The sequence below is a fragment of the Anolis sagrei genome, chromosome 1 (genome assembly GCF_037176765.1).
Source record: "Anolis sagrei isolate rAnoSag1 chromosome 1, rAnoSag1.mat, whole genome shotgun sequence".
In the NCBI taxonomy this organism is placed as follows: Eukaryota; Metazoa; Chordata; class Lepidosauria; order Squamata; family Dactyloidae; genus Anolis; species Anolis sagrei.
In genome coordinates, this window is record NC_090021.1 from 260,072,085 (window position 1) to 260,144,173 (window position 72,089).

Below are 72,089 nucleotides of genomic sequence, written 5' to 3' on the forward strand. Positions count from 1 at the left end.
TCTTCTTAATTGTAGAGCTTCAGTGGTCTTCAGCAACTGCTAAATATTGGAAACTTCCAGGAAATTATATAGTAGCATTCTGCACATAATTACTATTCATATCAGAATTGTGTTTTCACCAGTAAAAGGGGGGGGGGGGACTTCACCAAACAACCATGGTTTGAACATTTCATTGCTTAATTGAGGAAATCTTTGCCATTGGATCCCCCACATATGACTTAGCCAAATTTCTTGCTGCACAGTTACAAAGCCACATTGGGCTCACAACATACTACATCAAGGACTCAGTCCACTTCATTGAGAAAAATCAGCAATCTCAAGCTAAATACAAATGACAAACTGATCAGCTTCAATGTGGTGTCTCTATTTACCATGGTCCCAGTTGCAGACACCATGGCACTCATCAACCAGAGGTTCCCAGAAGACATCACGGCGCTGTTTCACCATTGCCTCACCACCAGCTATTTTCAGTGGGACAATGAATTCTACGAACAGAAAGATGGAGTAGCTATGGGGAGCCCTCTCAGCCCGGTCATAGCTAACTTCTACATGGAACACTTTGAACAACGAGCCCTGGAGACAGCAACCAAAAAGCCCACGATATGGTTCAGATATGTGGATGACACTTTCACCATTTGGAGCCATGGAGAAGAAGAACTCAACAGGTTCCTGGACCACCCAAACATCCAGTTCACTATGGAAAAAGAAAAGGAAGGAAGACTGCCTTTTCTAGATGTCCTAGTCATCCGTAAACCAGATCAACAATTGGGTCACACTGTTTACAGAAAATCCACACACACAGATAGATATCTACATAAAAACTCCAACCATCACCCAAGTCAAAAAAGAAGCACCATTAAAGCCTTGGCAGACCGTGCAAAAAGAATCTGTGAACCCCACCTCCTCCAAGATGAACTGAACCACCTCAACTGGGCTCTCCAGGCCAATGGATATTCCACCTCAGACATCAGAAGAGCTGCAAGACCAAGAACAAGCCACGAGAGTAAAGACAAAGATCCACCCAGAGGAAAAGTGTTCCTGCCATACATCAAGGGAACCACTGACCGCATAGGGAAGCTGATGAGGAAACACAACATACAAACAATCTACAAACCCACCAAGAAAATCCAACAAATGCTACGTTCAGCAAAGGACAAGAGGGATCCTCTCACCTCTGCAGGAGTCTACCGTATACCATGCAGCTGTGGACAAGTCTACATAGGGACCACCAAACGCAGCGCCCAGACACGCATCAAGGAACATGAAAGGCACTGCAGACTACTCCAACCAGAGAAATCAGCCATAGCAGAGCACCTGATGAACCAACCTGGACACAGCATTTTATTTGAGAACACAAAAATGCTGGACCACTCTCACAACCACCATGTCAGACTACACAGAGAAGCCATTGAAATCCACAAGCATGTGGACAATTTCAACAGAAAGGAAGAAACCATGAAAATGAACAAAATCTGGCTACCAGTATTAAAAAATTCTAAAATTGCAACAGCAAAAACAGCAGAGAGAAAAACAGGCAGGGACATCTAATCACCTTTCAAGAAGAGTTTGCTCCAGGCACATTCAGCCCATTGTATGCTAATCAGGTGGTCAGTTGAAAGATTCACACCTAGCCCAACTTACAAAAGCCCTTTGTCTCACCCTGGTCATTCCACAGATATATAAACCCCTTTTTTCCCAGCTCCAGCAGACCTCACCTCTGAGGATGCTTGCCATAGATGCAGGCGAAACGTCAGGAGAAATGCCTCTAGAACATGGCCATATAGCCCGAAAAAACCCACAAGAACTGAGTGATTCCAGCCATGAAAGCCTTCGACAATACAAATCTTCTATTGTTTAAAAAGGACTTGCTCAAATCTTTGCCTCTAAAATAATGAGTGCACTGCACAATTTGCCCAAGAGATAATTAGTACAACACCATCAGCAATGTCTCAGAGAGCACCGTCAAGACTACCCACTTGAAAGACTAACCCAAAACAGAATTTAAGCTGACACAAACATGCCACAATCAAAAGTCCTAAAGCTTCATTTTTCAAGAGAATTAAGTGTAATGTGTAACAAGCTGCAAAAGTGTAAGAATATAGTAGTTACTGAGTAAGGATAAAAGGCTTGGAGACTGAAAGACATCTCATAATAAAAGAATGGATTTTATAGCAATTTGGTACCAGTTTTTTTGCAGAAAACATATGGGAATATAACTAAAAGAAAAGAGAAGCCCACCAACATCTTTTAACATTTTGACTGATAAAAAATTTATTAGATGGCTGCAAATCATTCACAATGTAAAAACAAACCTTTTATCCCCTTCCATTGAACAATAGCCTTAGAGCATGGAGAGATTTATATTTCAGATTACTAAAAGGCTAAAATCTGGAAAAACTCCATTCCATGCCATAATCTTATCTGAATTGCTCCCTTTTGTTATGCTTGCTATTTGACAAATAAAAATTAGTCACATAACACCAAAACACATAACAAACGTGTCTAATTTAGCCCTTACAGACTAGGTCAATGCAGATATTTTTTATTCAGCCTTTGCTTTCTCTGCCTGTACTAGTAAAACACAACACATCCAAATTTTAAATATGTGTGGAAGAAGGAATACTTGCATCTGATCTCTATTTTTAAGTAATTCGTTTTTTCCCCAAATACAAAGTAATTTGCAAGTTAAATTTGTATTTTGTACTATTGGTAATAATAATAATAATAATAATAATAATAATAATAATACCAACCCAATGGAATCTGAAAGGCAGGGCTTTTCCCAGTGGAAGGATATGGAATAGAGCTGATGCCTCCTCTTCCTCTACGGTAATTATTTCTTCCATTTAAAATGGAAAAGAAGTTGCACTGAGGCGAAGAAATTCTTCTTCTCATCTGACATACTTTGAGACATTTAAAGACTGCAAACATGTCACTTCTCAGTCTTCTCTTCAACAAACTGAATATGTCCAGCTCCTTCAGCAATTCCTTATATGTATTATTCTCCGTGCCTTTTCTCATCCTGATTGCCCTTCTCTTAACCTACTCCAGCTTGTCTATATCCTTCTTAAAATGAAGTACCCATAACTGGATGCAGTACTTCAAATGAAACCTGACTAGCATAGAAAGCAATGGTGCTATTAGTTCCCTTGACTTAGAAACTGTTTTTGTTAATGTAGGCTAAAATAACTTTATCCTTCTGTGCAGCAGCATCATATTGGTCATATGATCAACAATGATCCCAAATCTGTTTTGCATGTTGTATTGCTGAGTCATGTGCCCCTCCCTCCACCATCCTATATCTGTGCATTTCAGATTTGTGGTCTAACTGTAGAATTTTTCATTTGTCTCTACTGCATTTCATTTTATTAATTTCTCCCAAATTTTCAGGTTTATCTGGGTCTTCTTGAATCCTGTTTCTGTCTTCCAATGTATTCATCACTCCTTCCAGCTTTGTGTCAGCTGCAAGCCTGATAAGAATTCCCTTCACCTCATCATTCAGTTCAATGACAAAAAATGTAGGAGCAATGGCTCTGGGACAGAACTTAGGGACACCACTTGAGATCTCATTCCAGTTTGAAATGCAGCCATTGAGTCTGAACATAGTTTTCCAACCAAATTCAGCTCCATCTGATAGTTTTGCCATCTATTCAACATTTAACCAGTTTGCTGATTAAAATATTTTATGGAACCTTATCAATGTTTGCTGAAATCCAGATAAATGACACCTACAGCATTCCCAGAGGGATCCTTTTCAATTAGTAAGTTGGAGATTTGTATTTCCAAATAATCCAAATCCCTGAATTATGAAATGGAGCTCCAAAGCTTTGCACAGCTGTGCTAAATAACCTTATTTGTTTTTATTTGTTTTCCTTTATTTTGTAAACTGCTTTGTTAATAATTATAATAACAATAGCAAAACTAGAATGACTTCAGGACCAAGTCCCACTTCCCTGCCACACACTTTGAGGAATTGAGGACATTTAATATGAACACTTTAGGAAGCATCTGTATTTGAAACCACTAGACTTCGTATTTCTTTAATTTTGTCGCAGAGCATTTATACTCTTTTGAAATTCCAAGAAATTTCAGTCTGCTTTTATCTAATTTTCAAAGGAAAATTATTTAAGTGGCATTATTATGAAGTCAAGCAGAGTTTTCCAGTTCTCTGAAATCTTTAGCATCTATTTATTTTCCTTAGCCTTCTTCTCATTGCAATATGTTATTTTTAAAGCTGTGTATGTGTGTATGTGTCTTCAAATGGACCATTGACTTATGGTGATCCTATGAATTTCCTATGATTTTCTTAAAAATACTCAGATATGGTTTTGCTACTTCCTTCCTCTGAAATATAACCTGAAGCACCTGGTATTCATTGGCAGTCTGCCACCCTTATTTAGGTCCAAGATCAGGAGTGATATGGTATTCCCTTCACCTCATCATTCAGCTCAATGGCAAGTCAAATACAAGGCCTACCGCCTGAATCCAGCGCACTGTGTCATTTTATGTGGTCTGCAAGGATTTCTATGTCAAGACAACATAGTGACATTTATAAGTCTTACAATTACAAATTTTAATAAGTCTGATGTGATTTTCAGTGAAAATTCATTTGACACACCTATTTTAAGTCACTTGTCTTTTCTTCCTATAAAGTAAATTCCAAGGACCTCACTACATCATGGCAAATCTAGTGGTGCCCGGCGGGGAGCAGGGGATCCTATCACCCCATGCTCCTCATCACCCAGCTTCCCCCTTAGCTAATCCCATGGGAAGAATTGTCTTCTGCCAAGCTCCCTCTCCCCCCCCCCCCCCCGGCACCCAGTGGAGCTCTATGCAACACAGGAAGTCTCCTTTGTGGCCACAGGGGAGAATGCTTCAAGAACATGGCCATACAGCCCCAAAATTCTACAACAACCCAGTGATTCCAGCCATGAAAGCCTTTGACAATACAGTTCTGCTTCAGTTTTGTCACAGAGCCCTGCCAAAAGTAGATGTACACCATGGGATGGGAGTCGGCAGACTGCATAGATAAGCTGAAAAGGAATCTCAGCCCTTGAAATCCCTCCCCTGCCCCCTAAAAGCCCAAAACCCTAGAACTTATCCATTTTTTAAAATCAAGCTAGGGATCCTCTCACCTCTGCAGGAGTCTACCATATAGCATGGAGCTGTGGACAAGCCTACATAGGGACCACCAAATGCAGCAGTGCCCAAACACAAATCAAGGAACATGAAAGGCACTGCAGACTACTTCAACCAGAGAAGTCAGCCATAGCAGAGCACCTGATGAATCAATATGGACACAGCATATTATTTGAGAACACAGAAATGCTGGACCACTCTAACAACTACTATGTCAGGCTACACAGAGAAGCCACTGGAATCCACAAGCATGTGGACAATTTCAACAGAAAGGAAGAAACCATGAAAATGAACAAAATCTGACTACCAGTATTAAAAAAACTCTAAAATCATAACAATAAATAAAGAACACTCAAAAACAGGGGGACTCCAGACAAGAAACAATCAGGGACAGCTAATCACTTCTCAACAAAGGATTGCCCCTGGCAATAAGAAGCCAGACTTTGAAACTGCTAGGCCATTAAATGCTAATCAAGGTGTCCAATTGAAACATTCACAGTTTTTTCTGCCTCCCTGGACATTCTACAGATGTATAAACCCCATTTTTCTAGTTTCCGACAGACCTCACAATCGCTGAGGATGCCTGCCATAGATGCAGGTGAAACGTAAGGAGAGAATGCTCCTATAACATGGCCATACAGACCAAAAAAAATTACAACCCAATCAAGATATACTATTTTCATTCTCCAAATTGGTCCAACTCACTATAAAACACAATACTTTTAGCCAAAGCTGAGAACTAGCCTAAAATTTAGGTGTGCAAATTGCCTATTCTTGTTACAAAAAACAATGTGGAGACAGTCTGCTGGAACTTATGCCCTTTTCTCCTGCAGTCTGTAGCCTTCCATGGTACCCCCAAACATTGTCTAGGTGGTTTCATAGCTGCCTCAGACCACTTTTGTGGGTGTAGGGGTGCTACAGTAACAATTCCAACAATGGAGACCCTGCCCCCATTGAAAGTATCCCTCAAAACATCCCATTTTTCTTTAATGTCTATTTATTGTAGTAATGATTGAGACAACTTGGCTCGTTCAACATTCTGCTCCAGCCTCTAGGCTGGAGTAGCATTTGACCTCCCTAAGTCATGCAGAAATGTTGCTCCGTCTTCCTAGGCAATGAGATGACTCTCTCCAAACAGCAGCAGGAAGATTTGAAGAGTTGCCTGGCTGCCTAGGTAACGTAGGGACGCTCTCCTGTCTTCTGGTACTGTACTGTCATGGAAGGCAGGAAAACATCCTTGTGTTGTCTAGGCAACCAGGTAACTCTCTCGCTCTCTTTCTCTTCCTGTCTTCCTGCTGCAGCATAAAGATGAAAGAACAAATGCCAGTGATCACTATGTCTGCAAAGTTTCTGCCTTGGGGCACAATGAAAAAAAAGAAAGAAATGGAATGTAATTTTAACGGGCTATGCATAAGGCCACAAAGTTAATAGGCTCCTTTCAGCTAAATTCTAATTTGACATCCTATTGCAGCAACAGAAATTATTCTTTGTCGTAAGCTTACTGTCATTACGGTTGCTTTATTGTGTATTATTTTTATGATTGTACTCACCTTGCCTTTTTGTGTGTGTAAACCACACACACACATACATCGATATCTATATCTCTTTTCCAGCAACTATTCTTTAAAGGTACTGTGCAAGGACAAATACTGAATCATTTTTAAGCTACTGTGGCTGAAATAATCTTTTTATGAAGCTTTACAACTATCTACAAACTGTATTTCTTCGTGTATTTTATTTATTGATCCCAATTTGCATTTACTTAGAAGTCAGTCTCATGGACTTTGATTAAATATTTTCCTACACACTTTTGCATCACAGCATTACTCCAGCTGCAGTAACCCATTCAATATTAGATTTAAAGTCTAATTCAGTTTTATTTATATGAACTCTGTCACTTACACACTGCCAAAAAATTAAAAGCATACATACATCAATTCACTCCCCAAAAGAAAAAAGCATGGCTTTTCAAAAGTAAAAGTGAATATATACTAATTTATATGAATGGGAGCAAAATGGTGATTATAATTTAATGGAAATAAAATACCTCTCATTTTGTTAAAAGTGACCCATCAGATTGTTCAGGTGTCTGCTGTCCAGGTAATAATTATTAATGAGTAATGTCTCAAGCTCCAGCAAAGGATCACCGCCTTGTCGGGGCGCTGGAGCTTGAGCACCTCAATGATGTCATGAGCGAAACCGTGAAGGGCCACCCAAGACGGGACGGTTGTGGCAGAGAGGTCAGACCAAGCGTGATCCCTGGGGAAGGCAATGGCAAACCACTCCAGTATCCTTGCCAAGAAAACTAAATGGACCAGTACAACCAGAGATATGTCGGTATGCCATTGGAAGATGGGACTCCCAGGTCGGAAGATGGCCAAAATGCTACTGGGGAGGAGCAGAGGATAAGTTCAACTAGCCCCAGATGTGATGACGCAGCTAGCTCAAAGCCGAAAGGAAGGCTAGCGGTCGACGGTACTGGAGGCGAACGACGAATCCGATGCTCTAAAGATCAACACACCATAGGAACCTGGAATGTAAGATCTATGAGCCAGGGCAAATTGGATGTTGTTATTGGTGAGATGTCAAGACTAAAGATAGACATTCTGGGGGTCAGCGAACTGAAATGGACTGGAATGGGCCACTTCACATCAGATGACCACCAGATCTACTACTGCGGACAAGAGGAACATCGAAGAAATGGAGTAGCCTTCATAATTAATAAGAAATTCGCTAAAGCGGTGCTTGGATACAACCCAAAAAATGACAGAATGATCTCAATTCGAGTGCAAGGAAAGCCTTTCAACATCACAGTGATCCAAATATACGCCCCAACCACAGCTGCTGAAGAAGCAGAAGTAGATCAGTTCTATGAGGATCTGCAGGACCTACTGGATAATACACCAAAAAGAGACATTATTTTCATTACAGGAGACTGGAATGCCAAGGTGGGAAGTCAAATGACAACTGGGATCACAGGCAAGCATGGTCTGGGAGAACAAAATGAAGCGGGACGCAGGCTGATAGAATTCTGCCAGGAAAACTCGCTGTGTATAACGAATACTCTCTTCCAACAACCTAAAAGACGGCTTTATACATGGACCTCACCAGATGGTCAACACCGAAATCAGATTGACTACATCCTTTGCAGCCAAAGGTGGCGGACATCCATCCAGTCGGTGAAAACAAGACCTGGGGCTGACTGTAGCTCAGATCACGAACTTCTTATTGCCCAATTTAGAATAAAACTAAAGAGATCAGGGAAAATACACAGACCAGTTAGATATGATCTCACTAACATTCCTAGCGAATATACAGTGGAAGTGAAGAACAGATTTGAAGGACTAGATTTAGTAAACAGAGTCCCAGAAGAACTATGGACAGAAGTCCGCGACATTGTTCAGGAGGCGGCAACAAAGTACGTTCCAAAGAAAAAGAAAACCAAGAAGGCAAAATGGTTGTCTGCTGAGACACTGGAAGTAGCCCAAGAAAGGAGGAAAGCAAAAGGAAACAGTGAAAAGGGGAGATATGCCCAGTTAAATGTGCAATTCCAGAGGTTAGCCAGAAGAGATAAGGAACTATTTTTAAATAAGCAATGCATGGAAGTGGAAGAAGACAACAGAATAGGAAGGACAAGAGACCTCTTCCAGAAAATTAGAAACATTGGAGGTAAATTTCAGGCAAAAATTGGTATGATAAGAAACAAAGATGGCAGGGACCTAACAGAAGCTGAAGAGATCAAGAGAAGGTGGCGAGACTATACAGAAGATCTGTATAGGAAGGATAACAATATCGAGGATAGCTTTGACGGTGTGGTGAATGAATTAGAACCAGACATCCTGAGGAGTGAGGTTGAATGGGCCTTAAGAAGCATTGCTAACAACAAGGCAGCAGGAGATGATGGGATCCCAGCTGAACTGTTTAAAATCTTAAAAGATGATGCTGTCAAGGTGATGCATGCCATTTGCCAGCAAATATGGAAAACACAAGAATGGCCATCAGACTGGAAAAAATCAACTTATATCCCCATACCAAAAAAGGGAAATGCGAAAGACTGCTCAAACTTCCGTACAGTGGCCCTTATTTCTCATGCCAGTAAGGTAATGCTCAAGATCCTGCAAGGAAGACTCCAGCAATACATGGAGCGAGAGTTGCCAGATGTTCAAGCTGGGTTTAGAAAAGGCAGAGGAACGAGAGACCAGATTGCCAATATCCGCTGGATAATGGAGAAAGGCAGGGAGTTTCAGAAAAACATCTACTTCTGCTTCATTGACTATTCTAAAGCCTTTGACTGTGTGGATCATAATAAATTGTGGCAAGTTCTTGGTGGGATGGGCATACCAAGCCACCTTGTCTCTCTCCTGAGGAATCTGTACAAGGACCAAGTAGCAACAGTCAGAACTGACCATGGAACAACAGACTGGTTCAAGATTGGGAAAGGCGTACGGCAAGGCTGCATCCTCTCACCCAACCTTTTTAACTTGTATGCAGAACACATCATGCGATGTGCGGGGCTGGATGAATGCAAAGCTGGGGTGAAAATTGCTGGAAGAAACATTAACAACCTCAGATATGCAGATGACACCACTCTGATGGCCGAAAGCGAGGAGGAGCTGAGGAGCCTTCTAATCAAGGTGAAAGAAGAAAGCGCAAAAGCCGGGTTGCAGCTAAACGTCAAAAAAACCAAGATTATGGCAACAAGAATGATTGACAACTGGAAAATAGAGGGAGAAACCGTGGAGGCCGTGACAGACTTTGTATTTCTAGGTGCAAAGATTACTGCAGATGCAGACTGTAGCCAGGAAATCAGAAGACGCTTACTTCTTGGGAGGAGAGCAATGTCCAGTCTCGATAAAATAGTGAAGAGTAGAGACATCAGACTTGCAACAAAGATCCGCCTAGTCAAAGCCATGGTATTCCCTGTAGTCACCTACGGATGTGAGAGCTGGACCTTAGGGAAGGCTGAGCGAAGGAAGATCGATGCTTTTGAGCTGTGGTGTTGGAGGAAAGTTCTGAGAGTGCCTTGGACTGCGAGAAGATCCAACCAGTCCATCCTCCAGGAAATAAAGCCCGACTGCTCACTGGAGGGAAAGATACTAGAGACAAAGCTGAAGTACTTTGGCCACATCATGAGGAGACAGGAAAGCCTAGAGAAGACAATTATGCTGGGGAAAGTGGAAGGCAAAAGGAAGAGGGGCCGACCAAGGGCAAGATGGATGGATGGCATTCTTGAAGTGACTGGACTGACCTTGAGGGAGCTGGGGGTGGTAACGGCCGACAGGGAGCTCTGGCGTAGGCTGGTCCATGAGGTCACGAAGAGTCGGAGACGACTGAACGAATGAACAATGTCTCAAGATTCATAACCATTCTTCAAATGGGGGAATGTCCTCTGAGAGGTTTTTTTTTTTTACACAAAATATACTTATTTCCCATTAGCAGATGAGATGTATGCCTTAGTATCATTTTTTTTCTTTTATCATTATGTGATTATGATGTTGCTTGTTGCTTGTGTTTTTGGTTTTACTTTGCTGTAATTTGTTGTTTGGGCCTGGCCTCATGTAAGCCAACCCGATTCCCCATTGGGGGAGATGGTGGCGGGGTATAAATAAAGATTATTATTATTATTATTATTATTATTATTATTATTATTTGGGCTTGCCTTGAAATTACAGTGCCTCCAACTAATTGCAACTTTCACGTGGCACAAGCAGGAAGGAGACATATTTTCTTCCACATGTACCTTCTCCTTACATGTACCATAATCCTGGATTCTGTGTTGAATTTCTAAGACCAAAAAAATGAATGGGTGTACCTTTTGGGCCTTTCTCTGAGATTTTTACCTCCCCCCCCCCCTCCACTTTATCCTGGTTCCTTCCACATTTTAGAACATGTGAAGAAGGGCCCATAGTCGAAATGTTCTTACAGAGAAGGCCGCATCGTAGAAAACATCATTAGCCACTAGCATGAACAGAAGTTAACAAAATGAGCCATGCTAGCAGTGCCTTCAGGCAAGAAATATTTGGATTTTAAAATAAAAACAAAACAAAACATCTTCCAGAATGGTGTTGCAAGCAAGTTCTGGCCTTCCTCTGGCCTGAGATTTTAAAGCTGCTTTTTTAAATTAAAAAAAATACTTGGCATATGTTAATGGATTGGATCTAGATTTAGACAGTTACAGTGGGGCTAAATGAAGAATCCAGGCCTATATATGTTAAAAACAGCAATACTAGTCTAATCATGGAAGCTAAGTAAAGTAAGCCTGGTTAGTACTTGGATGAGAAACCACAACCATCAGGTACTGTAGGCTACATTTCAGAGGAACGAACTGACGAAACCACCTCTGAGGGCCCTTTCACACATCCATATAACCCAGAATATCAAGGCAGATAATCCACAATATCTGCTTTGAACTGAGTCCACACTGCCCTAAAATCCAGTTCAATGTGGATTTTATACAGCTGTGTGGAAGGGGCCTTTGCGTTCCTTGCCTATGAAAAACCTATGAAATTCACAGTGTCACGATAAGTCAGCAATAAGTCTTCTTTCCTGCAGAGACCTTATGCAGTAGGCTAGACAAACCTGAAGAGCTATGCTTAGTGAAAAAGAAGGATTTCCTTTTCTCTACCAGACCCCTTCAAAAATATTGTTATGTCAGATATTTTGGAATAAAAATTATTCTGCTTAATTCATATGTACAGTATATGAAAAATTTAGCTGGAACATTGCTGTTATGTGTGTGTGTGTGTGTGTGTGTATTTGCATTGCTTTATGAATTTGTTGTTAGGCGCCCTGAGTGCTGTTTTTTTTTAGTTGATGTGAGTACATTATCTTTAAAAAATTGTTTAGGTGGGTAATAACTATAACAAGAGAAAAACATACATGTTCTATGCTATAACTATATCTTTGTGTGAATTTTGTAAAATATTTTTCCTTTTGCTCTAAGCAGCAGAGCTGAAGATGCATTAAGGTGATATCCATGGTAGTCTAGGCAACCATGCCAGGTGCCAAGGTACTGCATAAAGATGCATAAAAATACTTATGACACCTCTGACAGGCATGATCATCAAGTTTGCAGATGACACCAAATTGGGAGGGATAGCCAATACTCCAGAGGACAGGAGCAGGATTCAAAACGATCTTGACAGATTAGAGATATGGGCCAAAACTAACAAAATGAAGTTCAACAGTGACAAATGCAAGATACTCCACTTTGGCAGGAAAAACAAAATGCAAAGATACAAAATGGGGGATGCCTCGCTCGAGAGCAGTACATGTGAAAAAGACCTTGGAGTCCTCGTGGACAACAAGTTAAACATGAGCCAACAATGTGGTGTGGTGACAAAAAAAGCCAATGGGATTTTGGCCTGCATCAATAGGAGCATAGTGTCTAGATCTAGGGAAATAATGCTACCCCTCTATTCTGCTTTGGTTAGACGACACCTGGAATATTGTGTCCAATTCTGGGCACCACAATTCAAGAGAGATATTGACAAGCTGGAATGTGTCCAGAGGAGGGCGACTAAAATGATCAAGGGTCTGGAGAACAAGCCCTATGAGGAGCGGCTTAAGGAGCTGGGCATGTTTAGTCTGAAGAAGAGAAGGCTGAGAGGAGATATGATAGCCATGTATAAATATGAGAGAGGAAGCCACAGGGAGGAGGGAGCAAGCTTGTTTTCTGCTTCCCTGGAGACTAGGACGCGAAACAATGGCTTCAAACTACAAGAAAGGAGATTCCATCTGAACACGAGCAGTGGAACTCTCTTCCCCGGAGTGTGGTGGAGGCTCCTTCTTTGGAAGCTTTTAAACAGAGGCTGGATGGCCATCTGTCAGGGGTAATTTGTATGCAATATTCCTGCTTCTTGGCAGGGGGTTGGACTGGATGGCCCATGAGGTCTCTTCCAACTCTTTGATTCTATGATTCTATGAAAGGATGTCATAAGGAAGGGGGAGCAGGCTTGTTTTCTGCTGCCCTGGAGACTAGGACAGGAAAGGAGATTCCACCTGAGCATTAGAAGGAACCTCCTGACCATGAAAGCTGTTCAGCAGTGGAACTCTTTGCCTTGGATTGTGGTGGAAGCTCTTTCCTTGGAAGCTTTTAAACAGAGACTGAATGATCATCTGTCAGGAATACTTCAATTACGCTTTTCCTGCAAAGCAGGAGGTTGAACTAGATGGCCCATGTGGTCTCTTTCAACTCTATGATTCTATGATTTATGTCGTTTCCATATAGAAAGTTATCACTGACACAAATGCAACTGAATAAATATCTAACACAAACACAACTGAATAAATATCACTTGAATACTGTTGGCATCTTTTGTACCATACCAATGTAATAACAACAAAACAAACAAACAAGTGATAGGAACATTGTCAAGTAGATCTTGACAAGTTCATTCTCCCAATGCATTTCTAGTGAACAGAAATACAATATAAACACAGGTTTTACACAGAGGACAAAATAAAGTTGGTATTTTTTGAAATGGCTTAGTGCTCCACAGCAGATTTAACAGAAGCATCTTGAAAAGGTGACGAATACCAAGTCTGTCACCATGCAAACTCTGTGACATATGGCCAATAGGTTGTTGGTAAATATTTAATCACCAGAAACTTTACTCTCTGACGCAAAACCTCTCATATTACATAGATGTAAAGGTATTGCAACAAAGTGTGCACTCCTTTCAGACAGTGTTGCTGTGTTACCAGCTGCCCATAGCTCCAGACTACAATTAAAACTCAGTCTGTTAAAATACTGCAATAGAATTCAGCCAAGGAGGCCCTCTGCATATTTTCTTTTTAGTCCAAACCTGTCTTCTGTCATGCAGGAATTTCTGAATTATGTTGTTAAAGTGAGGGGAAACTGTTGTTCAAAGAACAATTTCTGTTTGATGATTTCCAAACCAAACTTTTGGCTTTTGCTCTTTATTTTTAAGGGAACAATAGAGCATATTCTATGAGAGCCAGATGTTATATTCAAGAAAGAAATCCATACAATAAGTACAACTGTTCATTTCTTTTCTTCCTGGCTTGCTTGCTTGCCTGCCTGCCTGCCTGCTTGCTTTCTTCCTTCCTTCCTTCCTTCCTTCCTTCCTTCCTTCCTTCCTTCCTTCCGTCCTTCCTTCCTTCCTTCCTTCCTTTCTTTTAAAGGTAAAAAGCTAAGAATGGTTTGGAATTCATCAAATAAAACTTGTTCTTTGAACATTTGATTTCAAACTTTTATAATCATAAAACTACTATAAGGGCATAATCTGAGCCAGGTTTATATCGTCTGGCTTCAGAAACAAGTCAGGCTACAAAGCATTCAGGTGGGAAAAAAGCTGTTTCCCAAAAGGAACTCAGGGCCCTTCCATACAGGGACCAAAAAGTGGGCGCCCATACATTTTTACCCAAGGAATCCAAATGACACCTCAGGTAAAAGTGAATTAATTAAAGACAAAACCCTGTGTAGACTGCTCCCTCAGAAGTCCTGGGACAGCCCAGAATCAGCCCAGAAAACCAGAGAGCTGTAGCCCCCTCCGCAAAACCCCTTAAAATCCCCTTTAAAAATAAAATAACATACCTGACCACGATTACTGGTGGAGCTCTCCTGGCACATAGAAATGACACGCCAGGAGAAGGGGAGATAAGGAGGAAAATTCCTTCTCCTGCCACATAATTTCTCTGTATCAGGAGAGTTCCGCAAGCACAGTAATGGTGGTCAGGTAAGTTATTTTTAATTTTCAAGGCTTTAACCCATGCCCAATCGGGTTTCTTAATGGAGATAAAGCCCTGAATGGAACCAGCCTTAGTCTGGAACTGTGACTTTGACCATGACCAACAAAAACTCCATTCCAGTTCTTAAGGCTTCCAGCTTTTTAGCCTGTTTTTGGAATACAGGCAGTCCCCAATTTACAAATAAGATAAGTTCTGTAGGTTTGTTATTAAATTGAATTTGCTTGTAAGTCAGGACAGGCAATTTTTCAAGTGTAAGTCCAGCCCAATATATACATATATTAGTTTTGAACAGCATAGGGAAAGGTTAACACCCCTTTGCTATCTGTGCCCCTGTTCAGAAGATTTCACCTCACTTTCTGTCCCTGTGATTTTGAAAAATATGGTTGTTGTGAAAACAAGGATTGGCAATAAAGCTTCAGTGGAGACACTTTTCCCCTATGATAACTCCTTCAGGAGTGAGCTTCCCTTCCAAGGTGTAGATTTCACTCACTTCCTGTTGTCTTATCCCTGTTTGTAACTGTGAGTCATTTGTAAGTCAGATGTTTATAACTCAGAGACTGCCTGTATATGTAAAATGGGCAGAAAATGGTTTGGGTCATCTTAAGCTATTTCATATTTACCTCTGGAAATCTCTAGTTTGCTGAGTTAATGACAGTGAGGTTATTTTCTCAGACATCAGCTACTGAGCAGCAGTAATGGAAGTCCATTGCTTCCACATGTGAGTCACTAGCAGTTTTCTACTCTGTATAGAACAGAGTTATGTAGCCATACATCCTACCCTTGATCCCTAAACAAGTTATTTCTATAAATTGAAGGGCATTATTTTATCCCCAGCACTTATGACCTCATCATAAAACCTTCGTGAAGTGTTCCGCTTTGCCAGGCTTCTGGGGAAGAAAGAGAGAGCAGCGGGGCAAACCTGTCATTCCACAGGCAGCTCCCTCTCTGTGACACTTTCCCAATCACAAGGAGCAAGTGTTGCCATTGCAAGGAGGCCCCATGCTGGCTCCATTGGAGCCAGCACAACACGGGAAACCTCATGTGTTGCCAGGGAAGTGTCTGCCAATGCTTTCACCCCTTTTAGGGCAGGACTTTCACAGGAAGCTCCTTTGCGTCGTCTAATGGGCAGTGACCCCATCAGTCCTCCAGATGGGGTGGAAGCATCCTAGGGTGCTAAAATCACCCCCTCCAATGAGGTGGATAGTAAGATTCAACTACATGTCCAATTTGCTTCTTGGTATATGCAGTGGGAAGACGTTGACTCTTGCACATTGCTTCAGAGAATGCAAGTCTTTGGCACCAGCTGTGCTCACAGAGGATAAGCGAAGACCTATTGCAGTCTGCAAACTTCCCCAATCCTCTTATGTACTACAGTTTCCTAGCAGGGTGACATTCTTGGCCTACTAGAGCTTGCTGAACAGAGAAAGGAGACCTTAAGAGTGAATGGGGGAAATGTTGTCCTTCAGTTATTTTTGGCTTGCCGTTCTAGCAGATATCCATTCTATTCTAGCTAGATCTGCAGAAAGTTGCAAGGCAGAAATATATGAAGGGCCACGTTTTCTCCAGCACCACTTCAATATATCAGATGTATGGAGGCATATTTCTTCAGTCTGTCATAATCCAGGCCAATATTTTGGCAGAAAACAAAATGTGAACATTTGAATCTCTGCTAAAATTTGACAAAGGGGATAATCTTCAGATTGAAGCTGACCAATCCACCTGTTTACAATCCAGCTGTTACTTAATCTCTTTGGCTTCTCCACTTCACTTTTTGCCTCCTTGAATTTTAGCATTTTGGCTTGAATACCAGCCTAGATAAATAATGATGATTCAGGAGTAACAGGCTATTGTATGTAAAAAAAAAAAGTGCTTACATAGTAACACTTTGGTTAGATTAAATCTAAGCAGGCATAAGTTTCACTGAATGTATTGTACAATACATTTAATTGTAGAACTTATTACCAAAGCATGTGGCATTGCCAAGGGCCACTAAGGGTTCACCTACCACACTATATAATTATTATTACTGCAATTTGACACCACTTTTAACTGCCATGGCTCAATGCTATGGAATCATAGGTATTAAAATTTTACACAATCTTTAGACTTCTTTGCCAAAAGTGCTGGTACCTCTCTAAATTACAAATCCCAGAATTCCTTAGTATTGAGCCATAGAAGTTAAAGTGGTGTCAAACTGCATTAATTCTACTCTGTAGTGCCCGCTTTGTTTGAATTGTTCATTGAATAGAAATAAGCCAAATTCATAGAAGATGTTTTCAGTGAGCAATGACAAATGGAATTTCAAGTGCTGAAGGAAACAAACTGACCTTATCTCCAGTTGCTAAGGAATGGGGCAAATAAGAGGAACTGGCTATGGCATCAACATACCTTACCTGTGAGCTTCCCTGTACATCTGACTGGCTTGTCTGTCAGATAAACATCTTGTGCTCTGAGGATTACATGAGAAGGAATCCCACTGGAGCACTGCAGCACATCCAAATACCTGGAAGTTACCCTGAATTGTTCTCTGACCTACAAGAAGCACTGCCTGAATATCAAGCAAAAAGTGGGTGCTAGAAACAATATCATACGAAAGCTGACTGGCACAACCTGGGTATCACGGCCAGATACAGTGAAGACACCTGCCTTGTGCTTTGCTGCTTTACTGCTGAGTATGCATGCCCAGTGTGGAATACATCTCATCACGCTAAGACAGAGGATGTGGCTCTTAATGAGACATGCCACATTAACACGGGGTGTCTGCGCTCTACACCACTGGAGAAATTAAACTGTCTAGCCAGTATTGCACCATCTGACATTCGCCGGGAAGTAGCAGCCAATGATGAAAGGACCAAGGCAGTGACATCTCCGGCCCATCTCCTATTCAGATATCAGCCAGTACTCCAACACCTTTAATCAATAAATAGTTTTCTAAGATCTACGGAAATACTCGCTGGAACAACTCAGCAAGCAAGAGTCCAAAAGTGGCAGGCTAAAACTCAGAACCTCAATCAATGGTTTATACCAAATGAGAGACTCCCTTCTGGGCACACAGAAAACTGGGCGACTTGGAAGGCACTGAGCAGACAGCGCTCTGGCACCACGAGATGCAGAGCCAATCTTTAGAAATGGGGCTACAAAGTGGAGTCCACAACATGTGAGTGTGGAGAAGAGCAAACCATAGACCACTTACTACAATGCAGTCTGAGCCCTGCCACATGCACAATGGAGGACCTTCTTATAGCAACACCAGAGGCACCCCAAGTGGCCAGCTACTGGGCAAAGGACGTTTAATAGAATGCCAAGTTTTCAAACTTTCTGTTTTTTTGTTTTTTTAAAAAACACAATACAACTGTTTGGTTCACTCCTGCGATGATAACTAAATATCTGACTGGCTGTTGTTATAATAGCAGTTTGCTCTACATCAAATCAGTGATGTTCAAAAGAAAATATACAGCTCTACGGATACAGACAGATAGGATTATATGGCTCCCGAGATGGTAAATGTAACCATGGACATACCATCAGCACCACCCTAAAAGCTCTCTTAGAATTATCTTACAAGGAGTTTGCATTGACTGTTCTTTTTTTAGGTCAACTGACTGTCTCAGTGCCTTCATTACTCATAGTAAAAATTCTAGCCAAGTGGTGAATGAAAACATATGTAGCATGCACAAGAATTTGGGTTTTAGTCTCAATTAGTAATAGTGGTTTTGAACATGTGCTATTTAAGTTTGTTTAATCTCTTCCAGAGTACACTGTGTAACAACGCAACTTGTCTTCAGCATCACCAGGAAATTTTGTCATAGGCACCCTCAAGAAAACATGAAAAACACATCGCAGCATCTGTCAAAGCATAGAAATGTGTGGAAAAATAAGTCAAGCTGTTCATTGTGGAAATTACAGACAAACTCCACAGGGTGGCACAGCACAATAAATCATCCAAGGAACATCCCAAGCCTAAGCATATTTGTGCAGAAGCAAGACTCTTTGATTTCAGTGGGTGCACTTCAAAGTTAGTAAGGATTATGTCTTAAGAATACAAGTGGAAATGCTATATCTCTGCTCATAAATCAAGCTCAACTCTATGTGTGTTCTCTGTGTGGATATATCAATAAATATGTAAGATCCAAATGTAATCCTACTAAGAGCAGACAAATTGAAATCAAGTGTATGTGTTTACATTCTCCACCTTTCAGCCTTCAAGCTCATTGAATATAAGAGCCAGTGTGATGTAGTGGTTAAAAACAATGACCAAAAGCCCACCCAGCCATATAATTCACTGGATGACCTTGAACTAGTAACCATGCCTCTCTGCGTAACCAATTGATAGAGCAGTTGTGCAAATAAAATAGATGAAGGGACTCATACCCTGGGATATAATCAGTAAAATCAGGAATCAATGTGATGTGAAAGGTATTGATGTAATATATATTATATAATAATAAAAGTGAGTGTCTAAGTGATGCAAAGAGTATTTGTTTTAAAAATGTGTTTCCCAACAGTTGAGAAGCCCCACTAGGAAGAATAAGAGACTGCTGGGAATTTTGCACAGTTTATTTTTGCAAACCCCTTCTGAACAAATCTTTCCAAGAAAACTCCATCATAAGTGCACCTTAGGGTGGACATAGGTTCCAAAAGACATGAAGGCAGCTAATAACAATTATAGTCCTACTCAGCCAGACTTTAAGCATGGATTTTAAATGCATGTCTTGTGCTTAATCTCTGTTTTGTATATTTTATTATGTATTTTATAGAAATATGCTTTAATAGGTAGCTATTATAGAAATATATTTTAATATGTGAATTTGTAGCACTTTTACAATATTTGTGAGTTTTAATTATTCTGTAATCTGCCTCAACCCACAAGGACAGATGGACAAGAAATAAAGTTATTATTATTTGAAACACAACAAGATGAGTCCACAGCAAACAAGATCACTCTGCTGGCTGTTGTATTGGATCTTATTATTATTATTATTATTATTATTATTATTATTTGAATTATTCTACAGAGAAGACATATTCTGCACATATATTGGGTTCCCTGTTTTCTTTCCAGAAAACCTTGGCGGGTGTTTGTTTTCTTCCTCTGCAATGTTTCAAATATTGAAATATCCATCCAAACAGGGACTAACAGAAATAGAAAAACAGTAAAATATATCAAAGCATCTTTACTTATGGATATCTCAAAAAATGTTATGGAAGAGGGCGAGGAAAAAACAAAAAAAATGGCTGTAGATTAGCATGAAACAGGTATGGGGAGGGCCTAACAAACAGCATGTCACCATAATTACATATTGTGCCTAAATTCATACGGATTAACATGTAAACTAGCAACTAGTAAGTATAGGCATGCAAGGCTTGCTAACTAATTGTGTGTTCAGCTCCTAGAATGTCTCACAGTAGAAGATTGCTTTGCTGTAGGTCATTGAAAGATACGAGAGCTATGGATCCATTACACATATATTGTCTTCCTTCTTGCCCATCAGCAATACATCCATAGCTCATCCCCCCCCCCCCTTCTAAAGTTGAAATTCTCATTGCTACATTTGCAGATGAATTTTTCGGCAGCCATCCAATAGACCATAGGGTTTTTGTTTGATTGTTTTAATATGCAATTGGATTTTAAATATGTGAGCCACTTTGTGGATCTCTGTCATTCATATGCCAGGACATCACGTATTCATTAATAAATACAATGAACTAAATCTAAGCATTTACACCAATTAGAACAGGCTCTTTGGGTCACAGAATAGAAATTAGAGCTGAGATCCTATATCACTACAGTGCAGCATAAACATATACACTGGAGTTGTGATTCACACTCCCTATACTGAATTCCAACATATCATAATGTTCATTGTGAATGGCTACAAGCTGTTTTGCAATTGCAATTCTCAATGTGTAGAGACAATAGCTACAGGCAGAGTTAATTCAAACCCTACTCGGTGTACTTGAAGGCACTACCACATGTGCAGCGTAAGCCTACATATGTCTCTAATCGGATTCTGGCCATTGTATGTCAACGCTTTTGCAAATTCCATTGATCCTAATCCATTTGGGACTGAGTTGAATCTGGATTATATTAACTATGTTTTAGTCCCACTTGGAAAAAAATCTATGGACCTTCTTAATCCCAGTGCTTGGGAGCTGATAGGGGTATATTTGAAATTTGTGAGAGCTTCATGGAATTCTCAATAAAACAAGTGCCATAGGTAGGTAGGGTTTGTTCATTCAAAAAATATCTGACATAGTGGATATGGAGAGTACCCACTTTCACCAAGCAAAAGAAAAGTAACTGGCCTGAAATCCAAAGTAGAAGACTGAAGTGTGGTCTGATTTCTGAAACTTACACATTCTTTTTCCACTCTAATACTTATTTTAATAAAATAAATGGACTCAGAAACAAGTTACTTAGACAAGAAAATGAGTACAAAACATATGTGATGTCTCAGTTCCAAATGCCAAATCATGCACTTGCCCCCACAAAACACAAAAAAAACTGAAGAAAGTTACTTTTTCATGATATGGCACAGGGTATATCTACATTGCCATGACTCAATGAAAGCTGAATAACACACATAAAAAGAAAGGATGGATGGATGGATGGATGGATGGATGGATGGAAGGAAGGAAAAGGTGAGGGAGGGAGAAAAGAAGAGAAAGAAAGAAAATTGTCTACCACCAGCTATTTTACCTTTTCTTTTTTTCTGCACAATCAAAATGACACTGTGGACTATATGCACATTTAATTTTCTAAATTCACTAGGACTTGCATGAGTCTCTGTAAAATAAGTGGTTAAAAAGATGGAAGTTGAGTCATGAGAGGCAATTAGAACTATTAAAACAATAAAAAATATTTTCATAAAAGTACACATTTTAATTGCCCAAAGTAGACACAACCATTCCCAATGTACAGTGGAGAAAGATCCATATGAATGAAACATTATTGAGTTGACTCTCAATGAGGAATAGTATTTACTAATAGTTTCAGATAGTTTTAAATACAGTAATTGATTTCTGTGTCACATTTAAAGATCTGGGAACTACTATTTCAACTTTTCCATGTTATAATAAAGTACAACCACAGTAGACACATTTTGGGACGTCATGTGGATACGTGAAACTACAGATGTTAGTGAATCCAATGGACCTGAAGGACTTCTGAGCCAATAATATTATAGAGTCATGCTGGAGGTGGGGAAATGGTGGCAGTGATCATGGGCAGTCAGCCCTCTGAGGAAGTATTGATGATCTCCTTTTTCTGTGGAATGACCTCAATTTATTCATGGGTCAAATCAAAATCCTTAATTTTAGCCCCAAAACCAGTCTTTGACTTATATTTGAATATATATGGTAAGCTTCATGAATAGAAACTATTTATTAATATTGTAAATTGCCATGTGCTTTAGCAAAAAAAATCATTCCAAAAAACAGACATTTTAGCATTTAAAAGCTGACATTATTGAGCAAACACAAACAATTTGCTGTGATTCATTCCTAAGAAGACTGAAACTTTCTCCCATCAAGCTGAAGTTCAATTAATTCACATCAAAGGTGCTGATTACAATGCAGTTCCAGTGTGTGAACCTTTCCGTCCAGTGAAGATGGATTAGTATCATTTGAAACTATTGAAAGAATAAGCATTTCATACCAATAGGAAATGTCATACTTATTAGGACCTCATCACATTAAGACTGGGAATTGCCACACATTGTGGTGAATCATGCCCCAGGCTGTGGTGACCAGCCTGGGGCATGGGGAACCCATTGCCCTGTGCCCCGCATCATGCACCTTCCCCCCTCACCCCATTCCATGGGGCAAAGCATCCACCACCTGGCTTCCCCCCATTGTTTCCATACAATACAGAAGACTCCCATGTTGCTGCCATGGTGGTTTACCATACATCCACTTCACTTGCAGCACGGAACCTGCCGGAAGCAGACTGACATCATGGAATGGGAGCTGGCAGGCTCTGTACTGCAAGTGAGGTGGAAGTGTCATACAACAGGCAATTTTGCCCATCTGATGAGGCTGTTAGTATGTAAGTTGTAAATGTGCATACATTGTAAAATTGTATATGTGTGTACATTTTAAAGCATTTGACCCTTGCTAGAAAAATTCACAAAGAATACATTTAGGAATAATTTGTGTCTGCGAAATACAAATTGTGCTGATGTGGAGTGTTGAATCCCCATAGAAATAGTAAATGTAAATAATTCCAGTTGATCTGCAATACATCTGTGCCAATTCATCTTTGTGCTTCCCTTTTTCATGAGTGCCATATCTTATCCAAAGGGAAAGTGCTGTCCCATGTGCAAATGTACATTTTGTTTCATCTGAGGAAAAATGCCGAGTTTATAGGTATAAAAATCAAGAGCTTGAGATGAAGCACAGAAGAATGAAAGAGAAAATGGGGGCAATTTGCTTCTCTTTCTTACTCTTTCTATATATCCACAGATGAGCTGAGATTCATGTTGTCCAAGTGAGGATACATGAACTGGTCCACATCACTTCATATATTAAAATTCATTCCATCCTAGCTGAAGCACTGTATTCACCCATTCAAGTCCATCCAAGAGAGACCCTTTCTTTCAGTCCTGTTACTCTCACAAGGCATGTCTGGTAGAAGCATGGGAGAGGGCCTTCTTGCTTTTTGATCTCTTTCTAAATTGATTAAACTAGCCTTTTCTTTCTTGCCCTTCTGTCAGGAAATGAAGACTTTTCCTCACTTTGGAACAGACTCTTCCATACAGCTGTATGAAATCCACATTGAACGGGATTATATTATATTATATTATTTATTTATTTATTTATTATTTATTTCTTGCATTTATTGACCGCCCCTCTCAGCCCTAGGGGCGACTCGGGGCGGTGAACAACAACAGAAAGACAGTGTACAGTGAATAATGACAATACAAACCAGACAAATACAACATAACATATACTTATACTAAAAATCCGCTTCGTCAGGTCCAGGGGTCATAGCCGAAATTCATAGTCCTAGTTCATTCCAGAGTCGTTTCACGATACACTCAGTTGAAGGCCTGCTCGAAGAGCCATGTTTTCAGGCCCCTGCGAAAGGCCATCAAGGAGGGCGCCTGTCTAACTTCAGCAGGGAGGGTGTTCCACAGCCGGGGGGCCACCACCGAGAAGGCCCGCTCTCTCGTCCCCGCCAGACGTGCCTGTGAGGCAGGCGGGACTTTTTCTCTCCATATGGAGATTCAAAGCAAATCACAACTAAAATTATTTCAATACAACTTAAAATATGCAAATATTAAAACAATATTAAACAACATTAATATTAAAACAATCCAGGTTAAAATAATTAAAGCATATAAAGTCACATCACAAAATCAAAGCAGCTCTTAATGGTGTTAAACACCTTCATCTTCAAAAGCCTGCCTGAATAAAAAGATGTTAGCCTGCCACCAGAAGGACAGAAGGGAGGTGGCCATTCTGGCTCCCCTGGGCAGGAAGTTCAAGAGTTGTGGGTCAGGCACCAAGAAAGCATGCTCTCTCATTCCACCAACTGAGCTTGAGATGGAGGTGGGACTGAGAGAAGGGCCTCTCTTAAAGATCTCGGGGCATTGGCAGGTTCACACAATGGGATACAGTTGGCTAAGTAGCCTGGATCTGAACCGTCTAGGGCAGGGGTCCTCAAACGTTTTAAACAGAGGGCTAGGTCACAGCCCCTCAACCTGTTGGAGGGCAAGATTATAGTTTGAAAAAAGCATGAATGAATTCCTATGCACACTGCACATATCTTATTTGTAGTGCAAAATAATATAATTATTAAAATAAAGAACAATTTTAACAAATATAAATTTATTAGTATTTCAATGGGAAGTGTGGGCTTGCTTTGATGAGATAAGATTGTTGTTATTGCTGTGTGCTTTCAAATCGTTTCAGACTTAGATTGACCCTGAGCGAGGGCCACGTAAATGACCTTGGAGGGCCATATTCGGCCCCCGGGCCTTAATTTGAGGACCCATTGGTCTAGGGCTTTATAATATAATAATAACCTTTTTTTAATCCCGCCATCATCTCCCCAGAAGGACTCGGGGTGGCTTACATGGGTACAAGCCTGATTAAACATAGAATTAAAATATAACAGAATTAAATGTATGAGAACAACATCATAAAACAACATAAAATAACATCATCAAACAGCCAATTGACTGACATAGTTATCAAATACTTGGGCAGGCAGGGCTTCTACATTGGCCTTCCTCTGTCGGTGATCCGGAAGCTCAAGTTGGTACAAAATGCAGCTGCTCGGCTTCTTGCGGGAATTCCGATGAGATGCCACATAACACCAAGCTTACTACAGCTGCATTGGTTACCAATTGAGCACCGGATCACTTTCAAAGTGATGGTACTCACGTTTAAGGCCTTGCATGGTCTGGGGCTGATGTACCTGAGGGACCGCCTCACCCCCTACCAACCCCAGAGATCCCTCCGTTCTGAGGACCAAGATCTATTGGAAGTCCCCAGTGTCAAGACCTTGCATCTAACAGCAACCAGATGCAGAGCCTTCACAGCAGTGGCACCATCACTCTGAAATACTCTGCCACCTGAAGTCCATGCCTTGCGGGACTTACCAGCTTTCCACAGGGCATGTAAGACATACCTGTTTCGACAGGCTTTTAATGTTCGATATTGCTGTTTTTAAATTGTTTTAAATTGCTTTTAAATTTTGTTAGATTTTAGCCATTCTTGTAAGCCGCTCTGAGCCCCAGGGGAGTGGCGGCATATAAATTTAAATAATAAATAAATAAATAAATAAAGTTGCAAGGACAGGGCAGATGGGAAAAGTGCAGGAGCCAGATGATAAGTTAGGGCTAGAAGGGCAAAGTCAATTAGAATACTATATCTGTAGGGCAGAGAACAGTGGAAAAAGTGCAGGAGTCAGATATTGAGTTATGGCTGGTGGGAAAAGGGAGAGAATTATCTGGTGAACTGTTTAATCAAAAGCACTAAGATCATAACCAGCAGTTTGAATTGTGCCCAGAAACAGACTGACAGCCAGTGGAGATGCTGCAACAAAGGGGTTGTCCGCTCCTTGTAGCCAGCCCCAGTTAGCAAACTGGCTGCAGCTCTTTGGACCAGCTGAAGTTTCTGAGCACTCTTCAGATGCAGCCCCACATAGAGCACATTACAGTAATCCAGATGGGATGTAATTAAGGCATGAACCACCATGGCCAGATCTGACTTCTCAAGGAACGGTGCAGTTGGTGCACAAGTTTTAATTGTGCAAACGTCTTCCTGGTCACCACCAACACTTGGGCCATCAGGTTTAGCGCTGAGTCCAGGATGATCCCCAAACTTTGGACCTGTGTCTTCAGGAGGAGTGTGACTCCATCCAGCACAGGCTGGGTCCCTATTCTCTAATCTGCTTTACAACTGATCAGGAGTCCCTCTGTCTTGTCTGGATTGAGTTTCTTTCTTTTTTTTGTCTTCATCCAGTCCATTATTGATGACAGACACTGGTTTAGGGTCAGGACAGCTTCCTTGGCTTAGGTGGAAAAGAGTAGTAGGGTTGGGTGTCATCTGGCACAAGCTCCAAACCTCCAGATGACCTCTACCAGCAGTTTCATGTATATGTTAAACAGAATGGGGGGGGGATGAAACCCTGAGGAACCCTACAGGACAATGGCCAAGGATTCAAACAGGAGCCCCCCACCAGCACCACTTTCTGGTTACGGCCCACCAGGAAGGACTGGAGCCACTGTAAAACAGTGCCTCCCAGTCCCATCCCAATGAGGTGACCCAGAAGGCTACCATAGTCAATGGTATCTAAAAACACTGAGAGATCTAGGAGAACCAACAAGGACACACTCTCCCTGTCTAGTTTTCTGTGTAGGTCATCCACCAAGGCGACCAAAGCTGTCTCTGTTCCATAGCCAGGTCTGAAACCAGATTGAAATGGATCTAGATAATCCATCTCACACATAATTCCCTGGAGTTGGGAGGACACCACATTCTTTAAGAACGTACTCAGAAAGCGTGAACTCAAATAACCCAATTCAAAGCAGATATTGTGGATTATCTGCCTTGATATTATATGGCTGTGTTGAAGGCCCCTTAGAGATAGTGTTTTTGTTTCTTGCTTTTTAATGAACACATGTGAATTGTTTTTATTGAACTATTTGTTTATTTAGGTCTCATCCCAAAATAAAGGTAGGGTGAAACGTCAATAAGTAAAATAAAATGTCATATTTCAGCCCATTAGTGTTCCTAGGGCAATGTTCAGCAAATAAGAACACATTTTAAAAGTTCTTAAAACACTTTTAAAACATTCCAAAAGAACTGAAGTAGACCCCAAAATACAAACTGTCTGTTGGCCATTTCAATAATTGTATCCTCATCCTCAGAACAAGCAAAGGAAAACATATCCCTCAAAATGTAGCAAGCCAACCTGTTGGAGATTAACAACAAACTCCTGCAGAGGTGAATGAGGAGATAGGAAGCCAAGCCCAGTGAAAGGACATATTAGTGCTGGTCTACAGGAGTAAATTTCTTGCAATGCTAGGGAAAAACGTATTATTACACATATCTTCTCATACTATTAGTGAAGAATTGTGTCACTGTTCATACAGGCCCTGAAAGAATGACAAAAGGGGTCATTAAATGGCAAGTGGATTTAATAAAGTCATCTGTTTGGTTAACTCTGTTCCTGATTTTTCATTAGTTTCATGAAAAGTCAGGAACAGAGCAGCCAGAAGCCGTGGAGGTTGCTAAGACGGCTGAGCAATGACCGCTCACAAACTAATACCCATGCCAACATAAAGGCAGATCAGATAGCACACCAACTCCTGAAGAATGGGAAACCCAACTTTGCCACCAAAGTAGGAAAGAAACCAATAGCCAGAGAACTAGAGATTGAGAACAACAACCTCCATGAACCTTTTACATCTACTGAATTGGACATGGCTCTCAACAAATGTAAGAATGGCAAAGCAGCTGGCTTGGATGATCCACGGATGGAACAAATCAAGAACTTTGGTCCAAAAGCAAGGCGCTGGCTGCTGGAGCTGATGAACAACTGCACTGCATCCTGTCAGATCCCCAAAATCTGGAGGAAAGCAAGAGTCATTGCCATCTTGAAGCCAGGCAAAGACTGTAACGACCCAAAAAGCTACAGACCAATCTCCCTGTTGTGCCACCTCTACAAAGTTCTGGAGAGACTTATTTTGCATAGAATTATGGAAAATATAGACCCCTGTCTGATCCCACAGCAAGCTGGCTTCAGAAAAGGCAAAAGCTACACATCGCAAGTGCTGAACCTGACTCAGCACATAGAAGATGGCTTTGAAAGGCAGCAGATCACAGGAGCTGTCTTCATAGACTTGTCAGCAGCCTATGATACTGTGAACCACCGCCTCCTCCTGAGAAAAATGTATAATATCACAAAGAACTACCACCTCACCCGCCTCATAGGAAACCTGCTACAAAACAGGAGCTTTTTTGTTGAGTTCCAGGGCCAGAGAAGCAGATGGCGGAAACAGAAGAATGGCCTGCCTCAGGGGAGCGTGCTTGCTCCATCCATGTTCAACATCTACAGAAATGACCAGCCGCTGCCAGAAGGGACAGCGAGTTTCATCTATGCTGATGATCGTGCCATTACCACTCAAGCAGGGAGCTTTGAGATGGTTGAAAAGAAGCTCTCCGAAGCTCTAGGTGCTTTCACTGCCTATTACAGGGAAAACCAACTGATCCCTAATCCATCTAAAACACAGACATGTGCCTTTCACCTTAAGAACAGACAAGCATCCCGAGCTCTGAGGATTACCTGGGAAGGGATCCCACTGGAGCATTGCAACACAAGAAGCACTGCCTGAACATCAAGCAAAAAGTGGGTGCTAGAAACAACATCATACGAAAACTGACTGGCACAACCTGGGGATCACAACCAGACACAGTGAAGACATCTGCCCTTGTGCTATGCTACTCTGCTGCTGAGTATGCATGCCCAGTGTGGAACACATCTCACCACACTAAAACAGTAAATGTGGCTCTTAATGAGACATGCCGCATTATCACGGGGTGTCTGCGCCCCACACCACTGGAGAAATTACACTGCTTAGCCGGTATTGCACCACCTGACATCCGCCGGGAAGTAGCAGACAATAGTGAAAGGACCAAGGCAGAGACATCTCCAGCTCATCCCCTGTTTGGGTATCAGCCAGCACGTCAATGACTTAAATCAAGACACAGTTTTCTTAGATCTACAGAGACACTTGCTGGAACACCCCAGCAAGCGAGAGTCCAAAAGTGGCAGGCCCAAACCCAGCACCTCAATCCATGGGTGATACCAGATGAGAGACTCCCCGCTGAGCACACAGAAGACTGGGCGACTTGGAAGGCGCTGAACAGACTGCGCTCTGGCACCACGAGATGCAGAGCCAACCTTAAGAAATGGGGCTACAGGGTGGAATCCTCGGCATGCGAGTGCGGAGAAGAACAAACCACAGACCACCTGCTGCAATGCACCCTGAGCCCTGCCACATGCACAATGGAGGACCTTCTTGCGGCAACCCCAGAGGCACTCCAAGTGGCCAGATACTGGTCAAAGGACATTTAACCAACTACCAACTACCAAGTTTGCAAAATCTGTGTGTTTTTTCTTTCTTTTTCTTTTAATCTGTGTGTTTGTTTTGTTCTGTTAGAATTGTAACACAATGGTATGGTTGCTGATGACACAATAAATAAAATAAAATAAAATAGTTTCATTCTTTTTTTAAAATATGCTTGCTAAACAATAAGATATATTTGTTTTCTTTGCCACCAGGCAGAAAGGCCCCAAAACTTTCTTGATTTTTGCCTATAGTACCTTCAAAATGTATTCTACCTCCCCTTCCATCTCCCCCCCCCCCCCATATTTTAAAGTAAAAATACGACGAATAGACTCTGATGTGTTGGCCTCAAAGTAAGTTCAAGGACTGCATAAAGAAGTAGCTTTAATATAGCCTTTTATAGTCATTTTTGAATAGATCAAGTATAAAAATAGCAGCAGAGATGTACATTCTGTAGGACAGCTATCTCATGTACTGTGGCATCAAATACCCACAGTTATAATCAAAAGATGACAGTGGTTTCCGCGTCATTGGGACAATCAATTTACTCAATGTTTTGGTCCAAATTTTAAAGTAGATTATTCAAGGTGCTGAATATGTTTGGAGGACAGGATTCAGCAATTTAATAGCTCCTTTAAAATGCGGATTAAACCCCAACCAGGTTTATCACCCCACTAACATTGAAGCCATTAGATGTCATAGCTTATAATTTTGTTTAGTCATTCCTGGATGAAGATTTTTCTGATTATAAAAAAATAAGAAAAATATTGGAGGTTAAATTATATCTTTATTGTTTGTTCCTTAGTCATGAAAGGTTGTTGAAAAAAGATCGTCATAATTGTTAACAGAAGCTGATGTGTGAACTGAGATCTGAGAAGTATATACAGTTAGCTATTCAAATAAAATTGCGAACAGTGCTCATCTCATGGAAAACAGTATTTTAAAAAGCTTATTCCACACTGTCAAATACCTTTACACCAGACTTCCACAACCAAGTGCCTTCCAGATTTTCTACACTGTAAGTCCTTTGAATTCCAACTGGAATAAATGAGAGCTCTTTGAGGGTGATAGAAGCTACCAGGGTTCCTGCTTCTTGGCAGGGGGTTGGACTGGATGGCCCATGAGGTCTCTTCCAACTCTTTGATTCTATGATTCTATGATTCTAGGGTCAAGACTGCTGCTTTATTTATTCACCATATTTATATCCCACCTTTCTCACCCCAGAGGAGAGTCAAGGCAGCCTTACAACAGGCAGCAATTTGATGCCATACATTACCAAATTACAATTTTTAACACAAGAATGTTGCTTGGAAATGCATGTGGTCCTTAGATTAATTTCAACTTCAGACTTCTGACAAAAGTGATCTCTCCCTTATTTGGTATTAGAAGACAGCCAAAAATGTACAATACCTTTACTAAGTTGTACATGTGCTTTTTTGAAATTGAAATGATGTTTAATGATTACAGAAATAGCTAAAACGTCCTCCTATCTAAATTGTGTAACCACCACTATGTTGAATTCCATCAATGCCAATATTAAGTGTATCCAGACAACTGTTTGAATTATTGAAATACTGAATACTCTTCAGACAAGGTCCTATTTTTCCTAATCTGTAGCCCTTAACTTGGTAAACAATGGATTTATACAAGAAAGGTCACTGATATGAAGTGGCATATGTGGGGCAAGAGTGATTGATTTAATGCTTCTGTGATGTTTTCTTATAGAAGAAATGGAAAGAATATTAAAATACATTCAAAAATTGGTTATTACATGTTTTTGAGTGTTGAGAAACCATGATAACAAGAATCCTGGACTGATAACAGTATTGCTCTTCGGGACTTATTCTGTACAAAATTCACCATTGTACAGAATCTCCCCACATCATCAGAGGAGCACATGATGGCTAGGAACTCAGACATAGTTCCACAGACAGCAGGGGGCAGTGGTAGTGATACATAGGGTGAGGTGATGGCACAGTGGGACAGGTACAGCTTGGCTAGATGCCACTGCAGCCCACAGGGAATTTGTCCAGCCCAAAGCATAAACATTCAAGACTGGATCCAGTTTTACATTTAGTAAATGTAAGCTCACCCTTTGGGCAACCCCCCCCCCCCCCCAGAAATATCTCCACAGAACATGTAATTTCTATACAGATATATTATTTTCTGCTTTGTGTGGTATGGCCATACCTGGTGACATTGGTAGCATGCTGGGTACAGAGGAGAGAGAAATAATAGTGGTGCTCCAACCCACCAAGGTTTCTGTCTGGTGCTTGTTTTAGCCCTGTTGCAATTTTGGAAATCAAAGTCCCACAATTATCTTTTCTAAGCTTTGTGTCAACCTGTGTATAGTAGGATTGTGCCTGGATCCGCTTTTTTTTTTTCAAGGTCTTTGGCTTCTTTGGCTTATTTGCCTTATTCAGTTGCCTGTAACTGCGAGGGCTCAGCAGCCATGTTTTTTTCAGCCACAACAGAATAGTGGCTGCCAAAAATGGCTGCTTTTGGTTTCTTTCAGCTACAAAGGAGTGCTGGGTGGGAGGCAGCCACTGGAAGGAAAAGGATCCAGAAAGGGTGTTTTCTTAAGCCCATGGTTTAAATCCAGGTCTCCTTGAAAGACAGAAGGGAAAGGATCCCAGGAAGGGGGATTTCTTAAGCTCTTGCATTAAACCCAAGTTTCCTTGAAAAACAGAAGGGAAAGGATCACAGAAAGAGTGGTGTCTTAACTGTGATGTTTTTAATCCACTTCTTAATGAAGGATATAAAGAAAGATGTTGGGAAGGGGAGCATGGAAAGTCTGCTCCATTGCCATCAATGGGCCAAATCAAAAATGATGGGAAGGGCCCATTGCCATCAATGGGCCAAATAAAATGATGGGAAGGGGAGCATGGAAAGTCTGCTCCATTGCCATCAATGGGCCAAATCAAAAACAAATCTTTGGTCATCCTGGATCAAAAATGGATTTCTGTCTTCCTGTATTCAGGAGGCCTCTACCAAAATCCTGGACACTAAAACTGATCATGGTTTACTTGAATTGCACAATCTTAGTGTCTAGGCTACCTGCTGCCATCCAGATATTTGGGCCTCTAACTCCCAAAAGTCTTAGCCAGCTTGTCCAATGGTTGTCCAGGCCTACTCTAAGATAATGTAATCCCCAACAGAAATGGGAAAAAGGTTTTCCCAACTTTAACCTATTTGAGACTTTTTGAACATGTAAAATGAGGACTTGTCTACACTAACCCTAATACCCAAAATGGACCAGAAGGCTTTCCTAGATGTCCAAATGATATCAAGAGACCTCCAGTCCATAACACAAGGTAAATACAGTTTATAACATGGGGAGAATCACCCTCTTCTTCTCATGATCATACAGATACCTTTGCTGGAATCAGCAAAAGCACCTAGTGATAGCCAGGAGCTCTCCCAGAGCTCTGTGACCATCCAGCACTGGACAGGAAAAGTAAGATGAGAGTCCAGAAGAACTAAACTAGTTTTGACCCAGCTGAAGCATGAGGCACTGCCACTACTTCAGGAATAGACACAGAATGTATAACTGCCTCCAAGGCTAGTGTGGAATTCTGCCATCTCAGACTAGCCCCAGATTATGTGACAGGTGAAAATGATTCCCGTTATCCACTATTTAAATTTACAGTACTTTCACAGTGCTAATCATTTGGCATTTATTGCTATATTTTATGAATGTAAAGATACATTATTTTACATGAATACAATAATAAATTGTTTTATTTATTTAAAGATTAATTTTTAAGATGTTGTTTGTACGCAATAATAAGAAATAATACTGGATGACCATTTTCTAAGACATCAAATGAACATAGTGCTCATTAAAATGTTAGCAGAAATAGAGGTTGAACCCTTTCTCTACAGATGGTGGAAACATCCTATAATCGTTTTAAGGGGATTAAACAAATTAGAAGGTACAGCATGCCACTAAATCCTTTAATTGTTTAAATATAATTATAAAAATACGGGCATGAGCTTTTGATCTCTGGCATGCTGATTGTGACAAAAGAGTAATTACTAAGAAATGGCGCAGAGTAAAACAAAAACATGGATTAACAGAATTTAACATGAGAGAAATAGTATCTTTTCATGGTATCATTTATCAATTTCTCTTCCCAGGGTGACATGACTGGTTTTAACTCTGCTGTCTTTCCAGTGACCAGCCAGAACATTTTTACTGGCTCAGAAAAAATATTTTTTTTCATTTCATTTTATTTTAAGCATTTGTTTATCACTTGTTTGTGTGTAGTTAGAACTGAATTCCAGGTTACGGAATGCTTAAAATAGTTATAATAGCATACATCCAGCATAGGAAGAATTCACTAACAGGATGCAAGTGAAAGAATGTTTACAATATAAAATGCAAATAGATGGAATATTATTTTAAAGCAGATTAAATCTTGTTGTTGTTCATTCGTTCAGTTGCTTCCAACTCTTCGTGACCTCATGGACTAGCCCACGCCAGAGCTCCCTGTCAGCTGTCACCACTCCCAGCTCCTTCAAGGTCAAGCCAGTCATTTCCTGTCTTGGGTGGCCTTCACGGTTTCGCTCGTGGCATCATTGAGGTGCTCAAGCCCCAGCACCAAAACAAGGCAGCAATCCTTTGCTGGAGAGATTAAAACTAGAATGTGTTTAAAACAGAAAGAGAGAAAAGGAGGTGGGGGGAGTTAGGTCATCTGGAGAAATTACGCATGGCTTTTAGGACTGAAATCTGTAAAAATAATCAAACAATCTTAACTTCCCACTACAGACTTCAGGAGGATGGAACCAGACTGGCATACCTTGGGAGGAAGTTCTATAGGTAGAGAAAGCCTATTACTTGAAACATGTAGCACAATGGAATTTACTCGTTGCAATATTATTCCATAAAGTATCTATCTATCTATTATCTATCTATCTATCTATCTATCTATTATTTATTATTTATTTATTTACTGCACTTGTAGACCGCCGTTCTCAGCCCTAGGGCGACGCACGGCGGTGTACAACATATAAAAACAAATTACAATATAGGCAATATCATAAACAACAATAACAACATCACTATCAATAATACAATTACACTAAATCATTCGCGACGTCTCACCATAGAATCACAATCCAATCTCGTTATCCATGTTCCGTTCTAATCGTCATTGCCAATTGTTGTAGCACTTAGTCAAACGCCTTCTCAAACAACCACGTCTTTAGTCTCTTGCGGAATGTCATAAGGGAGGGTGCCTGTCTGATGTCTACAGGGAGGGTGTTCCACAGCCGGGGGGCCACCACCGAGAAGGCCCTATCCCTCGTCCCCGCCAGGCGTGCCTGTGAGGCAGGCGGGATCGAGAGAAGGGCCTCCCCAGACGATCTCAAAGTCCTCATGGGCTCATAGGCCGAGATGCGGTCAGACAGGTATTTTGGGCCAGAACCGTTTAGGGCTTTGTAGGCCAACACCAGCACCTTGAATTGGGCCCGGAAGCAGATCGGCAGCCAGTGGAGCTGGAACAACAAGGGCGTTGTATGCTCCCTGCGTCCTGCTCCCGTTAGTAACATGGCTGCCGCGCGCTGGACTAGCTGGAGCTTCCGGGCCGTCTTCAAGGGCAGCCCCACGTAGATCTATCTATCTATCATCTATCTAGTAGGAATGTGCAATCCATAAAAATGGTTCAAAAGTACTTACAAAACCAGGGGATGCTGGCGCTTCATTTCTAAAGTGTTTTTAATGTTACAGAGGTGAAAACTAGTCTCTAACAAGACTAATGAAATTTCGTAATTACTTCATTAATGGCAATTGTGCATAATTATTAAGAAAAACAGCAATGTGGGTGGGAAAATTTTGGGGGTTCCTATCGCCCTCATTTTTAAAGTGATTGAGGTAAAACTTGTTACAGTGGTAGAACACATTTGTCACTGTTAGCTCACCAAATTTCAGAATGTTGGATTTATCCACAGATTTTTAATTAATGTTCAAAGCTTTTATTAAAAACCTGTGTCTGGTTTGAAAGTGTTATTTCCTTTTTCATTGTTTGGTCTTTACTTTGAAAGACCACACTTTTTTGTGGCAGAAATTGTTAAATTGGTGGAGACTTAACACCAATCAACAAAGAAAAATGTACTATAGGGCAATGCCCCTTGTGCAAAGACAAAAATTTTGTAGTGTTATAAACTTTTGCCCTGTTTTTATGACAGAACCAAATAGGAACTGCCATTTATAAACCAGTAACACAAACCATCATGGGACATCTAGACTGAACCCTTTCTTCCGAGCAGAAAGGCACCATCCAAACTCTCCTGACATTTTAATATGTTTTCCCTAGCATATAACAATGCAATAAGGAAATGACAGCATGTTGTGCATAATTTTATTTCAGATTAGTAAGCAATATCTAATTTGTAAGTTTTCAGCACAAGAAAGGAGAAGCCCAAAAAGCTGTTACTCCTCTTTAAATTAATGGCCTCTTGCCATGAGGACAGGAAAGCAGCAGGGAAAGACACTGAGAGAGTACAGAATTCTGGGAAATGTAGTTTGGAAAGGCAAGGAGTCTTGTGACAGAGAATTCATAAGGCCCTGCCTTAAACTAAATTTCCCAGAATTCTGCTCAGCATCAGAAACCTCCAATTAGGATAGGGGACAGATTTTTCCCTCCAAGCAGCAACCAGAGTTCCAATAAATTGTTTAATCTGCAAAGAGGAGGACTGGCTGATATTTCAATACAGGTAAGTAAATCAGTGCTGGGCTGGGAAGGAATCTCTAAAGTTATATTATTTAATATGAGATATATTCAATGAGCTAGCTAATGTGGCTTTTAAAAAACATTTTTGTCAAAAGAAATTCCCAATAATTGATAGATGCATGAATATTTCTCAATATTGGAGGGAAGATCAAGAAGATAGCTCTTGTAGTGTTGTTAAAAATGTTGTTTGTAAAAACTTTGGAAATTTCCCAAACATCCGTAGATGAGTGAAACATTCTGAAACTTAAGGGCCAACAGTGGTAAATGTGTTCTATAACTGTAACAAGTTACATGCCAATAGCTCTAACATTGGGAGAGAAAGGCGCCCTTGAAATTTCCCCATTGGCATAATTAATCACTTAACAAAACGTAATGAAAAAGTAGTTAACTCATTATAGTTATGATTGATACAGACCTGTCCAATTTCAGAAACATTTTAGAAATGATTTCCCTCTAACACCTAATTTCATAATGAGTATTGAAACATTTTTTTTCATTGATTGCACAGGCCTACAATTTATTTTTCAAACACTGATGGTAAATGGAAGAATATTACCTTTAAAAAGTATAGTTTTATATGCTCTGCACCATGACAGCGTTTTTCCTTTCTAGGAAGATTCAAGATTGTGCTGTAGTCAGCTAACTAGAACTTTATGTTTTGACCTATTTGTTTTTTAGATGTGGGCTAAGAACAAAGAGAGAATGTGAAAGAGCGGATGAAGAAAAGATGGCTCTTTTTTAACATGGCATGATACTAATAAAGTAGTATCTGAGAAAAATTGTGAAATCAAAGACTAATTCCAATTTACTTGTGAATTGGACTCTTGTGTGTGTGCAAAATTTAAAATGTAAAAAATATCACTCAAAAGTTTAGGAAATTAGGTTAACTAGGGTTTCATTCCTTTTTATAAGCTATACTTCTGAGATTTTCAGAAATATTCCCAAAGGGTTGTGGTTCCAAAGCTGAACAAAGGCAGAACCCAAATAATGGACAACAGCTGTTGTAATAAACCAGTTCCAAATTACCAACATTTCAATTTTTCACAAAACATTTCTTTAACTGTAGCTTATTTAATAGTTTAATTGGCTGATACATCACTGACCTACCAGTGGTATATAAATACAAAAAGAAAGAGGTGTGGTCTTTTAAGGTTTTTTTAAGCAATTTCAGTTAAAAAGATTAAAATAATTGTCTCAGCCTCACTGCTGAATGTTGGATGCTTTCATGAGGCTCCTCAGAAGAACAAAAAGTACGTAATTTATTATTAGTTGAAGAGAAAATTGCTCATTGCACTTATGACCTCATCTGATGGGGCTGAATAAGGCAGTAACACCAGTTCCCCCCTTTTTTTGCCACAGGGCCTTCCAGCTCCCATCCCACAACACACTACTACTTCTGACAGGGCTCTGTGGTAAAAGGGAAGGGAAATCGGCATATGCCACCATGGCAGCAACATGAGAGGATTCCCATGTTGCATGCAGATCAACAGGGGGAAGCTGGGCAGCAGACACTTTCCTCCGTGGCATGAGGTAGAGGAGAAGCCAGGCAATCTGGGGAATGGGGCAAAGGGATCTCCACATTCCATGCCAGGCACCGCATGATTCACCATGATGAGTGGCAATTCCAGCAGCAAAAGAGATGACATTCTTAGAAGATGATCCTACTAGCCACCCCATTAAGTTGGAGCTTTATATTACTTAATAAAAAAAACTCCCATGTGGCAGATGTGATGTTCGACATGACTACCAACAAGACGAAAGAAAGAAAGTGGAAGAAACAGAATCAGTGTATAATCTTTGTCCAAGGCATACCCTATTTGTAAGAGTGATGAGGTAAGATGGGTAAATTGAACAGGAAACATTGTTTTTTCAAGTGAGGAAACAGTATTTTCTGAAGGTCCTAGGTAACTTAGTGTAATTTCCTGTCACCAGAACAGCCATCTTTGAAAAGTCTTCCTTCTAAAACATTTAATTACAGAGTAATACATTACATTCTGAAGCAAGTGCTAACCCAGGGTGGGGTGATGAGAGGAGATACACTTTGTGATATTTTTCACATGGCCCTCAAACCTCTTTCTGTTGTGAAAAAATTCATTTTGCAAAACCCTTTTGTCCTGGACACCTGGTGCTAACAAGAAAATGAAAAAGTCTCTCTTTCTCCAAGCCCCATTGAACCTACAGCAGAAACATGAGTAAGCAGGTAATACTTTTAAAACTTTCTAAATGTACTATAACTCTCTTCACTTCTTGAAGTGTGAGTGATTTCCTTTATGTTTTTCCTTTCTGCCCTACTATTGGCAAAACTGTATTATTATCCTATGAGTCATTATTCCTACAAAATGTCTCTCTGGGAAGTACTTGCTAATTAAACTTTGTCTCTCACACAATTGTTGGCAACAGACTTGATCCCCTTCTTTGAAGAGACATCCATATGTAAGCTTTCTTTATTAGGAAGGAACTTGGTATTCTTTACTATGTGTGCCCATTGAGCGCACAATCACTAATTATTTCAAGTGAGCTAGTGAGTAGTATGAGTAGTACCACTGGTGATTAAAATAGTACATTTTCATCTACAAGTACACTGTTTTCTATTGTACAGTGCCTCAAGCTGATTTTTCTACAGTATTATAGCCAATGAACTTTGAAATTCCTTTTATCTGTGGGGGTGGGAAATTGTAATGTTTCTCTAGAGGTTAAAAACTGGCTTTTGGAGATCAGATCATGAAGCAAGAACCTCATTAAGTTCATCTAAAAATCTTATTTACTTTTCCCCCTTGGAGATATAAGATGTGATCCATGATCCCATAATCACAGGTCCCCTGACCCAGTTAATCATAAATAGGACTACATGAATTAATGAATATATTTGCCCTTCATAGATTGCACTGGAGAAATCTCAGTAATATGCACAGAATTTTATTTTTAGATCACAGGTATGTGACTGGAAGGGTTATGGAAATATGATGGGGTTATCCACCATGTGTCAATGGGAGCTGGAAGAGTGACTCCTTCAAATTCTCCCATCTGTAAGATAGTCATTTCTTCTTTAAAAAAAAAAAGAACACCTCAGTACAAGCTCATTATATTAAAGATGGAGAAGCTGAATGTAAGAGAAATACAGTGCAGTAAGCATGGCGGGCATTTGGGAGATTCTGGCTTTCTCTGATCAAGTTAAATGGCATGGATTCTGATATAAGAAAATAAAATGTTCCAAAGTACAATACAACCCTGTACTCACAGGAGATATAGTCTAAGACTCCATACAAATACCTGAATATATGGATAATAGTGAATTTTATATTTTCACTATAGTTAGGATGAAAGTATGCCTTACAATAGCACTGGAGGACCTATAGAGGCCCACAAACATTTCTGGGAGAGAATATTCTTGGAGCATGAATAAGGACCTCATTACATTGATGGTTTTCTTCATCTCTATGTACTATTGTCATTCGACCGAAGCCCATCAAATAATGCCAGGCTACTTCTGGCTGGGCTCTATTGGGCTCCTTGCTGGCAGTGTGCTGGCAGTGTTCAGAGACAGAGAATTTCTTTAAAAAAAAAAATTTTAAGATCCAAGTACATGCAGATAGATAGATAGATAGATAGATAGATAGCACAGAAATACAGCCCCAGCAACATTTTGGATAAATTAAAAATGAGTCTACAAATATATAATGAAGTGCAATGTCCAGTCTGGATAAACAGATAATTCACATTTTTAAAGAGCATGAATCAGACACAGAAACACACAGGATACCCAGTATCTAGTGTTTCTTATATGTCATGAAATCTAAACCTAGAAAGAAGACAGATAGTTTTGCATTCCTCACTAGACACTACAGTCAGTCCTTGTTCCATCCCCTTAGAATTCAGATTAAAAATAAAGATATGTTGTCATATTGAGTTTGGCCTTAAAAGCAAAATAACTGAATAAATAACTGCAGCTGTAAGCCTATTTACACTCACCTCAGAGTAAGTTCTGTTGTACGCAGTAGGATTTCTTCATAAACATGCATTAGATGTCATTGTAAAGCATTCTAGTAATGATGTGGGGGGAAATAAAGGGGGAAAGAGCTGATCAACCTTTTCTGTTTAATGAAGTGAAACCTGTGTTTTAAGAAACACTTTATAAAGTGCCATTATTCTTACAGATATTTTCTGATTCTCCCCTCATATCTTTTTACTAGTGGGAGGTGTGAAATATTAATTAGAATTATGCTTGTTGTGTTATTTAATGTTGTTAAGCTATTTAATTACAAAATAATAGCACTGTGAATAAATTCCTCATGCTAGATTTGGATTTAGTTTCTCTACTTAAAAAATATCCAGAACAACTGGAACATATTTCTTTCTTTAAATCAGGGGTGGGGAAAACATTTTTCTCCTGTCACCTATAAGAAAAGTCAGTTATGAGCCACCCAGTTAGTGGCAATGCAGAAACCAAAGCATCTCAAGTGTGAGTGTTTGACATCCCATATTTCCATCTATCTGTCTTTGTACATCCCTCCATCTTTCTTTCTGTTGCTCAACATGAAAATATACTGACAGCTATATGAATGTATGTATGTACCAAATTTAAAATATATTCTGCCTTTCTCCCAGTATGGGACTCAAAACCGCAAAAATATATGTATTTATCCTTTCATGTGTAGTTATACTATGCACGTTGGCTTGGCACTGGAAAGGAAACTTTGTTTTGGCTTGGTGTGGAAAGAAACAAACTTTGGTTGCACTCAAAACTCTAGAGCAGTGGTTCTCAGCCTGTAGGTCCCCAGAAGTCTTGGCCTTCAACTCCCAGAAATCCTAGCATCTGGTAAACTGGCTGGGATTTCTGGGAGTTGTAGGCTAAAACACCTGGGGACCCACAGGTGGAGAACCACTGCTCTAGAGAGAATTAGTTAATTTCATGTTTGGGTGGTCACAGTCAAGAAGGCCCTTTCCTGTGTCCTACTGCATCTTATCGCCCTTTTTAGTGAGGGCCCATCCAGACAGCACCTTTATCCCAGGAACTTCTGCAGCATACAGGAGAGTGGCCAGATGCAGTTCCCTGTAAACACGGAAGCAATTGCTACAAAAGGCAAAAACCCGCAAGATTTTCAGGTGCAGGAATATCGCAGTTTTGAATTGAATATCTAGATCTCTGCATATCTGTATGTCCCTGCAATTGGAAATCACAGGATTTTTTTATCTGGGGGCCCTTCCAAACAGCCCTATATCCCAGAATATCAAGGAAGAAAATCCCACAATATTTGCTTTGAACTGGGTTATCTGAGTCCACACTCACATAATGTGGGATTTCTGCCTTGATATTCTGGGATATAGGGCTGTGTGGAAGTGCCCTCAGTTTGTTCCTGGGTTTCAGATGCTTGTTCCTGATTGGACAGTTCCTAAAAAGAAGGTGACACTCAAGTTGAAGTCAAAAGCTTTGTTTATATGCGAGAAACTTCATGAAATGGTGTTGGCAGCCATCTTGTAAGCCCCTAAATCTCAGAACAAAGCATCAAGTCTGTACAAGAGAGGCAGAAATTCTGGGAACAATAGATCTGTATGTGGACCTCTCCTGAAGTCCTGGAATTTTTTGCCCCTCACTAAAACCCGTGATTTAGTCCTGTCTGGAAACACCCTGAGACACAAAAATAGGGTCCCTCGATTCTCAGATAAGATAGGTATATGGGGGGGGGGGAAATCCCCCTACCAATTTAGTGAGTTAAATGTAATCACTGGCACTATGAATTCAGACTAAGAGAAAATTGTCAGCCAGTGTAAGTTAGGCAGGGTGTTTCCCATAGAAAGAAAAGTCAAGGCTCTTCTCAACAATTCTTATAAGATATGAATAGAGAAGATGGGTCTCTTAGGACCTCTTCATAGGGCCCCAAGGGCTGTGTTAAGAGATCCTTAAAATGTTGTTGGATAGTGACTGGCATCATTCTTCACTGTTGATTGGGGCCAAAGTGAGATATAATTCATCAACCTCTGGAGGGCTGTGTTTCTTTCTTCTGTTCTAAGATACCTCTTATATGGCCTGTAGAAATTCCTTTGTTAGTTTTTTGAAGATTTAAAAATGAAGATGTTACCTTTGTACCCACAGAACAAGAATCCACAGTTTCACCTACCCTCATCAAAAAAATTAAGCCCTCTATATTTTCTAGGTCAGGCATGGGGAAACTCCAACCCTTCAGATGTTTTGGATTAAACTCCCAGAAATCCCAGCCAGCTTACTGGCTGTTAGGAACTGTGGGAGTTGAAGTCCAAAACACCCAAAGAGCCAAAGTTTGCCCATGGCTGATCTATGGTATGCTTCTGCCAGAAGTTCCCATAGAGTTTGCTTGGGGAACCCAGCAAATTTTTAAAGAGGACATCTGTAGGAATTTTCTAGATCTTCCAATGTGACTCAGCAGAAGTTATTTATTTCAACAAGGTTCCTTATTATCCATGGTTTCCTGTTTCCATAGTAAGTTCAGGAGCATATCCTTCAAGAAAAGGAGGCTTGTACTACATTAATTTTCATATAACAAGTACAATTCTCAAAATTAATGAACATGCCTTTGTCCACACCATGGACTGCTTCTAGCTCAGCAAGTTATGGAAGAAACTGCATGTGACTGACACACCAGGGCTTCAAAATATATAGTCTGACTTCTGCTTATCATCATTCATTGGTAGGAAAGCTGGAAGAAAGCTGCTCTCTATGGTTTCCTTATGTACACACTGCTACAGGTGAGGTCTAACTGTTCAAGACTTCAAATGGCAAAAGCAGAAGCAACGTCCTAATTAATTATTCTTTGGCACATCAGACAGACCACTCTTGCTCCACATATATGTGCCTGCACACCCATATAAAGTAGCTAAATTGTGCTTTCACTTGGATTTCCTGGCTTGCTCTGTTCTCTAATGTCCACATAAATTATGCACAACTATTTTTCTATTAAAATTATGTGGCGGCTATATTTTTAACCTAGGATTTGAACTCTCTCCCTACACCTCTTCTTAAATCAGAGAAAAGTATATCAATGCCTTACGAAAAGAAAGAAAATATTATGTTCCTTTCTGTAATTCTTCCCTCACCACTTTTATGAAATATGTCAAGAATAGGAACAGAGAACATAAATTTCTTAGATGTTCATACTAATCATATACTCAATAGTATAATTAAGAATGCAAAAAAAATGTTGATTTTGAAACAGCGGTGATTCACAAAGCACTGAATATGCTAAAACAGTTTTTAGTCTGAGTCATGGAGAGCTCAGTGTACTATTGCTTTTAGCTAGGGGCAACTGTAATAATGTTCAAAAAGATTAAAATTTTAAATATGATTAAACTAATTTGGAAGCAGTTTTGAAGCCCTGCACAGATGTGGCTCTACAGGAGAAGATCAGTGCTAAATTTACATCAGGCCAATTAGGTCTTTAAATATTGCTTCCTTCAACCACTCAGCTGGTTGAAGAAATAATCAAATTCTTCTTGATATATGATAAAAGGTGGCCTTCAAGTTGCAACTAAAGTGCAAGGCACCCCTATAGCAAATGTCATGGGATGCCTAATGGCATCTTTAGATGTGTGATGTTCATACAGCCTATGATCTTAAAGCAGAGGGGGTAATGTACAGGCTTTTAGTTGCATGTGTTCCCTGAACCCCACCATTGTGACCTCTAAAAATCTTCACCAGTTCTTCAAAGGCCCGCTAAACCATAGAGAAAGGACTGCAAATGCCTGGAAATATGAAATAATATCTAATAGCCTGGGTAACCAGGGTGACAGTCCCCCTAGGTTGAAAGTGCTGCTGTTGAATGCCAGGTGAGTAAATGGAAAAACAACTGCCATCCAGGCCTTGATTCTGGATGAGCATGCTGACCTGGTTTGTATCATAGAGACCTGGTTGGATGAGACTGGGGGAGGGGAGTTAATCTCTCTCAGCTCTTCCCACTAGGAGTCTCTGTGCAGCAGCAGGCGAGGCCTGAGGGGGCAGGGAGGGGGAATTGCAGTGGTCTGTTGTGATTCCATCCCCCTGACAAAGGTTTCCCATCCCTCAAATAACAACATTTGAGCATATTTACTTAAAAGTGGATAACTGGGAAATAATAGGATCCTATTGGTGTACCACCCATCCTGCTACTCAACAGTCTCCCTTCCTGAGCTAGCTGGAGTGGTCTTGGAGTTGGCATTGGAGTCTCATTGGCTAATAGTGCTGGGAGACTTCAACATCCCTGCTGACACTGCCCTGTTGGGAGTGGCTCAGGACTTCATGGTTTCCATGACAACCATGGGTCTGTCTCCAGTGATGTCTTATCCTGCCCATACTTTGAACCTTTTTTCCCTGTGCAGATGGGATGATGTTGTGGTGTGGAGGAACTTGTCACAGTTCCGTTGTCATGGCCCAATTACTACCTTGTCAGGTTTAGATTCACTGGGACTCCAAACCTCCGCAGGGGTGGGGGACTAATTAAGATGGCTTGCCCCAGGAGGCTTATTGATCCAAATGGATTCTTGACGGCTCTTGGGGATTTTCTTGTTGCTTTGGCAGGCAAGTATGTTAAAAATCTGTCTGACCTCTGAAATAGGTCAATGACTAGGGTGGTGGATAAAATCGCTCCTGAATGTCCCCTTTCACAGAGCAGACCCACACCAGCCCCTTAGTGTGACCCCATCCAGTAATGGACTGGATAAGGGCAAACAAATTGAAAATTAATCCAGACAAGACAGAGGTTCTCCTAGTCAGTTGGAAGGCAGACCAGGGAATAGGGATCCAGCCTGTGCTGGATGGGGTCACACTCTCCCTGAATTCACAGGCTTGCAGTTTGGGGGTCTTCCTGGATCTGACACTGAACCTGGAGGCCCAGGTGTTGGCAGTGGTTGGGAGCGCCTTTTCCCAATTAAAATCTGTGCACCAACTGTGCCTGTTCCTTGAGAAGCTAGATATGGCCACAGTGCCTTAATTACATCCCATCTAGATTACTGTAACACACTCTTTGTGGGGCTGTTTCTGAAGAGGACTGGGAAACTTCAGATTGTCCAAAGAGCTACAGCCAGGTTACTAACGGGTGCTGACTACAAAGTGTAGACAACCCCCATGTTGCAGCAGCTCCACTGTCTGCCAGTCTGTTTCTGGGTACAATTCTAATAATAATAATAATAATAATAATAATAATAATAAGAAGAAGAAGAAGAAGAAGAAGAAGAAGAAGAAGAAGAAGTGGTGTCCGACATGTGATCCAATACAACAGCCAGCATAGTGATCTTGTTTGCTGTGTACTAGTCTGGTTATGTTTCAAATAAAAATAATAAGCCCACAAGCAGCCCGGAATCCTGTAATGCTTCAGATGCCTGCAGATACCTATGCAGTTCCTCTCAAAATGGCAAAAGGGTGTGATTTCATCTTGCCATTTTGAAAGGGACTGCAGAGAAAAAGGGGTTAGCATAAAGAAAGTGATTCTTACAGCTTAAATTTCACTACCAGGTTTCTCCAAACTGTTCATGGTCCTTGAGACTGCCTGAAAGACTACAAGATGTAAATACTGGGATACATTCACACTGGGATATAAACATGTGTTGGGTCATATGTTTTTCAGACCTAAATTGTAATTACCCCCCCCCCCCCCCCACAGGAAGCTCAGTCCTTCTTTAAATCTATCTACTTTCATGCACAGCTCTCCATATATAGTAGGAAAGTGTAAATGAATTATATTTCCAGTTCAATTCCCAATGCTAAAACTGAAAGCCCAATGTCCATCTGTACTTCTGGGATCTATTTTAACACATTTTAAACATAACATACCATTTTCCTTTTAATTTAATCTAAAGTCCTGATAAAACATTTCATAAAGTTCCACAATGGCAGGACAACAATAGCAACCTCACGTGCCTTCCCTTTTGCCAGTAACTGCCCAGGGGCCATGTGAAGAGGTCATATATCTACCTTCCATATAAAGTCCCATAGCCATTTAGTGACCATTGAAAAGAGGTGGACAGCTGAAAAATGATGACACCCCAGGAGGTCCTGGAAAATACTGTCATTATTGTCATATAGCCCAATGCTTCTCATCTGCCCTGATCTCCACCAGCTGCCCTGATCTCCACCAGCTGTTATTGAGAAATCGACCTCCCTTTTCTAATAATAATAACTATACATTTATAACATATTTTTAGAACTTGGCTGGGGCTCAACCAAGCTCATTCCCAGCCCAACCCCAATAATTCCCAAGAAAATCAATCTGATCAACTCTTCTTTTTGTGTTTCTGAGGAAACCACTGGAGCCAAGATTAAGCTATGACTCCTAATCCCCCAAGATTAACCTTTCCCTTACCTCCCAAGTCCCACCATCTTAACCTTAAGATAAATAAAAATAATAGGATAAAATGCTTAACCCTGTCACCCCAAGAAACACCTATAAACACATACATATGAAATCATACATTTCTTTTATTAGCAAAACAGACTCAGCTCTTTACCACTGGATGTCTCTTTTCTTTTTTCCCAACTTCTTCATTGTTGCAAAACTTTACATAATCAAATTGCCATCTCCAATATGTTACCACTCTGTTTCTACAATTGAGTCCTTGCTGTACAGTTGACTAGCGATCCAAGGCTATCAAATATCATAACTTATATTACACATTGCTTACGTGACTTTGGACAATGCAGCTGTCTCAAAAAACAACACAGACTCCAGTGGATTCCCTGCTGAGTGATGGATTGCCCTTAACCCCCAGGACCCAGGACTCATCAAGGACTTTGTTTACCCACTTGATTGACTTGCCAGTTTCCTGAGCCCCACTCTAGAGATCATTCCAAGCTTCAAAAGTCCATTCATGCTAAATATCCTTTTTTCCAGTCTGGACAATCTGGCCCACACCTTCAGAGGTGGGCATAACAACAAATATTTTGCTCCTTGGTTAGACCACAGCTGGAATATTGTGTCCAATACTGGGCACCACAGTTGAACAGAGATGTTGACAAGCTGGAATGTGTCCAGAGGAGGGAGACTAAAATGATCAAGGGTTTGCAGAACAAGCCCTATGAAGAGTGGCTTAAGGAGCTGGGCATGTTTAGCCTGAAGAAGGCTGAGGGGAGATATGATAGCCATATATAAATATGTGAGAGGAAGTCACAGGGAGGAGGGAGCAAGATTGTTTTCTGCTTCCCTGGAGACTAGGACGTGGAACAATGGCTTCAAACTACAAGAAAGGAGATTCCATCTGAACATGAGAAAGAACTTCCTGACTGCGAGAGCCATTCAGCAGTGGAACTCTCTGCCCCAGAGTGTGGTGGAGGCTCCTTCTTTGGAGGTTTTTAAGCAGAGGCTAGATGGCCATCTGTCAGGGGTGCTTTGAATGCAATATTCCTGCTTCTTGGCAGGGGGTTGGATTGGATGGTCCATGAGGTCTCTTCCAACTCTATGATTATATGATTCTATGAGGCTGTTAAAGACTCCTCCCTAAAATACAAACCCCAGAATTCTACAGGAGGTAGCAAACAGATATAAAGTGGATTCATTCTCTAGTGTGATGAAGTCTTTTGATGAGTAAATAACAGACACTAGAAATTTCTGTACTACATTGTTGATATGTTCTCATTTTAGTCCTTGAGCTACTATTACATCAAAACCAAGTAGTGACTAATGATTCTGATTAATCCATTCAACAATTTACTTCCAATGACAAAGGAGCTATCTAAGCTTGTTATTGTGGGCTTCAAGTCATTAACCATTTTAAACTATAAATTTTAAATTGACATTTTATTGGTTTGAATGATTTTAATGTATTTTAATCTTATGTCTATGTGTTTTAATCTATGTTTTATCTACTTTTTAAATTATGTTGTAACCTACCTCCAGCCTTGGTAATAGATGGATAAGAAATACAATTTATTATTTTTACTTGTTATTAATATTATTTCTGACTTAGGGCAATCCAAAGGTGAACCTCTCATGGGTTTTCTGAGAGAATTTGTGCAGTAATTATTCACCCTTGTCTTCCCCTGAGAGTCACCCAGATATTTTTGACATTATATCTAGTTTGTGAATACCCACAAAAGGTACCCACCACATGAAATCACAATCTGGAGTGATCCCCTTTGAAAGTATTTTCTCCCACTTTTTCATATTGCCGCATCTTGAGCTTCAGTTAACTAATCCTACAAGGCTCATTCTTTCTACTTGTTTGAATAGTCACACACAAGAGTTTAGGATCATGCCCCTGTTAATCTAACACTCACTTCTGTCCTTGTTGCTACTGAATATCAATTGCACTTAATTAATTAGCTTAACTTCACAGCTGTTTACAAATGATACCCAAGTGTTTTGTTTCTGCCGGCTTGCCTTGTCAGTCTTTAGGATAATGCTTAGTACAAAGCACAGTTACAAGGCCTTCTTAAATTGTTTGTCCAATGGCTTTGCTTGGATTTTAAATGTTTCTTTGTAGAGCTATTTCCCCCTGTTAAATGATCCCAATGGAGATCCTTTCAAATGTGGGCCATATCTTATATGCATGTGTTTGGAAGAACTTTTGTACTTGTTTATTCACAAAATTGTACCCTCTGTGAGATCTTAGCACACACATATCCATCAACTATCAGGTTCCATAGCACTACAGCTAATCCCCTCCCCCGTTCACTTTGTATGACAACATGATCACTATGCTGTTTTTCCCATCACACCACATACTTTCAGAGGAATCTTTTTACATTAATTTTTGCAACAATGATCCCTTATAACAGATCATCTAAAGAAAAACATACAATCATCATAAAGCATGTTAAGCAATGGTGCGTTATTGTTTTGCTTCCTAGTTATATTATTACAAAACTTCTGCACTTTTCAAAAGCAGATTTTTCCATTTTCTATCAAAGCATCTGGAATATTGTGTCCAATTCTGGGCACCACAATTCAAGAGAGATATTGACAAGCTGGAATGTATCCAGAGGAGGGCGACTAAAATGATCAGGGGTCTGGAGAACAAGCCCTATGAGGAGCAGCTTAAGGAGCTGGGCATGTTTAGCCTGAAGAAGAGAAGGCTGAGAGGAGATATGATAGCCATGCATAAATATGTGAGAGGAAGCCACAGGGAGGAGGGAGCAAGCTTGTTTTCTGCTTCCCTGGAGACTAGGACGCGAAACAATGGCTTCAAACTACAAGAAAGGAGATTCCATCTGAACATGAGGAAGAACTTCCTGACTGTGAGAGCCGTTCAGCAGAGGAACTCTCTGCCCCGGAGTGTGATGGAGGCTCCTTCTTTGGAAGCTTTTAAACAGAGGCTGGATGGCCATCTGTCAGGGGTGTTTTGAATGCAATATTCCTGCTTCTTGGCAGGGGGTTGGACTGGATGGCCCATGAGGTCTCTTCCAACTCTTTGATTCTATGATTCTATGATTCTAAGTTAGTGAAAAAGCGGACCCCACTATTACATACTAGCATTTCATTGATCAAAACCGAAACACATATGGCAAAACACCGTTAAAGTGTGATCCAGATTGTAGAATATGATAAAGCAGAAACAAACTAGAAAGGTCTGCAGTAATTTTCTTTTTCTTGAGCCTGTTGGGAAAGGCAGGTTTTTGCCCTGTTCTGTTTTACCCTGCTGGTTAATTGTATGCAAATGACGTGTGTGGCATTTCATTAGGTTCTGGGTTTACGGGATTTTTTGCATTCATTTTTACTTGTTACTTTGTTGGTGTTATTATTACCATGGAGATATATAATTTTTATTATATTCCATACCATTACATCTAATAATGTTTTATGTATCTTTCATAAATCTATGATAGTCTTTTCTGGTTTGTGAGGTTTTTCTACAACCTCCGGCCACCCAAGCATTTGTTACTCTATCTTCTCATCCCAAATCTAGTAATTGTATGTAATAATATAATTGGCCCTGGAGAAGGGAACATGGGGGGGGGGGGGGGAATGAAAACTTCTACAGATAACAAAGAACTCTCTGAAAGCATCAAGAGTTCCCATGCTTTTGTGATGGTTTTGCCTGAATATTCCCAAGTTTTCATCCTGGGGTTTCTTCACACTTTCCTTTCCTTGATCTCTTTTGAATCTGGAAACAATAGCTGTGTTTACTGTTGAAGGTCACCATGGCTAGTTTCAGGATAATATAAATGGCCAAGCATAGATAAGTTTTAGTTTGGAAAATTCTGGATTAATTTAAACTGGAAAGCAGAAATAAAAATGTCTTGATAATGCTGGAAGTTGCCAGGAAACATGCCGGGATGAAGGAAACATCCTGTAGATCTCCAAAGTAATATAAATGTTTACATAGGAACAAAATGTGGGATTTGCATGTAGTTCTTTCTTTTTTGAAGGAGTTTACAATGGGCATGTTTATACTGACACTATAATGCATATTGGAACCATTTTGGGAAGAAACAGTTTTGCTTCATGGGTGATTAGATTGACAGGTCTGAAACCAGTATGAAGCTAGGAAGGCACATGACATTGAACATGGAATTTGGCCTCAAGTCAATGTGCCTTTCATCCCCCCCCCCCCAATTTTCTGGAAAGATATGCATCCACACACCAGAGGTGTATGGGGTGGGGAAAACAGGGAAAATGACAGTTAAGAGTGAAGATAATGCACTACCCATCGCAAGGAGTCCATTAGCCCCCTGCTAGCCAGCTTTTGGGACCTTTTTAGCACATTATGGATTCCATAATGTGCTTCAGCTGGGGTGGATGTTTAGAATGTGCCCCACATTTTGTGCAGTTGATTTCACTATGGATATGGGATACACTGAAATCTGCTGTAGCACATTAACTCGGACTTTCCTGCAGCTTTTAAAATGTACTGTACCTTCAGGCTGCAAATCTGAAGCAATTTCAGAATCCCTCTTCCAGCTGCTAGAAATTCCACTGAATGTCCTGAATCAGCATTTATGCCCACTGATACTAACTGAAAGGGCACACGTTTCCATGATGATGAAACTAAATTACTGTTCTGTAGAGTGGATTGCTTATAGGGGAGGGGATGTTGCTTGTGTGGAAGCTCTTTTTTGTGAAATCTAGTTCCTGTAAAGATAATGCCTTGCAGTCCAATCATATCTGAGGGTTTTCCTCAACCTTCCCTCCTAATATACCTAAGGGATGCTGTCATCATAACAAACAAGCAACTGGTCAGGCTTTGAGAGAGAGAGAGGCTGATCTGCAGAAGTGAGTGAAAAGGGCCTTCAATAAACACAGTATCAGTCTTTGGGAGAATGCATTGAGACAAATGCCAGGGAAGTGAAAGGTGTCGCTGGGATTACCAATGACGTGCTAATGGCTGTTCAAGCAATCTCTGCACCTCCTTCGGTCTGACTCACAGCTTCCCTTTGGAGGCTTCTCTCACGTCATTGAGGGATCCAGGGTTATTCACAGATCACTGACTAAAGGCAAGCTTTGACTTCCTGCCTGCATCCCTTTGGTCATATGAAAAAGGACTGAGGTCACTGACAAGAAACCTCTTTGAGCTGTTTCTCAATCAAACACACAAAGAGGGGGGGGGGGTGAGATTGAGGATGGGAACTATCATTTGTCTGGGGGACAGAAGAAGCAGGCAATCATGTTTTTTCCAAGGGGGTTGTGGTGGTAGGCTTTTGTTTTCTTTCGCCTTGTGTGTATATATATTTTAACAAATTAGTTATGTCTTCCTGTGGCAGCTGTTTCAAAATCCCCCCCTCCCCAGATATTATACTATGATAATAAAACTGTGCTCAAGAGCCTTCAGCTATTATTTTAGAAGGCTTGCCAGGGAGAAATTGGATGTTTTAGTTGTTATGCGGCATTAAAGAACCAATTCACTGAACTGTTTCTAATTTTTTATACTCATCATGTTGTTTTTTCCGCTACCTCATCTTAGCACAAAGCTGATGAAAAAGTACTCTCACAGGTAAATAGTATTGCTGCTGTGAATATATTGGGTCCCTCCCTGGGGAATTTTCATTTAAAGATAAACATAAAACAGCCCCCTTTTAAACAAGGAATATATTTCCACACAGAGATAATAGCAGATTAGTGAGGTTGAATTTAAAGTACAACTGCAGATATAGTGGGTCCTGCCTGGCATGCATTTACGGTAACAGCCCAAAGTTTCAGATTAGAAAATGCATTCAACAGGGTAAAGATAACCACAGAGGTTTTAATTACGATATAACCAGAAAGGATGTAAGTATGGCTAGCTCCAAAATGTACAGGCATAAATATGAATACAAACTTAATGGATTTTTAAGCACTTCAATTTCCATTCAAGCTTTCCACTCCCTCCCTGGATTGGCGGAGAGAAAGTGACAGCCTGAGCCTCCCTCTGATTGGCTGGGCTCTGCTGATGTCACTGGTTCCACTGATTCTCCCCCAGCTAAGAGGGGATGGCCATGGCTGGTTTCAGACAGCCTAATCAGCTGCGGGGGGCACCTTTCTGGAAAGGACATCCCAGGAAGTTTCTGTGGCCATATTTGGAGAGTTTAGGGGCTTCTGGCTAGCAAAGTAGTCCAGATTTAGATGATAAAGGTGGAGTTATAATAGTCAAGTGCTTGGAGTCCCTGAAACAAAAGGTAGTGATCTCTGTTAACAGGGCCCAGACTTGGATGTACATTGTGAGTCCTTGATTATGAGGAAGTGTCCTGGGAAGAAACAAGGGCAAGGGATCTTGAAGCAAAAGGTGGTGATCTTCTGTAATCAAGACTTAGGTGTAAAATAAAGGAATTCAAATGAGTGTACACATTTCTGCGACCAGTCATTTCTCAGACTGATTGAGACAATCAGCTGTGCAAGTATTGTCCAGCAATATCAGATCTAACACAGAGACCACCTGCTGATTCCTACATGTACACTGTGGACCTTGATTATCACCTTTGTCTAGGGAATTTGCCCAGCACCAGGTGTCAAGGAAATTCTTCAGTGGGGTTAGCAGAAAGGTGAAGACTCCTGTGACTTGCTTTGCAGAAATCATATACCTGATACTTATATTTGATATATAATACATATAGGAACGGGACAGGGAGTAAAAAATACAAGATAGGCAAAAAGTTATCAGAAAGAGATACATTTTATCAAAGGTTTGGGAAAGAATAGAGTTTTTGTATGAGATTTGCTGTTGCAGGTCTGGTCTGCATGTGTCCTGATATATATGTTAAGTGTTTTACATGTGTGTTTAATTGTAATTTTGGACGTGTCCCTTGTAAGCCGCCCCAATTCCCCCAGGGGAGATGGTTGGTGGGGTATAAAAATAAAGTTATTATTATTATTATTATTATTATAATAATTATTAATTATTATTATTATTTTATTTGAGCACATATCTGCAGACCTTTAATTAAAAGATATAAAATGGAAAATGAACTTTTGAGGAGGCTTGATAGTTGCTAGTCCATCTGCCAATGTTCTTTGCCAAAATCATGGGAGTTCAGCTGAAAAGAAGGGAAAATCCCATTTTAGTTTGGTGTCCTTGGAGAACTATAAATCTTCATAAAAGGAGGAGGTGCCGTGTTCGACAAAGTTATCTCTAGCTGCCAGGAGATAAAAGACAATCCACAACTATAAGGCTATCATTTAATTTTTATAAGAAATAGTAAAGATCTGAGGCAGAACTCTCTGCCCCAGAGTGTGGGGGAGGCAGGGCTGTAGCCGGGGGGGGGGGGGGAGCTGGGGGGAGGGTTAAGGGTTCTAACCTCCCCCCCCCAAAAAAATCTGGCTCACTCATGAATTTTAAGTGGTTAACAAATGTATGAGTAAAACAGGTTTCTTGTTTAACCTGACACATTTCAGGGCAGGGTTGAAATATTAACACCTCCTCCTCCACTCTGGCTATGGCCCTGGGTGGAGGCTCCTTCTTTGGAAGCTTTTAAGCAGTGGTTGTATGGCCATCTGTCAGGGGTGCTTTGAATGTGATTTTCCTGCTTCTTGGCAGGGGGTTGGACTGGATGGCCCATGAGGTCTTCTCTAACCCAATTATTCTATTATTCTATATAACATATGCATCAGCCTCACATCACCTGAATCAGAATTTTTTTTTCAGAATTCTTTATTACATTCTTAAATATAAAGTATCTTTTTAAAAAAATTAAAATTTAAGTCCAAGGTGATGGGTTTACAGATGTTGGGATGGAGGGACTTTATTGTGTACTGTGTTTGTTACTGTCTCTGTATATTGTGTATTATGTTTGTAAATGTATATCACTGTTTTTCCTCAATGTTGACTTCTGTGGAGATGTGAATGACAAGGTAGCGGAAATGCTCAACATTTTCTAACATTACACTATTAAGCTGTATTTCTGGCATTCCGGAGGGATTGGGTGGTGCCTGCTGAAAGAGCACTTTGGTTTTCTCGATGTTCAGTGTGAGGCCAAGCTTTTCATATGCTTCTGGACTTTCTGCAAAAGTGTTTTAAGTGGCTTGTAGGTCTTCTACTGAATGAGCACAGATTACATTATCATTAGCATATTCAAGTCCTATAACAGATGTTGTGACCTTGGTTTTGGCTTTTAGTCTGCTGAAGTTAAATAACTTGCCATCTGTCCGATAGAGGATTTCCACACCAGTAGGAAGCTTCTCATCAACAAGGTGTTGTATCATAGCGATGAAGTTGGAGAATAATGTTGGGGCAATAACACATCCCTGTTTGACACCTGATTCCAACTTGAATGGGTCACTTTGAGATCCACTGCTGTCCAAGACTGTTGCCATCATGTCATCATGGAGAGCCACAGAATGTCATGTACAGAGATTGATTTTGTTCACTGCATTTTCCTTAGAGCTGTCATGCAGTGAAGATCATATCCACTGTTTTTCTGGAGGGATGTAAGCCATTCTGGGATTCTGGAAGGATGCCTTCTGAGATAGATAGAAAGCTGTTGCAACCAGTGGTGGTTAGAAGACAGATACCTCAATAGTTTCCACAGTCTGTTCTCCCCCCCCCCTTTTTTTTTTTTTTTGAAAAGGATGATGGTGGTGGCATCTTTGAAGTCTGTTGGGATTTTCTCAGTCGCCTACACTTTTTCAATGAGCTGGTGGAGTTGTTGTTTCAGTTCAGGTCAACAGTAGAGATCCCATCAGTAGAGATCCCATCAGGTCTGCTGGCTTTGTTGTTTTTTAGTTGGCTGATAGCTTTGCTGGCTTCCTCCAGTCTAGGCAGTGCTGCAAGCTCATACCTGGTTTGTTATTGTGGGATTTGTGAGACAACCTTTTTGGCCACATTTGAACTGTGGTTAAGAAGTTTAAGGTAGTGCTCTTTCCAATGTACTGTAATTGATATTTTATCCTTCAGAAGTTTGATTCCATCAGATGAACATAGAGGATGTATACCATGATTTCTTGGTTCAAAGATTATCCTTGTAGCGTTAAAGAATCCCTGTGCAAAATGGACATCTACAAGGTGTTGGATTTCTTGAGCCTTTTTTGTCCACTAAATGTTCTTGAGTTCTCTGGTCCTTCTTTGAACCTCACCTTTTGCACTGGTGTATATCTTTTTCTTAGCAGTGCAGTTGGTGTCTCTCTGCTATATTTGGGAGGCTTTCCTTTTCTTATCAAGTAACTGTTGGATCTCTTTATCATTTTCATCGAACCAGTCTTGATGTTGTTACTTTGGTATCCAATGTTTTCTTCACATGCTGTGGTGATGGAGGTCTTCCGTTTATTCCAGTGTTCCTCAACATTTTCAGGGTGATCTGTGGGTATATGATCCTTGTGTGTTACTTGGAGAAGGGCTCATTTGGAGGGTAATCAAAGGGCTTGGGTGTTCATATTTTGCCTTATCAGTCTGCGTTTGGGGGCAAACTTGATGGTCATTGTGGATTGGATTAACCTGTGGTCTGTCCAGCAGTCATCAGCACCTGTCATGGCTCTTGTGAAGAGCACATCGTGGTGGTCTCTGGCATGTATAATTACATAGTCAAAGAAGTGTCAATGCTTTGATCAGGGGTGCTTCCATGATGTTTTAAGCTTGTTTTTCTGGAGTTTGTGATGACAAGGTTGTGTTTTGCACATTTAGGGAGAAGTAGGACACAATTATTGCTATTCCCAACCCCATTTTTCCTATGGTCCCTGGCCACATGTCGAAGTTTCATCCAACTCTCACATTAAAATCACCTAAGAGGATGATTTTGCCCTCCTTAGGTATCTTCAACAGGATGGTGTCCAGCTGACAGTAAAATTTTTCCTTGATGTCTTCATCAGCATCTAGCATTAGTGCATAGGCACTTATGATGGTTGCCTGTTGGTTTTTGGCGAGGTTAATTCAGAGAGAGTTGTTCATTAATGCCGATGGGTGCTTCAGACAGATGCTTCACCAGGTCATTTCTGATAGCAAAGTCGACTCCATGTATTCTTCGTTCATCTTCAAGCAGTCCATTCGAGAAGGTGAAGTCTCCTTTTTCTTCCTTTAGCTGCCCCTCTCCTGCTCTCCAGGTCTCCTGAAATGCTGCTATATTAATGTTAAAGCATCCCAGCTCCCTTGCAATAATAGCAGTCCTGCATTCAGGGTGTTCACTCTCTGTGTTGTCCAACAATGTCTGTTCATTTCATCATACTAGTTGATTAGCTTTGGTGAACTAGATTGTTAGGATTTGTAAGGATATATGCCTCTGTCTCTACCTCTGTCAAATTAAGTTTTGCTGCCTCAGGAACAGTGGTATTAAGACTGGAGAGAGTGCATCACATGGCTCTGTTGTTAGGCAGGATAGAAATAGGACTTTCTTGATCCCAGGTTAATACAATGAGGAAATAACAATCAAACTGAATGGGGTGGATTAAGTTAAATTGGCTTGGGATCAAAATCTGAAAGCAGCTGGGGGCCCATCAGAATATCATATCTTTTCAGCTGGAAAGTCAGATGTCCTCTTCCACATGGACCTGTATGAAAGAAAAGTGCTTGGAATCTGATTATATATCAATTTGGTTTCCCTTGTATACTACTGTATAGTATACATTGTACAATATTATTTGTAATGCGCTACAATTATTCTCTTTTTAATCTTGCCTTACTGACACAGCATTAGGTACTTGGATGCTTAAGAGAAAAGTTTCACACACACCATTTGCTTTTTGGCTTCTTCATTTCTGTCTCCCACCATCCAAGTCAACCTGATTTTTACATATACATGCCACATCCTGCTCTTTTTCACTATAAAATTTAAGTAATTTTAAAACTAATATATAGAAGGAATAATTGGCTCGTGAGATACCTGATCATTCATACTGAAAATGGCACAGATTGAATTTGGGATCTCTGGCACCTACATGCAAAACATGTGCTCTGCCACCAATCATTACCAATTCTTCTTGATTAGGAGCTTGGAGGCAGGAAGTTTGCTGTGATTCAGTTGCACAGTAAATGTTCAGCATGAGCACAGAACATTTTTCCAAACTCTCCACTCTGATTCACTGGTCAGTCCTTATAGCTATCCACCTGTTGATACATGTGCAGGGCATCATTGTCTTCTAACAGAAATATACCATGTATGAGCCTTTATCAAACAAAGCATCTGAAGAGAGTGAGCTGTACATGGCAATGGAAAGAAAAAGAGAGATGCTCAGAAATAACAAACTTAAATGAAAAAGTTGTGAGATGAGTTCTCATGCTTTAAGACAGTCTCTCTGAAGCTAGTAGTTCCCAGACATATTGAACTCCCATCATTCCCAAGGGAAAAGCAACTTATAATATAGATATTTTAGGTTGTAAGAAGGCAACTTCAAAAGAGCATAAAGAACACTTCTGAAGGAGCCTACATTTGTGTCAACAGTGCCATTCTCTGCAAATCCTATCTTATACCCCATACATAAGAATTTAATCAATGAATTAACTAACAATAAGTTGACCAAATAAATGATTTCAATTATTAGTACTGGTGGTAATGAATTAATTTTCAATTGTATAACAGGCGTTCCAATAATTAGTGCAATGATTGGTTAATGAACACTGGAATGGAACAATGGATGACGAATCTGGAACATGTTTTTGATGACGAGACGACAGTGAATGGGTATTGTAGTAACTGTTTATTAATTGTGTAATGTGTTAGGTTGTTAACTGTTTCTATACTGTAGCACTGAATTTTTGCTGTTCGTATTTGTTGTGAACCGCTGTGAGTCGCCTTCGGGCTGAGAACAGCGGTATATAAGTAAGGTAAATAAATAAATAAAATAATAACATTCAACATTATAAAATTATTTTTCAAACTTAGTGTTTCTGTCCCTGCTCCAGTCTAAATCCTGCCGTGACTACTTCCAAGAAGTCCTGCACCTGCTCATCTAACTCTGATGATGGCACCAGCTCCAAGCTCCTTTATGAACTTCCCCAGCAGCCTAATTTAGATTTTGAACAGCACATGAGACAAGATAGACCCATGTGTCACCCCACAGCTTAGTGACCACGAGGCTGAGCAGGAATCCCCTTCATGCCACTCTATGAAAAAACCCTTTCCAATTAGAATCCAACCACTGTAAGACAGTACCTATTTCACCCATCTGAGCAGTTCCATTAACAGAAAAGTTGAATTTAATAGAGCAATGTTTTTCTTCTAAGAGTAATAAAGACTTTGACTGGAGTCTTATTGGTTGATTGCACTACATTGTTGACTGATGAATCAACACTTAGGTGGAATGCATTGTTTCAATACATGTACTCTTTTTGGAACTAACAATAGCATTTAATGTGTTGAAAAGGTTTTGTCTTTTAAACATTTTCATTTGGATTCTAATTATTTCCACGTATTAGTAAAAATAAACAAACTCAACAGTATTTTTATATTATGCTGCTCCAAACATCTTAGCCACATCTTTGCTGTGACCGTTTAGGGTCACTTTCTCTACTGTTACCTTACACAACCAAAGTTTAACTCCTTTTTGAAGTGTTGCCCATGGATACAGAGACTAATGAGGACTAGAACAGCAAACACCACTACTGAAGTCCTTCCGTGTGTGAGTATATCACTCTTTTTGATCCTGTCAAGAGTCATCAGTTTACATTTTGTGACAACATTTTACAGAAAGTGCAACATTTTCATGTGTCATAATAAAATCCTTTGAAATGACAAGCTGGGGTATTTCTACATTCTACCTTTCTCATGGTTTCTTTTTTAGATAACCCTCTCTGCTGCATTTTTCCTATTTTCAACATTTGTGACACTTCTGCTTTGTGTAATCAGCGTTAAAAGAGGAGGGAGACAGGAACCACACAAATATATTTTTGTCACAGCTTTTGAGAGGTGCAATTCTAAGGGGAGTGAGGGAAGCACATCTAAAAATGGATTCCTGATAGTTCTATACCTGAAAAAATGTACAGCTTCCCTCAGTTTTCTTCCACTTTTCTTCAGATAGCATCCCAGTGATTCACCCAGCTTCTCACTTTTTCTTGTAATCAGAAATTTGACACCATTGTTTGAATGCAGCTTCACACATGATCCCACACACGCACATACACAAATACACACAAATAATTCCTGTAGGAGGAGAAATGTCATAGTTTTCTGATATGTTGGGAGGAAGAGAGAGATAAACACTGCTCTATGACTTACATAGACATTTTATTCTTCACGCTTCTTAGTTATGATTAGTCAGAGTTGATTTCTCTTCTCCCAGTTATCTTGCATAGCCAAACTTTTACTCCTTGCTGCACTACTATCTACTAGTCTTGGTTGATCAAAAAAAGGTTCAAAACTCATTTTGGATCTAGAGTGCGCTGGTGGTTCAATTCTAAAGTCACTTTTGAATTTTTTTTAAAAAGTCAGAACTTTCCAAAATTTCTGAAACTTCCAAATTGATTCGTTAATGGTGGATGTGACTGCGCAATACTTGGAAAACAGCACTGGTACTGGGGAAACTCCCAGGCCTTCTTCCTCCCTCAGTTTTACACCAATCTTGATGAAACTTTATATACCACTACAACATATCCTCCTCAGTCAGCATACCAAATTTCAACATGTTTGGATGATCCACCAATTTTAAAGAATTTTTTTAACACTTTTAGAAATAATTTATTAAAATAAAAATAAAAGAGCTACCACCTTTTATTTTTAAGGAAATGGCAAAAGGTTATAGGTATCACTCCCCACAACTTTCAGACACATTCATACTGTTGGAAGTCACTATTTATGCAGCTGAGCCTAGTAAGGTTGGTAAATGTAGCATCAAGTCCCCAAAACACACACCAGAAAAAGGGAGAGACTCCAATAAAAATAGCAAAGCTTTAGTGGTGAGCAAAAAAGAAGTTTTCAGAAATAACTTTATTAATTTCACCCTCTCCCCACCTCCCAAACAAACGTTTCCTTCTTTCTCTCTCTTCTCTGGATCCAAACCCTTCATCTCTCAAAATCTTTCCTTCTCCCTTGCCTTCCGCCATTTTCCAAAACTCCTTTCGTCTGGCTCCAAACCATTCATCTCTCAAAATCTTCCCTTCTGCTTTGCCCTCCTCCGTTATCAAGAACTCCTTTCCTCTGGCTCCAAACCTTTTCTTCCACCCCATATCTAACCACAACAAGCAGCAGCAGCAACAACGGTCCAACCTCCTCTCTCCCTTTCCTGGCTGCCAATGAGCCTTCCAGCCATGTGCTTGCGTTTATATATAGCAATACTGCAAACTGCAAACTCCTCCCTTCCCCAAAACGTAACCCCTGATTGGCTGGCAGGCAAGCAGCTTAGGCTTCACCTCTCAACAGGCTTAGTTACATTAAAAATGCTTCATCATAGTTCTGACTCACTTCCGCATTCCTGAAATCAATTGCGCAAGGCAAGTCGAAACTATAGAGGACTACAGCCTCGTGGAAACATGGCAGAAATCCCTTAGGAAAGCAAAAACATCTGATTTTTTCTGAATTATGCCACATTTGAGCAAACCTATCCAACCTTAGTATCCACAGTTAGACACCAGCAAAAACTTGTAGTGTAGATTTAAGTCATTTCTAACTTATGGTGACCATAAGGCAAACCTATCGTGGGGAGGAGGTTTGCCCTAACCTTCTTCTGAGAATGTGACTTTCCCAAGGTTGACCAGTGGGTTTCCATGGCTGGAAAAGGGTTTGAAACTTTTCAGAGTCTTAGCCCAACATACATACCATTATTACTGCAGCAAAAAAATACTAATGAATTCTTCGGTTGTAGACCAACCCTGTGTTGGCATGTCACTTCTTTGATGTGATTGCATAGTTTACATCTTGTGACTGCTGCATCATTCTTATGTTCAGTTTTTTTTCTGGGTGCCTTTCCATTGTTTATGCCCCCATTAAATTTCTCTTCAGTCCCCAAATATCTACCACTGCTGTTAATCTTAAAACTTTCGTTGAGCATTTAGAAAAAACAGTTCAGGCATCCAAAGAAAAGAGGCAGGCAAAGTGACCAAGCAAATGCAAAAACAGCAAACAGAAAAAATCCTGGGTATAAATGCTTTTCAACATCTCACTCTGTCCAATGCTACAAATTTGAGGAAAGGAAACAATTTCTGATTCTGTGATCTGCAGCCTCAAAACAAGCTATGTGGACATGAGACTGATTTGTTCGGCTTCTGCCTTGCTAATTTTATTGCTCTGCTTGACAGATCCAACACTCTCTCACATTTTCCAACATATATAACCAAGGTTAACTTCATAATTTCTAATCTTGTCATTCTTAAGAAACCTTAGAAAGATTTTGTGCTTTATAGAAAATCAGTATTTACATTTTCTAAAAGAGCTAAAAGAATACAGGTCCATTTTATCAAGCAGTAGATCTTTTACAGTTAAAAGATCAGTCACTTGAAAACTATGGAAGTACTATTCAGATGAAGTTTATTCCATCCCTTAAACATTCCCATAAATAATTGAGTGAAGAATGCAGCTTGCATGAGTCAATATAGCTCAGAGATTTAAAAAATCAATGAAGTCAGCCCAAGTGAAGCAAACCAAGCAGAGGGATGCAGAGAAGGATAGCCTAGATAAATGAGATGTCTGTGTCCAATATTGGGATAAAAACAAACAACAAATAAACCATTCCCAAAGAATTGGGGAATGTTCATTGCAGTTTTGATGGGATGCTATTGTTATACATTTTATTTGATCATGTGATGCATCTTTCCCTCCTTTATTGCTTCTCACATCCATTCTGAAAGCTATTGAGATCCTCCTAAGTTTCATAGGCTGCAACTGGAGCTATAGAATTGATGGAAGTATGAATTTCCTTTGCCTGCTGCAATAGGATGATACTGGCGAAGGCTAAGAGACAGGACACACACAAACACACAAGACAAGACAGTGGGATGCACCTACTCTCTCTATATATAAGCTGTACCCTCCCACGCGTTGCTGTGGCCCTCAGATAAGAGAGGAATTCCAGTTGAAGCAATAGACAGAAGGGACAGATGGAAGGGACATTGATAGATGGAACAGAAGGTAGATGGATAGAACATAGATAGGTTGGTAGGTAGTAGGTAGATAGATATGTAGATGGAGTGATTGATGGATTGAAGGATGGATGGATATACAGACAGACAAAGGGTGGCCTCTGGGATTCCCTTCCAACTGGTTGACCATCTGTCAGGAGGGCTTTGATGGTGTCTTCCTTTACTGTAAAATGAGGTTGGACTGGATGGCCTTTGGGGCCCCTTCCTATACCTCAAAGGGTTTCCCGCGCCCGTCCTTCTGTGCGTGGCATCAAAAGGCCCCTTCCCCGGAGATCCCCCTTCCTCCCCAGCCTCCCTCCTAGCCACTCGTTGCTGTGGCCTAGCTTGGTGATATGGAAAATATTTGAAAAGTAAACAACTAAATACTTTTTAAATTAAAATACTAACAGTAAAATATTTTAAAGTTAATTAAGTATTTTTAGATTTAAATTTTGTAAAGGTAAACAATTAAATGTTTTAAAATTAAAACATTAAAATTAAATAATTTAAAATTAAATAATTTTTTCAAAAACAAATTAAGTAATTAAATATTTCATAATTAAACCAAATAAAATACATTAAAATAAAGTATTATGAAATGTAAATATTAAATATGTATAAATTATAATTTTAAAATTAAAGGAATAATATTAAAATTAAACAATTTTATATTTTAAATTTGAAATATTAAAATAAAATAGTGTAATGTAAATCCACTGGAGATCAGAACTGCCCCTTCTATCTTAACGTTCAGGAAACAGGTGAAAACTTGGCTTTGGGGAGTGGCATTTGACGAATGAGCCATGATCCTGTGATATGGATGGATGACGACGAATAATGATTTTTGATGACGACTGACCACTGTAATTATATGATTGTATTTTGCTATTTTAATGTTTTAGTGTGATTTAGAATATGATGTTTTAATGACTGTCTGTAATGTTGATGTTGGAGACCGGCCTGAGTCCCTCGAACAGAGGTGAGAAGACCGGTATACAAAACTGCTAAATAAATAAATAAATAAATAATTCTTAAAATCAAAATATGTAAATGAGATATTTTAGAACTAAAGAAATAATTATTTTATAATGAAAATATTAAAATATGTTTAAATTAAACTAATATTTTAAAGTTAAAATATCTAAATGAAGTATATTCAAAAGTTAAACATTTTAAATGAAAATAATTAAATTATTATCTGTTATTTGATAACATGTTTAAAATAATTAAACATGTTATCAAAAATATTTTGAAAGGTTATATAAATTTATAGATATATATTGCCAATTATAACATAGCTGTATGGATTCATTGGGCCAGTTCAATTTTTTATAGTTCTTTGGGATAGATTTTTATGTGTCACATCATTGACTTAAAGCCTATTATAATTGATATATTTATTATTTTGGATTATAATTATAATTATAATTATAATTATTATGCTATTTGATCCTATATGCTCGGGATGCTATATTTGTAGAATGAATGGTGTCTTCCTGCCTGGCAGAATGGGGTTGGAATTGGATGGCCATCTGTTGGGAGGGCTTGAATGGGGTCTTCCTGCCTGACATGAATAGGATTGGGGTTTCTGTATTCTGAGCCTGGGTTATCAATGGATCTGCTCTGAGCTTGATTTCTTTTGCTTCCGCAGAGTTTCCTTTCTCCCGAATCCATCCCATCGGCGGTAGATTAGTTGGGTCTGGATAGATGAATTTTGGAGAGGCAGAGCAGCCTAGGCAGCATGGAAAGGGTAGGGGCAGAGAGGCAGGCCTGCAGGGATGAGGGCTTTTCCTCCAGCTCCTGAACAGAGAGCCTCCTCACATGGGAGCCTGCTGTGCACGTGCACTCCTTCCCTCCCCCCTCCCTCCCTGAGGCTTACTTTCTGAAGGGGGAGGGGGAGGGAGGGGAAGTGTTTTTTGGGGGTTTTGTGAGTGGAGGACATAGCTTGCTTGAGATAGTGTCTAGTGTCCAAATTTGATGGCAATTCCCCCAGTGGTTTTTAAGTTCTGTTAATATCACAAACAAACATTACATTTTTATTTATATAGATTATGATTACAATGCTATATAATTATTTGCTGCCACCAATTTATTATTAAGGTTTCTTTTGCTGCCACCATTTATTGATCCATAGGCCACCTCCTTGCTGGAATGTTCAAGAAGACACACAAGCTTGCTGGAATGTTCAAGACACACATGTTTATTTTGGTCTTGAACAGTAAAGATGCATAGTGGTTTCAATAAACTGTCAGGATTTACTTGTACAGAGAATGGTTTATATCATGAGTTTCTTGCAAACAATGTTCCACACACAGGAATACAAACAGGCCGTTTAAAACCTTTTGAATCCTCTTTCAACACCAGCACTCTAAAACTAAAAAGGCTCACTATATTTCTTACTCCTTCTCCCTGAAGGCTTTAATTGCTTTCTTCAAATAGTTATATTTCTAACAACAGTTCCCAAAATTCTTCCTTCCTTCCTTCCCTTTCAAATCTCCTAAACTAACTCTTCAAACTTCCAACTCCAAACTGACAAAACTCTGGCTGCATAGATCTTTCTTTTACTCTGGCTCCACCCATCTCTGGTAGCTAAGCAACTCCCTACAATTTCATCAGCCAATCAGACAGCACTTCCAGCTATGAAGCTACCTGATCTCTCCTCCCCTTTGCTCTCTTTAGCTTTTCCAAGCCAGGCCTGTTACTGCCTGTACAGCAACCTTGTAAGGTAGGCTAATCCATTACACCTGCCTTGAAGGATCAAAACTAACAAAATTTCAACAGGGAGAAATGTATGGCAACAACACTTGGGCAAAAATCAAATACACGGATATAGAATGGGTGACATCTGGCTTGGAACAGTACATGTGAAAAGAATTTAGGAGTCTTAGTAAACCACAAACTGAACATGAGTTAACAGTGTGATGCAGCAATTCAAGGCTGCATTAATAGGAATATAGTGTTGAGATCAATGGATTGTATAACTGTCACTATTATATTACAGAAGTATTAAAGAAACAAAATCAACCAATACAAGGTAAAGAGATAACATGGTCTTCTGGTATAACTCAATTTCTACCCCTTTCAAATTCCATCTTAGGTCCCTTCCACCCAGCTGAATAAAATCCACATTGAATGGGATTATATGGCAGTGTGGACTCAGATAACCCAGTTCAAAGCAGACATTGTGGATTATCTGCTATGATATTCTGGGTTCTATGGTTGTGTGGAAGGACCATTAGTCTCCTATTTATCCCTATCTCCTTATTCCCCCTCCCTCCTTCTCTTCTCTCTCTCTCTCTCTTTCCCTCCCTGTCTCTCTCTCTCTCTCTCTCCTCCCTCCCTCTAGGAACAGTCATAATTCAATTTAGATTTTTATTCTATTTCTTGGATCATGGAGCTGATCTGATTTAGTTATTTACATTTTCTTTTTACTTTCACTTTGGCTATCAGTTCTTTCTAGTTCGAGACCCAGTTCTACACAGGATATCTGTTTATATATTTATTTTTCCTTTCAATAATATAATTCCTGGAGCACATAGTCTGCTAAATATCTGTACCATTTTAAATTTTGTATATTTTTTACTCTTCCATCCCAGCACAACCATTGTTTGTGCCGCTCCTATCATATATTTTATATCTGGCCAATCTTTATTAAAACCTTTTCCTTCCATTTTCATGGTAAAACACAGGGTTTTTTTTTTTATTCAGAAGAGAAATCATAATCCCACTCTATTCTTACCTGGAATACTATGTCCAATCCTGGCCACTACAGTAATAATAATAATAATAATAATAATAATGTAATATAATAATAACTTTATTTCTATAACCCGCCTCCATCTCCCCAAAGGGACTTGGGGCAGCTTACAAAGGGACATGTCCAACAAAACAGGTTAAATTAAGCATCGAAGCAATATCAAACATCAATAAACATAAAATCAGACGTTATAAAAATAATTAAAAGCAATATCATGGCTGAGCAAATAAAGTTCTGGGTTTGGTTCATAATTACTAAGTGCAATGAATCCTAAGTAGAGCCAGGGAAAGTGCGACAATCAGAGGGCTGGGCTAGGAGGCAAATGTCCTTAGGCTATTAAAGTGTTAGAGTGCCAGAAAGGGATCATGCTAAAGTGCAGGAGCTGGATAGGTCAGGAAATTCTTTGGTAATTGTCTAATCAGTTCAAGAAGGATACAGACAAGCCACAACATGTCCAGAGAAGGGTGACCAAAATCATCAAAGTTTTGGAAACCAAGATCTATGAGGAATGGCTATGGGAGCTGGGTGTGTTTAGCTTGGAGAAAAGAAGACTGAGAGAGGACAAGATAGTCATGTTTATTTCAAAGGATGGCAAATTCAGGGGGGGTTAAATTTGTCTTTTTTCTGCTTTGTACACTGGGATAGGAGCAATGGATTCAAATGATGTTGGGGGGGGGAGAGATTCCATCTAAACATTAGGAAGAACTTATTGATGATAAGCACTGTTTGTCAGTGGAATATGCTGTCTTGGAGCATAGTGGAGTCTCCTTCTCTGGAGGTTTTTAACCAGAAGCTAGATGGCTATTTGCCAGAGGTACTTTGATAGTGTTTTCCTGCAATGCAAAGGGTTGGTATCTTCCAACTCTATGATTCCAAGGGGAAGGATGCAAGGAAAGAAGAAATAGGCATCTTGCACTTTTGGTTTAGGTGGAAGGGGTTTCTTTTACTTCCTTAGATAGAGAGAAGGTTAGCAATTAGAGCTGGCACAGCAGGCTATGACTTGCCTTTCATCCTGCTGTGCTTTCTGTACCTGCTGCAGAAGACACAACAGGATATGTGCTGCCCCTCTATCACCTCACAGTCTCTTTCCACCTGGAATAGCAGCTGCTAGAGAAAGACAGCAGAACGTTGTTCTTACTAGTTGTCCTGTCTATATGTAATACAGAAGAGGAACTATGAATTCATGGTAAACTATTATACCAGCTGCTGCTATCTCCACTGGGTCATCTGGAAATTATCTGCATATTTTCCTAGCTTCTAATAAGTCAAGTTTTAACCTTCTTTAAAATTACTGGCGTTAAGCAAAATCACTAACTTTGTGATTACTTCAGCCCTGTCGTAATGCATCTCTCTAATACTGTCCTGTAGAAGGGGAGGATAAAAAATTAGCTTTTTGGTTGTTGGGAAACCCTACCCTTGAAGGTACTCAACAAGGGGGTGCTTTGAATGTGATTTTCCTGCTTCTTGGCAGAGGGTTGGATTGGATAGCCCATGAGGTCTCTTTTAACTATGATTTTATGATTCGAACAACATAATGGCAAGCTGTGCTGCAAAATGTACACCAAAAATCATAGAAGTCTATGAAGCCTCAAAATTTCATGAAATCTTTATATTCCCATTCCCTTCCACCCTGCCTTACATCACTGGAATGTTGAAATAGTGAACTTCTGTAACAACAGAAATAACAAGATTAGCAGATGTGAGTACTTAAATGAGAAAATACAATTGTCTCCTTGCTGGGCTCACACAGTTGGTACTACAGTTGTGCTGTGTTGGTTACTGATTCATTGTTGACTGGAGGGCAACTATTCTGATAAAACTGACTGCACAATAATAAAGGAATCACAAAGCATGCACCTCAGGTTAGTAAGCATTCCTGACATCTAGTGCATCTGACAACAATGATTAAGCTGAAACTGTTTGATAACAGCCAAATACACGATTAACAACCCATTTCCTACAATCATATATTGTTTTAAAAAAAAGCATGCTGGGTGTTACAAGAAAGCACTGAAAAATCTGTATATTATTATTATTATTATTATTATTATTATTATTATTATTAACAAAATCCAGCATATATATCTCATTTGCTGTGACATACTGTGTTTTTGTGTCAGTATAAGAATAATAACTTTATAACTGTATAACTTTATTCTTATACCCCGCCACCATCTCTCCGAAGCCACTCGGGGCGGCTTACATATGTGGCAAAACGTCCACAAGACATAAAAGCAAAAACAATCCATAAAACAAAAAAACATTAAGAAAGGAGCATCATACAATACAACAACCAAGAGAAAACACACTTAACATACTGTAACAGAATAAAACAGATTGATGGGAATGATAGCTAAATGGATAAATCAATGTAAGTAGAATCATAGAATCATAGAATCAAAGAGTTGGAAGAGACCCCATGGGCCATCCAGTCCAACCCCCTGCCAAGAAGCAGGAATATTGCATTCAAATCACTCCTGACAAATGGCCATCCAGCCTCTGCTTAAAAGCTTCCAAAGAAGGAGCCTCCACCACACTCCGGGGCAGAGAGTTCCACTGCTGAACGGCTCTCACAGTCAGGAAGTTCTTCCTAATGTTCAGATGGAATCTCCTCTCTTGTAGTTTGAAGCCATTGTTCCGCGTCCTAGTCTCCAAGGAAGCAGAAAACAAGCTTGCTCCCTCCTCCCTGTGGCTTCCTCTCACATATTTATACATGGCTATCATATCTCCTCTCAGCCTTCTCTTCTTCAGGCTAAACATGCCCAGTTCCCTAAGCCGCTCCTCATAGGGCTTGTTCTCCAGACCCTTGATCTGGGAAGGTTCACAGCAAGCCCAAAATTAACTTGTGACAAATGAAGAGATTCTTTCGTGGAGAAGTGATGGCCCTATCTATACTGCCACATAATGAAGTTTCAAAATGCATTATATGGTGGTGTAGACTCATATAAAGTGGTTCAATACAGTTTCAAGCAGGATTCTATGGCAGTGTAGATTGGGTCAGTGTCAAATTTACAAATGTTGGCTGAACTCTTGTTCTAATAGTTATTTGCATGCCTCATAAGACAGATGTCTCTGTGTAAATAGTAGCTTTCCTTTCTTCCTTCCCCCACACCCCATGCTCAAGTAAGAAGCGTAATCATAACAATTCCATAGTTCTTAAACTCTTGGCCTTTGTCGTCAGTGCCAGCCCAAAGAAAAGAAGACAACAGCACTTTTTACTCAGTCATTTTGCCTGTTGTGTCCATGACGTCAAACCCAGTAGCAGACTATAGTCTCTATTGTATTTTAAAGTTATGTATGTACAAAATGATTTAACACCAGTAGTGGAATAATATCCTCCACTACTGATAAGCAAAGGCTAGAGCACACCAGGAGTGGCCGCCTCAATCTACCAAACAGTTGGTCGGTCCTGTGTAGTTCACTGCAGTCCTGTTACTTTAATGCTAAAACAGAAAAAGGTTGCTGAGTGGGCAAGCAAAGACAAGTGTATTATCCCATAAGGGCTAGCCACACTCAAGTCATAATGTAAAGAGAGAACCCCTCAAATCAGGAAGGTTTCCCCAAGCAGTTTGCAATAATCACTTCACAGTCCGTGAAATAAATCTGAACAGACAAGCTGCTGGGAGTAATTACACTAGACAAGTAGGATGAAGGAAGGGAAGCAAGAGAGGAGAGATAGCATATGGTCATGGGCTCATTTAACTGGCGGGGGTAGCAGCACACTATTTTCTTGTTATTCTATTTATATTTCTCTTCTGTCATCATCAAGTGGAGAGATTTACACCTTGAATGGCAAAGCCAGGCTCAGATCAAAAGATCAGAATGCTGTCATATTACAAACCCAACCGCTGGGCTCCAAAAGAGTTCATTTAGGCATGCCTATAAGATTAAGAATACTGTAGGCTCCAAGCAAAAGGTCATTTAGAGGAGAACTTTGAAAAAAATGTTTTGGACTACATTTCCCAACTCTACAACACAGTGACAGTTGAGTGATTTTTGTATCTTTTAAAAATACATTTCTTTGATAAATAATAAATAAATAATGTTTATATTTTATTTATTGCATGCACTAATTGATTTTGTGGTGTTTCCTTGTCTAGACTTTGAGATCTATCAATCTGAAAGTCAAGGTATGTATGCTTGTTTGTTTGCACCACAAAGGCTACTACATGGCTTGACAGATCTGGACCAAACTTTCACACAACCCCTTCATTACCCAATTTAAAATCATTGGGGTGGGGTGGAGGCTGATAGAAGATGATGGGAATAATCCATCCATATCTAGAAGGCCATGTGAATTCTACCCATGATGGATCTTGACCCAACTTGGTACACAGACTCTTCATGATCCAACTTAAAATACTGATGGGATTTGGGGGAGGGCTAATAGAGCATGATGGGAATGGGCAGTCATCCACATCTGGAGAGCTGTGTCGATCCTACCTGCAATGGATCTAGACCAAATCTGGGACACAGAGGCTTCATGATTAAAGATAAAATAATGGTGAGGTTTTGGTTGAGACCTGGCAGAAAATCATGGAAGTTGGAGTTCAGCTACATCCAGAAAACCATGTCAATTATACCATACTACTAGCAGAAAATAGCAAAAATTTGGATCCATTACTGAAGAAAGTCAAGGAAGAAAAGACAATTTTACAACTGAACAATAAGAAAACAAAAATATTGACCTCAAATTATTCATTTAACTTTAAAATACAATATAGACTACAGTCACAAAATCATAAGACTAAGATCACATCTATACTGACAAATTAGCTCTGTTACTGCTGGTACTGAGTTTGGTGTCAAGGATAGTCAAGACTTTCTCCTGCCGACAGGACTTTATGAATTAGCCTTGGTATAAGGGATCCATGTAGATGTGACTTAGATCTCAGAAGGGCAGCTATGAAGGAAGTAAACAAGATCCTGAAATGTAAAGATATATTATTGAATATTAGGATGGTGTATTCTATTCTATTTCCCATTTCTATTATGCATGGTTGTGAACACTCAGACGTGAAAACATTGATTGGAAGAAAATTTATTTTTGATGCTGGAAGAGAGTTCTCTATGGATACCGTGGACTGCTAAAAAGACAAATAAATATGTCCTAAAGCAAATCAAGTCTGAACCTTCCCTAGTAGCCAAGATAACTAACCTGAGACTGTTGCACTTTGGTTTTATCATGAGAAGATATGACTCCCTAGAAAAGACCACAATGCTTGAAAAAGCGGAGAGTAGTCAGAAAAGATGAAGACCACATTCCAGATAGATACGCTCAGTCAGGAAAGCAATAGCCCTGAGTCCACAGAACCTAACCAGAATTCTTGAGGATTGTGTGACTTGAAGGTCTATCATTCATAGGATCACCATAAAGTTTGACAACAATTAACAGCAACACAGCAGAAAAGAGACAACAGAATGGCACCTCTTCTGCGTCTTTCATTGCCCTGTACTATATCTATTTACTTTTGTTCCTTGATGAAAATGATAAATCTATGCACTTCTCCATTTATGGTATAGAAAACAAAAATTACTGGTTTCTAGATTCACCTGTTCAATCCTATTAGCATTCAGCTTCATTTGTTATCATTATTGTCACTGTGCAAACTACCTGGAAGAAAAACAACAACTATTGTACTTATTTCTGTCACTAGTGGAAATGACTTTATGAATAGCAGGCTTTTGATATTACTTACACTTATTTCCATAATTCTTGTTAGAAGAGGGATTAAAAAGGAAACATCAAGATATAGCTATATATTGTTGAAGGCTTTCATGGTCAGAATCACTGGATTGTTGTAGGTTTTTCGGGCTGTATGGCCATGTTCTAGAAGCATTCTC